Source organism: Chelon labrosus (assembly GCF_963514085.1).
Source record: "Chelon labrosus genome assembly, chromosome: 16".
NCBI lineage: Eukaryota > Metazoa > Chordata > Actinopteri > Mugiliformes > Mugilidae > Chelon > Chelon labrosus.
In genome coordinates this window covers 22,890,749-22,962,837 of record NC_140349.1, presented here as the reverse complement: position 1 = coordinate 22,962,837, position 72,089 = coordinate 22,890,749, and the positions used below count along the sequence as shown (strand labels likewise).

The window sequence follows — 72,089 nt, the reverse complement described above, 5'->3', positions numbered from 1 at the left end:
TCACAGGGATGCCGATTCGCACTGGATTAGTATTATCACAGGACCTCTGTGTTACGCGAAATAGGGTAGGTAATTTGCGGTGTAATTTTTACTTTACGGACATAGCCGATGCGCACGGGATTAAGATCACAGACGACCTCCGCTATTATTACAAATTACCGGGGGTCCCCAGGTAAAACTAGTCCCGTGCGAATAGGGTTTATGTCAACTTTCGACAGGAGTTTGACGCACTACGAGCAGAAAATGTAAAGCTGTTGTAAAATAGATGAATGAATGAATGTGAATGAATAAATAAATGTAAAGCTGTTGTCACTGTGTTGTTCATGTTTCAAACCCTGGTTATGAGAAAGTTACAGGGCAAGGCATACGATTTTTGATATGGAAAGAGTATTAGCCAGCTGAAAGGACAGTAACACAAAAGCATAATTCATCTTTACATAACAACTACGTATATCATAGAGCTCTGAACTGTTATCTACAAGCCCACAGCACAGAAATAATATGCTATTTAACCCGCCATACAGGTGCAATTCGCTGTGAGGACGTAGTTTTCTCGTCATTTCTCTCTGGTGTACACGCTCGGTTACTCAATTAAATAGGTATATATATCTGGCCACTGTATATTCGGCCACTTTTTAACGTCATCAACCCACTCGTTAATAGAACACGGATCTGGAAGTCGGACACCATTTGTCAAAGTCAACTTGTTAAGGTAACATTTACGATCTTTAGTTGATAATCCCCTTGCATAGCTTGACAAGCTGTTTATCTCCACCATACTTCCGTTGCCAAAATGCGCGCGCATACGTTCTACGTCATCAATGTTTACAAACAGAAAAAGGGTCTATATAGGAGACATATCTTGTATGTACATATAGGGCTTATATGTGGACATAAAGAAGCAATATAGGAGACCTATGCCCTGTATATGCACATATATGCACCTGAATTTGGCCTATATGCAGCCTAAATGCGGCATATATATGGCATATATACGCATATATGCTATATATATGCGGCATATATATTATCATATATGTGCATATATAACATATATATGCAGCATATCTGCACAGATAAACTGCATATAGGTTTCATATATGCGCATATATCCTCATATAGGTTCTTTCCGTGTGGGTTACCTCCCTGTGCAGCTGCTTTATTCACTTCAGGCTGGCGTCAATGAGTACAAGCACATTTTGACATGACCCTTCCCACTGGGTTTCTCAGCAATTCCCTCAGGTCAGACTCACCATTTTAAACACCTTAAAACACTTCTTACTTTCTCTTTTTTCTTTTTCTTTTTTTACCTCCAGTACCCCCCCCCCCCCCCCTTAGTAGCTTTAGATTTGAATAAACCATCTGAAGTCTCACTTTCAAACAGTATCACACCGACCAGGCATAACATTATGACCACCTTCCTAATATTGTGTAGGTCTCCCTTGTGCCTCCAAAACAGTTGTGACTCGTCAGAGAATGGACATGGGCCTTCTGAGGGTGTCCTGTGGTGTCTGGCAACACAATGTTGTTAGTGGGGGGCCTTTGGGTCCTATGGGTTGAGGGGAGGGGTATCTGTGGATCATCCCACAGATACTTGATCAGTTTGGGATCGAGTGAATTTGGAGGCCAGGTCAACACTTGTGCTGTTCTTCATGATTTTTGAGTTGTTGCTAAACTGTTTGTTTGTGTCTGTGTCAGGCTGCATCCTGCTGGGGATGGCTGCTGCCATCAAGGAGTGTCATTGCTATGGGGTGGGGGTCCCTGGTCTGGTCTAGGTGGGTGGTACATGTCTAAGTAACATCCACATGAATGTTTTTAAAGGTCTGTATTCTGCACAGGCTGATCAGACAATTACCAAATAAAAAATTAATGAAAAACTCATGATATCTGGACCTTTAAAATTTTAGATGATATTTTCTTCTCTCTCTGCACTACAGTCATGATACAGGAAGAACAAAATACATCAATATGTTAATACAAAAGTAAACAAAAAGTTGTCCCATCATCTTGGAAAACGGCTACAGTCACCCCAATCTTTAAATCTGGTGACAGTTCAAATATAGCCAACTATCAGTCAATCAGTATCCTCCCTGTGGTTTCTAAAGTTGCTGAGAGGTGGCCACTCTCCTTTGCAACCAATGCAATTTGGTTTGAGTTTGGAAACTATCTGTTTATAGAAAAGATTAAACACATGTTGGACACTAATGCTTGCGTTGGTGCTGTATTTCTAGATCTGAGAAAGGCATTTGTCACTGTAAATCATGAAATTCTTCTGTCTAAATTAACCTAATTTAATTTTCTTTGAAGGCAATTCAGTGGATAAAATTAGAATTCAGGAAACTGTGTGTCAGCATTAACAGTGTCAAATCAACTATTCTAGATGTCCCTGTTGGTCTACCTCATTGGTCAATACTTGGCTCTCTGTTATTTTCTATGTATATTAACGACTTGAGAATTTCAAACGTACGCTGACGACGCTGTCATCTTCACTAGTGCAAAAAATATTCACAAAGCAGCCTCTGTTCTTTCTTCAGCTATGGTTCCTGTAAATGAGTGGCTGTATAAATCTTGCCTGCTACTAAACACAACTAAAACTGTTTGTATGATGTTCACAAAGCAACCATTGGACATCAAACATTCAGGTGTATTTTTGGGAAGACAGGAAATAGAAATTGTTTTAGAATTTAAGTACCTTGGTGTGACCCGTGATTCCACACTATGTTTCAAGAGCCACATTAAAAGAATATCTAATACAGTGAAATTCAATTTGAAAAATTTTAAACAAATACGACCTTTCATAACACTTGATGCTGCCAGAATGTTTTTACACTCAATGATTCTGTCACACATTGAATATTGTATTACATGTTTGTCGCTGGCAGGTGTAAATACATGGAAAATCACTGAACCACTCTATAAAAAAATCTTTAAAGGTCTTTGATAGAAAACCAATGTCATTTCAAGTTTGTAACATCTTAAAAACAAAAGGCTTACTGAGCCTCGAGAATCTTAAAAATCTTAAATTTGCTTGTTTGATGTCCAAGGTGTTACATGGACTTGCCCCACCTCCCATGTCTGACTTTCTTAAAAAAAGGGCTCACAGCGGTCTCAGGACCAGGGCCTCCTCTAGAGGGGACTGTGAGGTCCCACACAGAAAAACAGCCTTTGGACAAAATGCTCTTTCTGTAAAGACCAGTCAGATCTGCAACAGTCTTCCATTCTCCATAAGGGAGTGTCCCACATTACAAACCTTCAAAACTCACCTTAAGCAGTGGTTGAAAGCAAACCAGTCTTGTAACCATTGACTTTTATTTTCTTAGTAATGTACTGTCATGTGATGTGCTCTTATTGTGATCTATTGTCCTGTCCTATGTCTTATCATGTTTTTGTGTTACCTGCCATGGACTGCAGATTCAAATTAGCATTGTTGCTATAATGCAGCATATTTACGTATTTACGTCTATTGCTGTCTGAATACATGTTCATTAATGTGCACTGTCCCTATCAAATAAATAAATAAATAAAACAAATAAATAAATATAACATATAACGACCCGTCCAGGGTCCCCGCCTCTTGCCTGATGACAGCTGGGATAGGCTCCAGCAGACCCCGTGACCCTTAACAGGAATAAGCGGTTACAGAAGATGAATGAATGAATGAAAATATAAGCAAGAGCCTCACTTACCGTACATCAATCTGCCATGGTGCTCTACTCCAAGCAAGGCCTCCAAAAAGCATTTTATATCAAAGCTTCAAGTTCAGTAAAGTTGAATATTAAACCATATAAATGCCGATGAGAATTGGAACAGGTGTTGCTGCCATGGCAGAAAGTCTGTAGGCAGTCTCTTCTCCATCTGAGATGAGCCCAATGAGGACAATGTCATCAGCCAACTTCAGGAGCTTGACAGACTCTTGACTGGAGGTGTAGCTGTTGTTATTTTATGGAGGTGCTCTACTGGGCAAATATTCCTATAGTAGTTGCCACAGAACCCAAGGTACATGTGTGTCTGCATGTTTCCATCTGACAAATGAGGAGAAATAACTGCTCTGAAGGTTCAGAGCAATATCATCCAAAAGAAAACTCAGAGATTGTGATTTTTTTGATAATTTTATGTTTATTCTGTGGGACACTGAAGCATCAGAACAATTAAAAAAGTAATGTCTCTCCTTGTTGATCGAAAGTCACACAATCAACTGTGAGTAAGACTGTAAAAAAGCATTGATTGAAAGTTACCGGAGTCAAATTCCCTGTATGTGCACACATACTTGGCCAATAAAGCTGATTCTGATTCTGATTCTGATTGATAAAAAAGTATAATAAACGTTGTATATTAATTATTAATTATTAATTATTATTATTATTATATTGAAACTGCCTATCTGACAGGAGGCAACATGTGAGGCTGGGAAAACACATCTCAGACTCCCATACCATCAGCATGGGTTCTCCTCAAGGCTGTGTCCTTTCACCTCTGCTCTTCTCCTTGTACTCAAACAACTGTACCTCCATTCAAGAGTCTGTCAAGCTTCTGAAGTTTGCTGATGACATCGCCCTCATCGGGCTCATGGAGAAGAGACTGCCTATGGACTTTCTGCCATGGCAGCAACACCTGTTCCGATTCTCATAGGCATTTATATGGTTTAATATTCAACTTTACTGAACTTGAAGCTTTGATATAAAATACTTTATGGAGGCCTTGCTTGCAGTTGAGCTCCATGGCAGATTGATGTACGGTAAGTGAAGCTCTTGCTTATATTTATTTATTTATTTTATTTAGTTATTTATTTGATAGGGGGAGTGCACATTAATGAACATCTATTCAGACTAACTATTCAGCTGGGTTGGCTTTCTCCGTGTACCTCACACAATGCCAAGTGGAACTGAGCGGCTCATGTTGGAGTTGCCGCTTATGAATGTTGATCAAAAGTCACACAATCAACTGTAAGCCAAACCTTGAAAAACACTGATAGCAAACTTCAATAAAAGTTGAAGATCAAACAGTATTATTATTATATTGAAACTACCTGTGTGAACTGGAACAGGTATTTACCTACCATCCCACTGATAAGATAATTCCAGTAACTAGGAGCAACTTTTGCAACATTCAGGATTCAGCATTCCGCACACTGGAGAAATATCTACTCTGAAGGTTCAGAGCAATAACATCCAAAGAAAACTCAGGGATTGTGATTTTATTAATTTTATGTTTATTCTGTGGGACTTGAACTTAGAGTAACCACAGTAGTTTGGTATCACTATAATATGCTGAAAAACTACCGAAGAATAACAAATGAGGAAAAAATAGATTTATGTTGTGGGTAAAATTTGAGTTGTTCACCAGATAATTTGGTCTGGTTTGGGATAATTTTGGTGAAAATTTCCAGTCCTCCTTCCTGATCCCTTCAGTCACTCAGACTGAGGCACTGTACTGCCTTCACATGATAGGCAGCTTTTGATGCAGCATTATAAAGAGTAGAGAAGCTCCATCTGCCTATCAGTGGACTACATGGTGCTATCAGGTGGCGTCATAAATATAAATCATAAAGCTAGGCACAGCAGCGAGTGCAGATGACGTGAGTTCCCCAATCATACTAACAGTAGGTGCATGAACTGTAGTGTTACATGGTCAATCATTTAGCCAGAATACAGAGCCAAGAGAACTTGATGAAAGGCTCAGTTAAGATTGAGGTAATGGATAAACAGATGAAATAAATCAAAGTAGCAGATGCAGTAGGTGGTTGAAGAAGAGCCAAACAGTAGCTAAGCTAAGTACTGCACATGCAAACATGCACACACTTGTGTTATTGATACATCGAAAGATACATACATTCAATTAACAGTGCCAAATTTAGCTGATCAGTATATAAAATAAAATATTCATAGCCAGTGATTTTGCTAGCTAAAATAGCTAAAATAACTGAATAAATGGTTGAAAATGGTTGAAATTCATCAGTGAGCGATGGACAAATGGTAGAAATATCTAAGCATGAATGAGTGGTTGAAATAAGGTGCATAGCTAAAACTAATTGATACATTAAACGAGTGAATTAGAAAGAACCACCCAGAATAAACTTGAGTAAAAGAATGTTTTTTTTTAATTTTATTTTTACATTTTCAGACCATGACTTTTCGGACCGACAAAGCAGGCAAACCTCCTGGGGTTTGATTTTTCAACATGAAAAGGCCAACCTCTGCCTTTACACAGCGCTGGATTTCATTCCGATGTTGCAGTGACACACAGGTGAAACACATGAGGGCGGGGAAAGCAATCACAGACAGCACTAGATAGGAAGACAGACTTCAGAAGACTCACACTACAAAATAAAACAGGAAATGACAAAAGGGACAGAAAACTGAACTAAAAAAAAAAAAAAAAACACTACGTGGTCCTGACACTGGGCAAATATTCCTATAGTAGTTGCCACAGAACCCAAGGTACATGTGTGTCTGCATGTTTCCATCTGACAAATGAGGAGAAATAACTGCTCTGAAGGTTCAGAGGAATATCATCCAAAAGAAAACTCAGAGATTGTGATTTTATTTAATAATTTTATGTTTATTCTGTGGGACACTGAAGCATCAGAACAATTAAATACACTACTCACAATAAGTTAGGGATATTGTTATTTACATGAGTGCTTTTTCTATTTGGTCTGAATCTTAATGAAATAAGTAAAAGTTCCCTTTGATATTACTAATAATGAATGAAAAGAAACACCATTTTCATTAGTTTAATATTTATTAGTAGGGATGGCTCGATCCGATACTTCGGTATCGGTATCGGCCAGATATGGTCAAAATTTCAGGATCGAATATCGAAAAAAATAACTATAGCCTGTCCGATCCGATCAACTTAACTTTGCGCGACATGCCGTAAACAGAGAGCAGCTGCTGCAAGCGTGTGTAAACAGAACCTCGTGACAGTGAATTAGCCTAGCGCTCTTATCATGTCAGCTGTGTGGAGTTACTTTCCACGCAAGGAAGAGAAATGTAAAACAGCCGAATGCAACTTGTGCAACGCGAGTGTCTCAAGGGGTGGTAGCAGCACCGGACGCAAGTGTTTGTGACAGTTATTTAAAGTTAGCAGTCACTTAGCAGGGTTGCCCATTACATGATCGGGATCGACCGGTGCGGGTAGATCGCGTGCCATTGGAAAAAAATAAAATGTTTTAGATGTTAGTCTGGCTTAACAATTAACTGTTGCACCTCCAAAACAAACAGCAAGACAACGTTCATCTTTATTTATTAGTGACTCGAGGCTACGCACGAGACACGACTCCCCATATAGCTCTAAGCTATATGGGGAGTCGAACTATTGTTCTTCTGCGTGTTTCTTCTATATTATTAGTGCCGAGTGCCTATGACACGAGGCCACTCCTCCCATAGCAAGCTATGGGAGGAGTGGCCTCGTGCCATAGGCACGAGGCCACTATTGATCTTCTGCGTGTTTCTTTGCAGTTTTATTTTTTTTACTTATTATTCATTTTCCGCCCTTTTTCGCCGATTAATGCGGCCCGAACCGGCGAGAGGACCCCAACACATGATATATCAAAACGTGTGTTTTGATCCCGAATCCCGTGCTATTACTTTTATAAGGGATTCGTGAGTTTTTCGCGAATTTATTCGCGAAAAACCGCGATAAATTTCCCATTGAAATGAATGGAGAAGCCCGAAAAAATAAATAAATCAACAGACATTTTCAACAATGAACTGCTCTGGCATACTTTAACCGAGAGACTTCATTTGAACTTTAAAACGTAGGTACTCTTGCCTTCTCTTCAGAGATTCACTTCACTTATCGACAACTTTTACCGTTTTTAAACTATGAAGCCTCAGAGTTGTGTAGGTTTTTACTCAAATTTCAGGGTTTATAATGGGTGTGTATTGCGCGGAATGTTTGTGCTAGAGTGGATGACATCATCAGCTATAGTGAGGAGGAGAGAAGAAAATTAGTCAAAAAACTGTACAGAAACTGCTCCCATGGCCACAAATTTCACACGACAGACATAATTTATACATAGAAACGTAGGAAAATTTGTCTTCTCACTCATATCCGTCTGCTAAAGCTGTAAGTCTTATAGTTTTGGCGTCAGACACAAAGATGCGCCAGCAACACCCATCCACAGCTCCATAGACTGCCATGTTAAAAAGGCAGGGAAATTTCTGGAGGAAAGCAGAAGTAACCTTTTTTGAATCGCTTTAAATAGGTCACATTTCTTCATTTTACCCACAAATTGCACATGTAGACGTTCAGGAAAGCCTCAAGATGCCCAAAGTTAAGTCGGTTCAATGATTGGAAATACGGTTTGGCCACAAGTCCTTCCTGTTCGAGGCGTTTTTTCAGCATTTTCTCTCTCTCTCCCCGTCTTCCAACTGACATTCTGACAGGAGCAGTTGACCCTGGTAGCCATGACAACCAGACCCGAGTGGCGGGAAAAGAGCTCTGAGTGGATAACAGGATCTGCCAAAACATTAAAACCCCCCCAAAGCATTACTGCAGTACTGTAGGGGGCCAGAACCTGACATTATGACCCCCCCACTCCAACCCCCCCCCACCCCCCCTCCCACTATAGCATTACAGACACAGACTGCCAAAACATTATGACCCCTCAACCCATTACAGGACTATAGTAGGGAGCCAGAATCTGACACTATGACCCCCCCCCCTCCACTCCATTTAAGCATTACAGACACAGACTGCCAAAACATTATGACCCCCTAAACCCATTACAGGACTATAGTAGGGAGCCAGAACCTGACACTATGACCCCCCCACTCCAACCCCCCCACCTCCCCTCCCACTATAGCATTACAGACACAGACTGACAAAACATTAGGGACTCTCAGACTGTTACAATGGGGAGACAGAACACTCCATGACCCCCCCCCCCCCCCTCTCTCCCTCTCCCTCTCCCTCCTTCCCTCTCTCTCTCTCTCTCCCTCCTCTGTTGGTGCTATCACTTTATTAGGTAAGTGAGTTTCTAGAATTATTTATATGTTAAGTGTTTGTGCCCAACATAGCTGAACTGTTAATAGAAGTTAACTACTAGCTGCCCAATGTTTTAGCCTTAGGCTAGCCTTCCAGCATACACAGTAAACTGTTAAACTATTGCTCAGGTAGGAGTAATGAGTTTTATTGTTAAAATTATGATGATTAACGATCAATTATTACGATTTGCTTGTTCTTTGTCTGGGGATCCTAGTGAGGACGCCCCTCTTAAAGGTGGGGGTGTGACGATCCCTCCCACTCTCTTCCTTATTTGATGCTGGCTTTCAGGTGGAGCTGGGAGGGGTCTGCTGCCTGTACCTGCCCTTCAGTTTGTAGAAGGGCATAAAGGACGTCCCTTCTCATGGTAGTAAAGACATGCTAATTGCTAACATTTGTGGCTAATGCTAGAATTAGTGGCTCATGTGTGTAAATATACATGTTAAAAATTACTATTTGAGGGTATTGTGAAGCTATACCACACTAAGCCAATGCTAAAATTAGTGGCTAGCGCATCATGCTAATTGCTAACATTTGTGATTAATGCTTTACTGCCATGAGTAGCTAGCGTGCTAGCCGCTCGTGGTAGTAAAGACATGCTAATTGCTAACATTTGTGGCTAATGCTGTACTGCCATGAGTAGCTAGCATGCTAGCCGCTCGTGGTAGTAAAGACATGCTAATTGCTAACATTAGCGGCTAATGCTTGACTGCATGTAAAGACATGCTAATTGCTAACATTTGTGGCTAATGCTAGAATTAGTGGCTCATGTGTGTAAATATACATGTTAAAAATTACTATTTGAGGGTATTGTGAAGCTATACCACACTAAGCCAATGCTAAAATTAGTTGTTAGCGCATCATGCTAATTGCTAACATTAGCGGATAATGCTTGACTGCATGTAAAGACATGCTAATTGCTAACATTTGTGGCTAATGCTAGAATTAGTGGCTCATGTGTGTAAATATACATGTTAAAAATTACTATTTGAGGGTATTGTGAAGCTATACCACACTAAGCCAATGCTAAAATTAGTGGCTAGCGCATCATGCTAATTGCTAACATTTGTGGTTAATGCTTTACTGCCATGAGTAGCTAGCGTGCTCGCCGCTCGTGGTAGTAAAGACATGCTAATTGCTAACATTAGTGGCTAATGCTTTACTACCAAGAGCAGCCAGCGTGCTAGCTGCTCATGGTAGTAAAGACATGCTAATTGCTAACATTTGTGGTTAATGCTTTACTGCCATGAGTAGCTAGCGTGCCAGCCGCTCGTGGTAGTAAAGACATGCTAATTGCTAACATTAGCGGCTAATGCTTGACTGCATGTAAAGACATGCTAATTGTTAACATTTGTGGCTAATGCTAGAATTAGTGGCTCATGTGTGTAAATATACATGTTAAAAATTACTATTTGAGGGTATTGTGAAGCTATACCACACTAAGCCAATGCTAAAATTAGTGGCTAGCGCATCATGCTAATTGCTAACATTTGTGGTTAATGCTTTACTGCCATGAGTAGCTAGCGTGCTAGCCGCTCGTGGTAGTAAAGACATGCTAATTGCTAACATTAGTGGCTAATGCTTTACTACCAAGAGCAGCCAGCGTGCTAGCTGCTCATGGTAGTAAAGACATGCTAATTGCTAACATTAGCGGCTAATGCTTGACTGCATGTAAAGACATGCTAATTGCTAACATTTGTGGCTAATGCTAGAATTAGTGGCTCATGTGTGTAAATATACATGTTAAAAATTACTATTTGAGGGTATTGTGAAGCTATACCACACTAAGCCAATGCTAAAATTAGTGGCTAGCGCATCATGCTAATTGCTAACATTAGCGGCTAATGCTTGACTGCATGTAAAGACATGCTAATTGCTAACATTTGTGGCTAATGCTAGAATTAGTGGCTCATGTGTGTAAATATACATGTTAAAAATTACTATTTGAGGTGTGCTTTTTCAATGCAGAACCCCGGCAACAGCCCACTCGGCACTCTCAAAATTTCCTGCGGGAATTTTCTAGTTAGTGCCGAGTGCCTATGACACGAGGCCACTCCTCCCATAGCAAGCTATGGGAGGAGTGGCCTCGTGGCACGAGGCCACTATTGATCTTCTGCGTGTTTCTTTGCAGTTTTATTTTTACTTATTATTCATTTTCCGCCCTTTTTCGCCGATTAATGCGGCCCGAACCGGCGAGAGGACCCCAACACATGATATATCAAAACGTGTGTTTTGATCCCGAATCCCGTGCTATTACTTTTATAAGGGATTCGTGAGTTTTTCGCGAATTTATTCGCGAAAAACCGCGATAAATTTCCCATTGAAATGAATGGAGAAGCCCGAAAAAATAAATAAATCAACAGACATTTTCAACAATGAACTGCTCTGGCATACTTTAACCGAGAGACTTCATTTGAACTTTAAAACGTAGGTACTCTTGCCTTCTCTTCAGAGATTCACTTCACTTATCGACAACTTTTACCGTTTTTAAACTATGAAGCCTCAGAGTTGTGTAGGTTTTTACTCAAATTTCAGGGTTTATAATGGGTGTGTATTGCGCGGAATGTTTGTGCTAGAGTGGATGACATCATCAGCTAGAGTGAGGAGGAGAGAAGAAAATTAGTCAAAAAACTGTACAGAAACTGCTCCCATGGCCACAAATTTCACACGACAGACATAATTTATACATAGAAACGTAGGAAAATTTGTCTTCTCACTCATATCCGTCTGCTAAAGCTGTAAGTCTTATAGTTTTGGCGTCAGACACAAAGATGCGCCAGCAACACCCATCCACAGCTCCATAGACTGCCATGTTAAAAAGGCAGGGAAATTTCTGGAGGAAAGCAGAAGTAACCTTTTTTGAATCGCTTTAAATAGGTCACATTTCTTCATTTTACCCACAAATTGCATATGTAGACGTTCAGGAAAGCCTCAAGATGCCCAAAGTTAAGTCGGTTCAATGATTGGAAATACGGTTTGGCCACAAGTCCTTCCTGTTCGAGGCGTTTTTTCAGCATTTTCTCTCTCTCTCCCCGTCTTCCAACTGACATTCTGACAGGAGCAGTTGACCCTGGTAGCCATGACAACCAGACCCCAACCAGCTTACACACGTTCACACACGCAGCTGCTGGAAAACATGATCTGCCAAAACATTAAAACCCCCTCAAACCATTACTGCAGTACTGTAGGGGGCCAGAACCTGACATTATGACCCCCCCACTCCAACCCCCCCACCCCCCCTCCCACTATAGCATTACAGACACAGACTGCCAAAACATTATGACCACTTAAGCCATTACAGGACTATAGTAGGGAGCCAGAATCTGACACTATGACCCCCCTCCACTCCATTTAAGCATTACAGTAATAGACTGCCAAAACATTATGACCCCCTAAACCCATTACAGGACTATAGTAGGGAGCCAGAACCTGACACTATGACCCCCCCACTCCAACCCCCCCACCTCCCCTCCCACTATAGCATTACAGACACAGACTGACAAAACATTAGGGACTCTCAGACTGTTACAATGGGGAGACTAAACCGCGGAGTTAGCCTCGAGCTAACCGCGAGCTAGCCTCGAGCTAACGGCAAGCTAACCGGGATTTAACCGCGAGCTAACCGGGACTTAACCGCGAGCTAACCGGGATTTAACCGCAGACCCGCGGGAGTTTGCTGCGAGCTAACGTGGAGGCTAGTGGGGTTAGCCACTAAAACTGTGTCAAACTGAAAAATATATTATTCCATCACATAAAGTACGAAACGTTTATGGCTTGTAACAACATTAATGATAGTATATATATATAATTGGAGTAATTTAATATAATATGATGTTTTTAATGAAATAAATAATGAGCTGTTGAACACTCATAAGAGTTATATTAAGTATGTTACATAACATTATTTGACATGTCTATTTGTCTGCATATAGTTTTCCTCCAGCTGATCCAGACAGACTGCAGTGACGTCCAACATGAGACAAAGAGCTGGACTAACAGGACAATTTGAAGGTCTTCACTTCATCGCTGATTCCTTGTTACAGCCTGGATGTGTTAAGTTTAATATTGATGTTTTTCTAACTGTAAGACTGTGCCGTAAACTGTTAAACTATTGCTCAGGTAGGAGTAATGAGTTTTATTGTTGAAATTATTATGATTAACGATCAATTGTTACGATTTGCTCGTTCTTTGTCTGGGGATCCTAGTGAGGATGCCCCTCTTAAAGGTGGGGGTGTGACGATCCCTCCCACTCTCTTCCTTATTTGATGCTGGCTTTCAGGTGGAGCTGGGAGGGCTCTGCTGCCTGTACCTGCCCTTCAGTTTGTAGAAGGGCATAAAGGACGACCCTTCTCAGTGTCTCGCTCTCTCAGCCAGGCCTACTGCATCCTCCTCATCCTGTTTGGTTTGTTGTACCCTGCATGACATCAAACTCACACCCATCCAGTCAGAAGGAACCAGGCCTTAAATGACTATTTGAGTTGTGCTTTTTGTTATAGCTGCTGCTCATGGGAGTAAAGACATGCTAATTGCTAACATTAGTGGCTAATGCTTTACTACCAAGAGCAGCCAGCGTGCTAGCTGCTCATGGTAGTAAAGACATGCTAATTGCTAACATTTGTGGTTAACGCTTTACTGCCATGAGTAGCTAGCGTGCTAGCCGCTCGTGGTAGTAAAGACATGCTAATTGCTAACATTTGCGGCTAATGCTTGACTGCATGTAAAGACATGCTATTTGCTAACATTTGTGGCTAATGCTAGAATTAGTGGCTCATGTGTGTAAATATACATGTTAAAAATTACTATTTGAGGGTATTGTGAAGCTATACCACACGAAGCCAATGCTAAAATTAGTGGCTAGCTCATCATGCTAATTGCTAACATTTGTGGTTAATGCTTTACTGCCATGAGTAGCTAGCGTGCCAGCCGCTCGTGGTAGTAAAGACATGCTAATTGCTAACATTTGTGGTTAATGCTTTACTGCCATGAGTAGCTAGCGTGCGAGCCGCTCGTGGTAGTAAAGACATGCTAATTGCTAACATTTATGGCTAATGCTAGAATTAGTGGCTCATGTGTGTAAATATACATGTTAAAAATTACTATTTGAGGGTATTGTGAAGCTATACCACACTAAGCCAATGCTAAAATTAGTGGCTAGCGCATCATGCTAATTGCTAACATTAGCAGCTTATGCTAGAATTAGTGGTTCATGTGTGTAAATATACATGTTAAAAATTACTATTTGAGGGTATTGTGAAGCTATACCACACTAAGCCAATGCTAAAATTAGTGGCTAGCGCATCATGCTAATTGCTAACATTAGCAGCTTATGCTAGAATTAGTGACTCATGTGTGTAAATATACATGTTAAAAATTACTATTTGAGGGTATTGTGAAGCTATACCACACTAAGCCAATGCTAAAATTAGTGGCTAGCTCATCATGCTAATTGCTAACGTTTGTGGTTAATGCTTTACTGCCATGAGTAGCTAGCGTGCTAACATTTGTGGCTAATGCTAGAATTAGTGGCTCATGTGTGTAAATATACATGTTAAAAATTACTATTTGAGGTGTGCTTTTTCAATACACAACCCCGGCAACAGCCCACTCGGCACTCTCAAAATTTCCTGCGGGAATTTTCTAGTTATTCATCTTCCGTACCTTTTTTCGGTCTCTAACTCGCCCCGCAATTTTGGGGCGACACCGACAAAATTACATCAAAACGTGCGCCTTTATCGGGAATGGTGTGCTATTACTTTTATAAGGAATCCACGAATTTTTCGCGAATTTATTCGCGAAAAACTGCGAAAAATCGTCCCATTGAAATGAATGGGAAACTGCGAAAAAACGAAAAAACTGACACTTTTGAGGGGCATTTTCAAAAGCTAACTCCTCCCGCAAAATTTCACCTAGAGACTTCATTTAAACTTTAAAATGTAGGTAAATTTGTCCTCTATAAAAGTTCTATTCAGATTTTTGATATCTTTTATACTTTTCGATCAATCACTCGTCAATCATCGTGATCAATCATGTGAAATTTCTGAGTTTATAATGGGTGTGTATTGCGTGGAATGTTCGGCGTAGAGTGGGAGACCTCAGAGGCTAGAGTGGTAGAGGCTGTCTGAAATTCACTGAAATTTTTCTCTTTCCACGCAGCTCCTGGGCACATCTTACATCGTAGACATTAGATTTTTTCCACTTTTGTAGAGGAACTTGTCCTGATTCATACAATGTGCTCGCCTAAGACGAGACATTTTCTGAATTTGAATGGCGTGCCCCAGAGTGAGGAGTGTCCCGCTCCAACTGCCAATAAACTCCCATTCAAAATATGAAGCTGATTTTCGAGGAAAGCTGAATCCACCCTCTTCTTATACTCGCCACAGTTTCCACAATATTTACTCCAGAGACACCAAAATTACATCAGTGTGTTCGGGAACTTCTCCTGCCAATCACTGTCTGTTTTTTTTTTCTGATGTGAGCTTTGGTTTTGCCTCAGTGAGCCCAAATGCGAGGACTGTCAGAGGGCAAAAAATCAAAATTTCTTCCTTCTCCTCTCCTGTGTCTGTGAGTAGTCATGGCAACCAGCAGAGTCACCATGGCAGCCTCAGGCCAGGGCCACAGCTGCAGCCATTTTTGTAGTCCTTGGCAGTTAATTTCAGTTTATTTAAGTAAATAACAAAGAAAGAGACAGAGAGAGGGTAAAAGACAGACAGGCAGTAACAGAGAGGTAAAGCAAGACATTTTTTGAGGTGACTGTCACTCTGCTTGCTCTGTGTGTACATCTGAGCTGAATGTTTTCTATTGTGTGTGTGCGTGACTGTGCTAATCTCTACCCTTAGCTCAAAGTAAATTCTACAGTGTTAAATATGCAGTGTCAAAGTACATTGACTCCTTCAGAGTTATTACAACAACAGCTGGAGTAAGATACCGCCCAGTGTTGGTGAAAATATACGTCGTTAAACTACGGAGTGTCAAACGTACTCTGGAAAGCTCCGCCCACCCCCCTCGTCTAATGGAAATTTCAGGCCGCCATTTTCTTCGTGCCGAAGGACTGCGGTAAGTGTCTCCTAATTGACTATTAAACGCATTATTTGTCCTTTCAACAGAAGCAGCATTTTAGAATGACTTTATATCACTGTTAACTGTGAACTTTAACTCGTTTTATGTCTTCAAATGCCGAATTTCAGACGGCTAATGTGTAGTGGCCGAGTGAATGTCAAGTCCATGTGCGAGCAGCATTAAGGTAGCTAACGTTAGCTAATTAACATTAACTAGCAAACACTCAAATTATCAAGAGTTATGTTAACTTTGTTAATACAGTGTGGATGTGTGATTGTGTAGTTCTTTGTGACGTTCAAATATTATAGTGGAATAGCGAAGATTGCTAGTGTGGGGAGTTGGCTAAACTAGCTAAAGTTCATGTTAGCTGGACTATCCGTTGCCTTTGCATGAGCGGGTAGACATTAACTCTGGGTACTGAGTAAGCGTTGTCTTTTGTATTTTAAAGTTACCGCAGGTGTTACTGACAGACGTTGTCGTTTTTAATGTGTTGGAGACATTAAATTTAACCCCGAAACCCGCACGTCTCTGTCACGTGACGCTGTTTTGGTCGGTCCTGCACGCGACTTCAAACCCTAGCGGGAGCGTTTCAGAAGCGATTAGCCCGCCAGACTTTGTTTACTTGCTCAGATTTTTGTCATTTTCTTTCGTTTATGTGCTTCTAGATCTGCTTCTCCGTGTGTAAATATGCTACGTAGTTAATTAGTTTCTCTTTTGTCTGTTTTTACTACCGGTAGTTTGCGCGGTGTGTTTTATTTTGAAAATCGACCGGATCCTCTCTGCTTTTTCTGTGTCCGGCTTCTGCCCGCTCGAGGTGCTCTGTGTTGAAGCGGGCTGCCCGCGGTGTCCGTCAAAAATAGATCAGCGGAGGCCCGCTTTGGTGACGCTTCCCGTACCACGGCTGCCGGTGGGTTTTGAAACATTGAATAGCACATGTAATGCGGACGCGCCCGGTGGTTTTTGTATTGTAACGGTAGGATTAAGTAACGTTACTACAGCAATGTAAAGTAAATCCGTATGACAGTTGGGCACCTTCAGGAAGATGACATGATTAAGTTAAATTAAATCTTACTGGTCATTTCTGCAAAATAGCTGATTATTTCCCAGCAGTTTGGTGGCTTGAAACAAACTTTATTATATTCAAAGTGAACGTGATTCACCTCAAAAGGTGGCCTCGCTTCTGGACTGTTCAGTTGAAATGCATGATATTCTTATGTATGTTATGTATATTCTCAAATTTGAGGGAATACAGTGCATATAGTTTTTGTTTATTGTAATAATGAGCACATGAACTTTAACCATGAACTGTGCTGATACTCTCTGCAGGGAATTAAGATTTGCACAAGGAGCTTTAAATGCTAATAGTAATAGTAGCTGTTTAAAATTGATATACTGGAATATTAATATAAAATGATGGAAAATTTTAAGTTCTTGGATTTTGGAATTAATCAATATCTTACAAACGTCTATATGTGTTTTGTGTTACCCTTTCTAACCACACCCTTAACTTTGGATGCATTGCTTAAAGTATAGTTGGTACAAAAACATAAAAAATAATTTTAATTCACATTAAGTGTTTGTTTGAGCCCTACTGTAAAAGGTAATCCAGATTCAGTGAATATTAAGTGAGTAGTGAAATGTTATCATTAGATAAGCAATGGTTTTCTTGTTTACACAAGCTTTTGTTCCTGTGTCCTAGCATTTGCAAAGTTTGGTGTCCCAGCTGTAACAGAAGGTGTGAAAGTTGTCGACAGTTCAGGGACTGAGTTGGAGGAAGATGTTTTTCAGGATGTAGTAACGGATCCCTCCACTGGGGTGTTAACCATCAAATATGACTCAGGTTTGTTTCTGTTAAATTTCTATTATGTTATGATGTTTATTAGAAGTGACAGGTTAGGGTTATCAGCAAACTCTATATAATGTGTTCTTATTTCGATTTCTCAATTCATGATTAGAATCTGTTTCCACGGTAGCCTCTCCTGAGCAATCCCAACCATCATCCCTCAATTCCTTGGACTCTGAGGACACAGACATCATTTCCGATAGTCCCTCCAGAAAACGCCAGAGGTTGGATGCAGAAGCTGAGCAAGTAAGTTCTTATAAATAAGTTCTTATGACATTTACGTGGTTGGAAGACATTGTTGATCTCATTATGTCTTGAAGTTTTTTGTTTTTTAGCTCCTGAAAGTTTTTTATTTTATTATAATAAAGTGTACACTTCAAGTACATCAAAGTTATTAAAATCAATTAAATTTATATGCTTGTTTTTATTATTATTATCTTTAACAATAAAATATAAATTAACAAATCCTCTCTGTAATCCTTATAACCTTGTCACTGTCTGGATGGAGCTCTTCAGTGTTTGTTACTTCGGTGCAGCCTTTACCTGAATTAATAAACTGTCTGTAGTCTGCTGATTGTTCCGCCGATATCTACGAGATTGAATCGGGACATCTTTAGCCATGATATGAATTTATTTCCAGCATTTAAGTGAACTCTGATTTGCAGTGGATATAGTCCTAATGTGCTGAATTGTTTTGTATTGTGTTTCAAGTTGGTGGAATCTGTTCTTACCAACAAACCTGGTGGGGAACGTGTAATAAATGAATACAGGCGAACCAAATCCTTGACTGATGAAACCAGACGAAAAATGGTCAACATACTAGCAGCTGACATGACAGAAAAGAATGGGTAATTTGTTAACAGTCCTTGTGTTCTGCTTAGAGATTAATTTGAAATCGAAATTAAATCCAGTGAATATAACCGCAAACCCCTTTCTCCTTGCAGTACATCCCCACCCAGACAAGTGAAAGAAATGTACGCCAGAGGAATAGTGACCTTATTCCCCTACCTCAGTGACCCATTCTCTAAGAGTGGCTATGTGAGTTGCACACAGTAATGGTTGTAGTAATGTTTAATGCTGTATTGAAAAATTTTGAATCCTATCAGAGCCTGTTGTTTTCACTTTTAAATGTTATTAATGAATGTCTTTTTTTTTGTTATCCTTTCATCCTCCAAGGAGCACTATTATGATGGTGAGAGTGGAACTGGGTACTTGGCCTGGAGGATTAAAACTATTCAGAGAGGCACAGCTAAAGACAGGCGATCGTCGTTTGGAGGTAATACTGGAAAAATGTATGGAACAAAACAGTCGCAAGATCAGTTATTGCATTTGTTGCACATAATGTTTAAAATAATACAATATTTTTCTTGAAGTCTAACTACACCCTTCAATTCCTCTGACTTTGTCTACAGGCTGGCATGGCAAATTTTAGGGTGATTCAAAACAGTAGACATTTTGAGCCACTTTCAATGCACAAAATAATAGTAATAATCATAAGTTGTGAAGAAAAAAATGTCAATATTAACACCAGCACTGATATGTTTCATCACAGTACAGTCAGTAATTAAGTTTATACTTTTGGTGTAAAGAGTAAAGAGTACCTCTTTAAAAGTTTGCCAGGTTTCTAAAACTGTTTTTGATATTAGTATTTATAATACTGTATTTTCCCATGTTATGTAGAATCAGCCAAAGGATCATCTGGTGAAGCCATGTCTGGAGGACCAACTGTCAGACGAGAGTCCGAGTTCGATCCAGAGACTGCCCTGACTGAAGATGAGTGCAACGAAGCAATCTCATTGATGAAACATTCAGCTGATGAGGACACTGTCAAGAAGAAAATGAAACTGACGTTTGTGTATCGCCGCAACATGGTCCTTGACCCCCAGCAGTCGAGCAACATACTGTCTGACTTTCCACGTTTTAAAGACGTCAAAGGCTTGGTAATTATCTATCATTATTTTGAAAACATTATGACAGTTGAATAGTTTTTATAAGACGGTAGACAGGCGTTGTAGTAATACCCCAATAACTATCACCCGTTAACTTTGGTTGCCTGTCGGATAATTGAAATTGTCACCCATCACCACCCCACCCCAGGTTGAACAGGATTTCATTCTGATGTTTGGAGAGGATACCTCAAGCAAGCTTCTGGAGAGGTGGCCGGTCATGTTCAAGAAAAAGATCATCCAACAATGCAGAAAGCTTCTATCCACAAGTGAGCTTGAAGAACTCTTGCTGGCAGCTGATCCTCCTGAGGATGGCACTGAAGTTGATGTTGACTTTGGTGAGATAATTGTTCTTGTTCTTCTTCTGCTGCTCTCATATACTTGGAATATATAATTATCATATCTAAACATTTACATATCTGGATGTGTGATAAATGTAAGAGGACATTATGTACGCAGTATATTGAACAAAACTTCAAAAGCACTGAAGTGTTTGTCCCATGGTTTGATTTGGATAACTTCTTGTGATGATATAAAACTGCTATCTTTCCGTTATTGTTTTTTTTTTTATTTATTTAAATGCTACTGCCATTGCAGAGCCACTGAATTTTGTTGACAGCACGCATAACTGAAGTGTGTTGAGATTGAACACACGATTGTTGTTACAGGTTGGGACAGTGACCTTTCGTCGGTTTTATTGCTGCTACACCTGATTCCACCCTCTGCTCAGGGTCGGAAGAGACCAGGAAAGGTTTCGGCATCCCAAGCAGAGAAGCATCTTGTGGTCTTCAAGAAGGTTTGTGTTTTTGGAGGTTATTGAGGGACAAATCTTATATAATTGCCTAATAGTTGTAGAATATGGTCATGCACAATAAGGCATTAATAAAGTGCTTTGTAATGAGTACTGACAGCCAATATGATGCTAACGTGTATTCTAATAAGCAACTAGTTGGTGGTGAATATGTCTCACTTAAAGTATTATTATTTAGTTTTTCTGTTCTTTTTGTTTTGGTTTTATGTATTACAATTGTCCAATTGTAATCATATCTTCATGTGTTTGTCTTCGCAGAGTGGAACAAACATTCAAGAGCATCTCGATGCCATCACCACCAGAGCTCAACCCTATCTCCTGGCTGTTGGAGTTAAGAAGAATGCAATCCATCAGTTCTTCATCATTCTTGACAAGAATGCCATACCTTGCAGGTCAACCTCTTCTCTTGGTGCCTTTGATGAACTGTTTAAGGCTCATTTTGTGTTTGGCACATCATACAACAGCATGCTCCACAACATGTACACTTTTATCCAAACCACAGTGTACAACATTGATGTCGGCAAGGTCAGTGTTTTGTTTGTCAGGCTGAGTTAACAAGTTCAAATATGCTTGTTAGGCATTTACGATTAGTTCATGGTTACTTACCTGGAAAAAATCTCAGGCTTAAATGTGCCCAGACTGGATGTGGATGTGTGTTTGGTACATTTTCTGGTTTTAGGAAACATTTAAACACCAAACACACTGAGTATATTGACCAGGAGGTTGACACTGATGTTAATTTGAGCACAGGAGAGGTGGTGACAGCTAATGTAGATGAGACAGCCACAACATCGCTGACGGGTAACAAAGATGAGGTAACCACAACATCTGAACTGTTGAGAAACTCCAATAGGAGCACTCTAGATATGTGTGCTTCTGCTGTTGCACAACTCAAGGCAGCCGGATTAAGTCAATCTGCTGTAAATAGTTTTGTTTCCTCTATGGAAGAAGTGTGTTCTGAGATTCATAGTCAAGCTAAAGATGCAGCTTTACAGTGCTTATCTCCACAGGAAACAGAGGTCAGGCTGCATCCTGACAGGGTTCTAAAGATGTTGAACATAAATGAGCTGCGTTACTTCAGACCATTTGATGTACAATTGAAGTATGGAACGACAGATTCTTCTTTCTATGTTGTTCCATATTGTCATTTTATGCAGACTTAAGGTCAATGTTTTAAATGTAGATTTGTATTCTACATGAGATGTTTTGATGAGATGATATTTCAGCCTGACATAGTTGAGAGCTGCTAATAAAGTTCTTAAATGCATTATTTTGTGGAAACTTGTGATTTTTACTCACTTAATGGTGTTGCATGTAAGTTGACACTACAAAAGTGTAAAATTAACACTGCTAAGATTTATTTTCAGAAATGGTGTCAAATTTCATTCACACTATACAGTGTTAGAATTTTACTCTATAAGAGCTTGTTTTTCACTGCAAGAGAGTAAATTATCAACACAGTAGTGTGTAATATCAACACTTATTAGAGTGTTAATCTGTACTGGAATGGAACTCAATCAGAATTGATTTGACACCATAGAAGAGTGAATTATCAACTCTACCAAGAATAATATTTACACTCTTCAGTGTTATTTAACCTTTGGTGTAAAATTTCAATAACACTATTCAGTGTAAGCGAGTGTTAAATTTTTACTCTATTTAGAGTTAATTTAACTCTAAATTCTAAACACTATGGTAAGAGTTAATTTAACACTAATTCCGAGTTGGACCAAATACACTCGGAAATGGTGTTAAATTTAACTCTTTAAGTGTTACTTTAACACTGCAAAATTTACTGTGTAGTTTAGTGCGTCAGCGCCGCGCGTTAGCGTGGCAAATGGTAATGCCAACATTAGTATTGGTAATGCTAACATCTTTTTCCTTTTCTTTTTTTAATAACCCCGGCAGCAGCCCTCGAGTCACTCTCAAAATTTCCTGCGGGAATTTTCTAGTTTTACTTTATATTTGCAACATACCCTCAGTTCAGCGGCACACATCCACAGCCACGCACAACTTCAACCACAACTCAAGACTACCGTCTTTCTTAAAGAGACAGAGCTATTTTTCTAAAGGTGCAGTGCACCAATTTTTCTCGATAAAGATAAAAACAAAGATGGATAGAGCTTTTAACACTGTTGCACCAATCAATATGACTTAAGATAGGTAGATCACTTTGACTTGGTCATTGTAAAAGCAGCTCGCAAGCCAGAAAAGTGTGGGCACCCCTGTCCTATAGTCTTCAATGGAACATTGGAACTGAGTCCATTCTATATCTAGTTTGATATGGGTGTTTTACACAGAGTTCAACCCCAGAGGTTACATGTGAAAGAAGAAACATTCAAGTTTGCAGTTTGCACTGATTTGAAGTTTAAATAAAGTGCTTATGGCTTGAGGCACATCGTGGGCTATTTTATTTCTTCCCTTAGGGGAGCAGAATATTTGTTGCACAGTTTGAACATGGTGTTTTTAGATGTCCATGTTAAGCAAAGTACATCTATACAAACTATATGTATCATAAACAACTTAACAGAGGAGAAAAGAAGGTATCGGACTGATATCGGTATCGGCAGATACTCCAAGTTGCAGTATCGGTATCGGTATCGGACATGAAAAAGTTGGATCGAGCCATCCCTATTTATTACCCCAAAAATTTAGACAATAACAAGGATTGCCCCAAATAACAAAAATTGACAATGTCAGTAGGGGATGTTTCCACCATTTGCCACAATGACAGCTTGACAGCGACGTCTCATGCTCCTCACTAGCCTCATGATGTTGTTCTGAGGCAATGCGTTCCACTCTTCCACAAGTGCTCCACGCAGTTCTGACAGGTCACGTGGGGGTGGGGTACGATCATCCAGTCTCTGCTTCAGCTGGTCCCAGACGTGCTCTATGGGGTTCAGGTCAGGGGACATTGCTGGCCATACCATATGAGGCACTCCGACTTCCTGAAGTCGAGCTGTGACAATAGCTTGGTTTCACATGACGTCACGATGCTGCGTCGCGAGCGCGCGAAATTCAGACGGAGGGCAGGAAGTGAAGTAGCTGAGGATCTGCCGTCTGAAAATGCCTATGTTTTGTGTAGTTTACGGCTGCTCCAATCGTTCTAACCGAGAAAAAGGAAAGGGGTTTTATAGAGTACCAAAGATTGTCGTTCATAAAGGTGAGAAATGTAGAAAGCTCACAGAACAACGCCGTAAAAAATGGATTTTGAACGTACGTCTGCAGTCCAGAGGAGCAGAGTCTGCTAATGCCCGTGTCTGCAGCGACCACTTCGTCGGAGGTAAGTTATGTTAGCTAGCTAACTTGGTTTTTGTGGCTGTGTTTATATAGCATTAGGTTGTCGTTAAATGCTCATTTACTTAGTAATGATTATACAGTTACCGGTAGTCTAATATGGACTTCATTGGGACTTTTTAGGCTGCCCTAGCTCTTTGGGTGACGTTGAGTCGGTAGACTGGGCTCCGACGGTCAACCTCGGTTACCAAAAAACTAAGCCCAAATCAGAGGCATCTCTTCAACGAGAGCAGAGGATGAAGCTCAAGGAAGACCAACAAAGACAGTCGGAATGTGCAGAGGCTATGTTGGATCTCCAACAGACAGCTGAGAGCCCGGATCTAACGCAGACAGCTGACTGCTCCGAACCGAAGCAGCCAGCTGACAACAACCCACAATCAGAGGGCATCAGCGGGAATGGGACATTAAATGATCAAGGTAAATTACTGTACTGATGTGTAACCAGCATTATTATTAAATGTTACAAATGTGAGTCAGAAAATCACCCTGTATAATTGGGCCAGAGAACTTGCATGTTTGTAAAAAGGTTGTCAAAAAGATAACTTCACAACAATCCACATAATTCATATTCATGAAGTAACTAATTATGCTCCCCACTGCTATATTGCAGGCTATGCAGATGCCGGATGCCAGACTGACCTAACGATGGATGACATTGAGAAGATGGAGGATGTTCTGAGACAGAACACAACAGAGCTTGGAGATCTTCGAGCCAAAGCACTGGACACACAGTTCAACCAGGAGTCCTTTGAAAAAAATGAAGATAAGACAAAGTTCTACACGGGGCTCCCCAACTTCTTAGTTTTAATTCAGATTTTTGAGCTGTGCAAACCCTACATCACCTGTGGTCCTATGTCTGTGCTGTCAAAGTTTGAACAGTTAATTTTAGTTTTGCTGAGGCTGCGACTAAATCTCCCACTGAAAGATTTAGCTTTCAGGTTCAAGATCTCTCTGCCCACTGCTTCTAGAGTTTGGCATAAAATAATTGACATACTTCATGAAAGGTTAGAATTTCAAATTGAGTGGCCAGAGCGACATGTACTTCAAGCTACAATGCCAATGGGATTCAGACAGGCATTTGGATGTAAAGTTGCTGCGATAGTTGACTGCTTTGAAGTTTTTATTGAGAAGCCCTCTAATTTACTAGCCCAAGCACAAACGTGGTCAAACTACAAGCATCACCATACTGTAAAATTTCTGATTGGTGTTGCACCCCAAGGCTATGTCACTTACATATCTTGTGCCTGGGGAGGGAGAGTCAGCGATAAACAGATCACAATAGAGAGTGGCCTCCTAAAAAACCTGTTACCTGGAGATATTGTCCTAGCAGACCGTGGGTTCAATATTGGCGATAGTGTGGGATTTTACTGTGCTTCACTACAGATACCTGCATTTACCAAGGGGAGAAAACAGCTGTCAGCGTATGAGGTGGCAGAAACTAGAAAAATAGCCAACTTGCGTATTCATGTTGAGAGAGTCATCGGTTTAGTCAGAAGAAAATATCAGATTCTGCAAAGCAGGGCTATGCCCATAGAGCACATGGCAACAAAACCAGGTGAGGCACTAGCATTGATTGACAAGATTGGGGTTATTTGCTGTGTCTTGTCTAATCTTTCGGAGTCTGTCGTCCCATTGGAGTAAGGAGGAGGGGAAGAGAGGGAGGGAGGGAGGGACACTCAGTCAGTCCAGTACCTGAGCCTTGACACACATCAGTAATGTAAATGTTTTTAAATCTAATTTTATATTATTTTTATCTACTAGTCCAATTGTACTGGCGATATATATATATGTATATATATATATATACATACATATGTATGTATATATATGTATGTATGTATGTATGTATGTATATATATGTATGTATATATATGTATGTATATATACATATATATATATATATATATGTATGTATATAATGAAAAGGATTCCAATGTATTATTGCACTCTATGTTCTTGTAGTTATTATAACAATTGTTGAAAAATCTAATCTTGTAAATAAACCACCATGTATTCTGTCTTCTCAATGGCATTTAATCTTTCCAGTATCCATTCTTTCATCACATTACACATGTACGTTTGTAACTTGCTGTCCCAGTATTTCTGGAAGTATACTGTTTCTAAAAAAGCCCTCAATTTTAGGAATCACATCATCCCAAAGTTCAAGATCAGGCAAAATCCTTTCATCAAAAATGTCATTGCGGTTCCACACAACAAAGTCACAGTACTCAGCATCTACAAGGTGAAGCTGTGCCTGAACTTGGTAGTAGTAGTCGTGACTCCGGTCCAGCGTGACCTTATCCCCATCACTGATGAGGCAGAAGCCCTTTCTCCCAGCACACAAACGCAGATTGGCTTCACCTTGGTGAGAGTGTGGGCACTGAAATCACAGTGAGAACGACATGTGAACAATGGATTAGCAAAGATATTTTCTGCCTTTTTGCTCAGTTGAGGACTTGAGACTCTATTCAGACTCGAGATTTAGGGACTTTACTACAACAGAGACTGTAATATCACCTTAACCTCGCAGATGCCAGTTCCGTGACAGTCACAAGCGACAATCCCATCAGGGGAGGACCCCATGTATGGCCACTTGGGGTCCAGCCAGAGACCACTGTCCATACAGGAGAAACCTGCATGCTCCCGACCCATCAGCTTCTCATACGCTCCTCTGGCTTGTGCTTCATGTTTGCATCCATAACTGTACACGGTACACATGCAAAACATGAAAAGGAAATTATTACTTAGTATTGGATGTGTAGAGCCAGTTCAGTGATTTAAATGCCATTACCCTAACCCCTATACTTAGTTCTACTCCTGCATAACCCTAGCCTTATAACCCTATAACTAATGTTGACCCTTCAGGGCTGTCCATACCATTAATTACCTACTAAAACAGTAAACATTTGTTCTAACTGAAGAAGGTCTATAGTAGATGTATGGACCACAGCTTTATAGTTGTGGTATGGACTCTCCTCCCACGTCATAGAAAACTTTTTAGTTACAGTTCTTAATGTGGACAGCCTCATACCCCAAACCTTACCTCTGCCTTACCCTAATTCAAACCCTACATACCTTGTAGCGGCTGTGGTGAACCTATATGCTTCTGGGTAGCATATGGCCTTGATCAAGCTCTTGGATAGTTGCTGGGGGTTGGTCTTAATAACTTGTTTCAGCTTAGAGGCAGTTATGCGCCCAGCTCTTTGCCTAAACCAAATCCTGCTTGCACTCTGACTTCGAGTTGCCCTCTCTACAGCCTGGACCTGGGACAGGGTGAGCTCTTCTAGCTGGAAATCATGGCATAGCTTTCCAAGCTCTGTGGGGGATAGCTGTAGGGTCTCTGGTGTTCTGTATTCAAGAACAGTTTTAGGAAGCATGCTAGATTTGGGGATGAATTCTTTGTGGTAAGGTTCCCTAGCCATCAGTGCTGCACTCCTTGGACAGTTTTTGCTTAAGGTCTCAAAAAAACTAGCATATGTTTCTGACCCTTTCTTCACTCTTGGGCATGGAAGTGATTTCCCAACCTTGTTTTCAGTTGTCCTGCCATCAATGGAACAGTCAAGCTTTTGTTTTTTGGATTTTGCAGAGGAGAAGTCAATCAGAGCTACTGGAGCAGCAGGAATCTGAAAATAAGTTCACACAAAGAAGATCATTATATTCCATAACATATCTATCTATATGCAGTATTAATCTGGCGTTTATCCAATGGCTGTAGGGAAAACAGGTAGGGCTATCATCACAGGATTGAGATGCCAAACTGTGTTTATGTGGGTCTTTGCTGTATTAGCTCCTCTTTGGCCAATAGGGAAATTGTGACTGACCACAATGTCACAAGCTACACAGATTTAGGCAGAAAATAGGATCGAATAGAATAAAAATACTTGAATAATCTCCGACATTAGGTATGATGGAATATAATGAAATCCCCTCAAAGAAGATGAAATGTAGACGAAGACACGCAATCTACTTGTCTACTGTATATTGTGTCCTGATGAATTAACCAGAGCAAAGACATAACCAAAGGGGCACAATATAAACATTAATATATTAACATCATAATTTAGCCTACTGTTACACTGTGTCCAAAAAATAACATTCTCTGTCCCACATTTGGTTTGCTGTGAACGTGTCACCCTACCTTTTTTACATGTGATGGCATCAGCCACTTGCACTGCTCTGTTGTGCAGGAAGCTGTATCTCGCATTTTTACTCCAGCTTCAATGGAAAAAAGAACTGCCCCTACATGAGAACATGATTCTGATAGTCTGTGAATAGAATACAATATGACATTTTTTAAAACCTCAAATGCAATCTACACCAGGGGCAAAGTGCAATCTATATCAGCACATTTTGATGATGTGCAATATAGCCTACTTATACTAATATGGAGTAGCACTTTACATTAATTATCCCTTAAAGCTCTCTCTCCGCTGGTTCTTAAGTACACTGGCAGTATGCTAGCAGTACGTGTGTGTGTGTGTGATCTCGTGGTAAACGTCCTAGCCTACATAAATGACTTACCCTGCCATGCAATTACAATGAGCTGCAATGACTTCTCCATCCTTCTTCGCAATAATCCAAGTCTTCAGAGGTGTTTCGCTTGATCTCTGAGAGTGGTTTACCTTGAAACATAAAATACTGTCAAGCTAATGTCGTCCTTAAGATGTGTTGCATGTTTGTTGACATTTTAGCCGCTACTGCTAGCATCTTAACACATAAAACAATATAAGAACAAACACTCACCCTGGCGAAGACCAAACGATGATCATCGTGGAGCCGTTTGGTACCGAGGTTGTGGACCCACCCGCTGACAAAAAAGTTGTATGCTTCCAGACTTTTATAGGCCTTCATTTGCTGTCGGGTGTAGTAAGACGTCTGAAGGACCAGATAGTTGGTGATGTCAACAGCCTCGACTGTCGGCAAATCTTTAAGTCCTACCGAAAACTCACTCATCTTCATGAGGTACGGGTCACGTCCCACATATCTGATAACTAACTCCTTGTACCTATTTCTTGAAACGGGATCTAAATCCGTACAATACGGACTCTCTGCAACGGTTTCCTCCATAGACGTATTCTCCATTCTTTACTTCCTGCCCTCCATCTGAATTCGCGCCGCCTTCCCGCGTCATCATAATCACGTGACTGAAACCCAGCTATTCTGGCACGATGTGGTGGAGCATTATCATCCATGAACAGAAAGTTGGGGGTGTGCTGGCGGAATTAGGGGATGATGATGGGTTCTATGATGTCTCTGAGGTAAGAATGTGCAGTGACTGAGCCATCTACAATAACCAAATCTGTTTTGCGCTGACTGGTGATGCCTGCCCAGACTGTTGCACCTCCTCCACCAAAGTGAACCCTGGGGACCATGTTGACCTCGGGATATCGCTCACCTCGCCTTCTCCTGCAACGCTGACGACCATCATTTCTGTGCAAGGTGACCCGACACTCATCAGTGAACAGGACGGTAGACCACTGCTGGATTGTCCAGGTCACATGATCTTGTGCCCACTGCAAACGTTCACGGCGGTGTCAAGGGGTCAGTGGAATCACCTGCAACGGTCGTCTGGCATTCAAGCCAAAGCAGTGGACACAAACTCTGCCAGTCGTTCTGTGTCTTGATGCAAGTCTGCTGATGACACTTTGAGACACACCAAGTTCACGAGCAACATCTGACTGCCTGCCACCGACCCGAAGGCGCGCTATGGCCAGGTGGTGCTGCTCGTCCGTTAAGTGACGTCGTGTGTTCAAGGCTGTTTGAATGATGAACTTGGAATGACTTACTGACAATACCAGCTTTTTATACCCACAGAATGTTGAAATTGATGCCACATTGAAAAGGGTTGTCTTTTAGTATTTTTTGGTATTGGCCCCAATATGTAAGGCACACTGTACACAGTGGGACCATTATGTGGAAAACACAAAATGAGGTGTGTCTATCACCCCAATACAATTGCCTCCCTATCCCAAAAATCTCTGAAGTGAAACAAACACCGTATGTATGACATCCACTGAGTCTCTCACAATATCCCTAACTTATTGTGAGTAGTTTAAGTAACGTCTCTCCTTACATGTGTCAGCATTGTTCTGTCATTACACCACTAAACCACTAAATGGCAACTAGTCAGCTGGGTTGGTACCTCACACAATGCCAAGCGGAACTGAGGTGCTCATGCTGGAGATGGAGCTAATGAATGTTGATCAAAAGTCACACAATCAACTGTAAAAAAGCATTGATTGAAAGTTACCAGAGTCAAATTCCCTATATGTGCACTGCACACATTATTTCATCTTCTGTACCTGCTTATTCCTGTTAAGGGTCGCGGGGGTCTGCTGAAGCCTATCCCAGCTATCATTGGGCGAAAGGCGGGGGTACACCTGGACAGGTCGCCAGTCCATCGCAGGGCTAACACAGAGAGACATGGATTCGAACCCGGGACCTTCTCGCTGTGAGGCATCAGTGCTAGCCACTGTGCCGCACCGCACCGCACTGCACACATACTTGGCCAATAAAGCTGATTCTGATTCTGATTCTGATTGATACCAAAGTATAGTAAACGTTGTATATTAATTATTATTATTATTATATTGAAACTGCCTGTCTGACAGGAGGCAACATGTGAGGCTGGGAAAACACATCTCAGACTCCAATACCATCAGCATGGGTTCCCCTCAAGGCTGTGTCCTTTCACCTCTGCTCTTCTCCTCGTACACGAACAACTGTACCTCCATTCAAGAGTCTGTCAAGCTTCTTAAGTTTGCTGATGACATCGCCCTCATCGGGCTCATGGAGAAGAGACTGCCTATGGATTTTCTGCCATGGCAGCAACACCTGTTCCGATTCTCATAGGAAGTTATATGGTTTAATATTCAACTTTACTGAACTTGAAGCTTTGATATAAAATACTTTTTGGAGGCCTTGCTTGCAGTTGAGCTCCATGGCAGATTGATGTATGGTAAGTCAGGCTCTTGCTTATATTTATTTATTTTATTTAGTTATTTATTTGATAGGGGGAGTGCACATTAATGAACATCTATTCAGACTAACTATTCAGCTGGGTTGGCTTTCTCCGTGTACCTCACACAATGCCAAGTGGAACTGAGCGGCTCATGTTGGAGTTGCCGCTTATGAATGTTGATCAAAAGTCACACAATCAACTGTGAGCCAAACCTTGAAAAACACTGATAGCAAACTTCAATAAAAGTTGAAGATTAAACAGTATTATTATTATATTGAAACTGCCTGTGTCCCACTGATAAGATAATTCCAGTAACTAGGAGCAACTTTTGCAACATTCAGGATTCAGCATTCCGCACACTGGAGAAATATCTACTCTGAAGGTTCAGAGCAATAACATCCAAAGAAAACTCAGAGATTGTGATTTTATTAATTTTATGTTTATTCTGTGGGACTCGAACTTAGAGTAACCACAGTAGTTTGGTATCACTATAATATGCTGAAAAACTACCGAAGAATAACAAATGAGAAAAAATATATTTATGTTGTGGGTAAAATTTGAGTTGTTCACCAGATAATTTGGTCTGGTTTGGGATCATTTTGGTGAACATTTCCAGTCCTCCTTCCTGATCCCTTCAGTCACTCAGACTGAGGCAGAGAGAGAGAGATGCACATGAGAGAGAAAGAGTGCGTGCAAGTATGAGTGCACTGAATGTGCTGTTTGTGCAAAGAGGAAGATGCCAGTTGTCCTTATACTGCCTTCACACGATAGGCAGCTTTTGATGCAGCATTATAAAGAGTAGAGAAGCTCCATCTGCCTATCAGTGGACTACATGGTGCTATCAGGTGGCGTCATAAATATAAATCATAAAGCAAGGCACAGCAGCGAGTGCAGATGATGTGAGTTCCCCAATCATACTAACAGTAGGTGCATGAACTGTAGTGTTACATGGTCAATCATTCAGCCAGAATACAGAGCTAAGAGAACTTGATGAAAGGCTCAGTTAAGATTGAGGTAATGGATAAACAGATGAAATAAATCAAAGTAATAGATGCAGTAGGTGGTTGAAGAAGAAGAGCCAACCAGTAGCTAAGCTAAGTACTGCACATCCAAACATGCACACACTTGTGTTATTGATACATTGAAAGATACATACATTCAATTAACAGTGCCAAATTTAGCTGATCAGTATATAAAATAAAATATTCATAGCCAGTGATTTTGCTAGCTAAAATAGCTAAAATAACTGAATAAATGGTTGAACTTCATCAGTGAGCGATGGACAAAAGGCCAAAACATCTAAGCATGAAGGAGTGGTTGAAATAAGATGCATAGCTAAAACTAATTGATACATTAAACGAGTGAATTAGAAAGAACCACCCAGCTGTGCACTTATTGAATAAAATAACAAGGTGTTTGAAATCTGTTCACACAAACGCATTAGGAGCGCGACAGGCGGTGTCAGTCAAGGTGAACTTCAGCCTCAGGCAGCCAGGACTGAGGTGATGGTAAGTCTGACGTAAAAAGGTTTGAAACCACAGAAATAGTAAATAAAATCTGAGCTACTATAGATCCTATATAGTGAGTCAGAAACGCTCTGTTGACACGATCGCCAGAATAAACTTGAGTAAAAAAATGTTTTTTTTAATTGAATTTTTTTATTTTCAGACCATGACTTTTCGGACCGACAAAGCAGGCAAACCTCCTGGGGTTTGATTTTTCAACATGAAAAGGCCAACCTCCACCTTTACACAGCCTGGATTTCATTCTGATGTTGCAGCTCTGTATTTACGGTAGATCCACATTGGAGATAGAATGCCATCATCACCAACTCAGGGTGAGAAATGTATGATGAGGTTTGAATGTTGAATTTACAAGCCAACAAATGCTGTGTTTATACCTTTGAGTTAATGGTGGCTTAAATGTTGAATTAATGTTCTCCATATCTGAGAACTAAAGTTTGAGTTAACACATAATAATAATGTACTTAAACTCACTACCGCCTCTTGGCTTCACAAAGATCCAGTGAACAAGCTTCAGTGAACACACACTTAAAAGTCATGACTAATTAATATTCATTCCTTTCTATTGCTCTTTGTTACATTTTGCTTTCATAATACTCACATTTTCCCCTCTAAGCCAGGTGTTATGAAAAAATCATGATATCTGGACCTTTAAAATTTTAGATGATATTTTATTCTCTCTCTGCACTATAGTCACGATACAGGAAGAACAAAATACATCAATATGGTAATACAAAAGTATCTGATCCACACATGATATGAGGAACAGGGGGCACACTCTGTACAAGCCAATGGCTCTTCCCAGCCCAGTACCAGGCAGCTGATGATTTTCAGATTGGAATCAAATCTCCTTGTGCGGTAAAACCAAGCTCAGGTAGACGTAGCTGCAGCTCCAGCCTCCCCTGAAATTAATTTTTTCATGTTTACTCTCGAATGGAAAACCCATTGTGCACGGGCTCAAATGTAATTTCTTTACATTTGGAGAATGTGAAGCAGTTTAATTATTGATGTGCATTGCAAGGCATGTTCCAAAATAAGATGTCTGTGCATTTAATCATTGACAAAGTGCAGGATGTTGGATGCCACTGATGCAGTGGAACGGTTAGTTCATTTGCATGTTTGTCATTATGGAATACGTGTTCCCACGATACTGGCATATTCTCCCTCCTGCTTAACTCTTTTTTATATCTTTATTTTGGCCATTTTGCATGCAGACAAATGTTTTTCCTGCACTTCCACTGATAGCTCGATGCAGCCAGGATGAGAATGTAAAACAGGCGCCAGTATTAATGTGTTATGTCAAGGAAGTTCCCCATCCAAAAGGCAATGTGTGCTATTAATCATGAGCACCAGGGAAGGTGTGGGAGGCCAGTCTGTTTGCATTTCTGGTGACATAAAATATCCATCATGATTCTTATGATTCTTTACGTTCAGTGTTTTTTCATCATGGGATCTTTTATACAGCTGTTTTACACCAGAGGGCTAGACATTTTCTTCTTTATGTCGATGAAAAAACACAAGCGTCAAAAGCATGTGTACTGAAGACTTACTACACATGGCAAAATAGGTTACAGTGTGGAAGAAGCCTCCAGGGACCTCAGAGATTTGGCGCACAGCAAATAAGCATTTTCAGGCAGCATGTTTCCTATTGGAAGGGATCTTATTCAACTGTGTGGCACACTGTCTTTGTTAAATTTCTGACATCCGTTATTCAAACATCAGGTGGGATGGTAGATCTGTCACTACAGTACATCAACAAGAGTTTTTATCATTTTGTTTTTTGCTATTGAATGATTTTTTTCTATCAACTTGCCAGTCAGATCCGCTGAGGAGTTCAGTCTGACTCTGATCTTGTTCCAGATTCACTTCTGCATTTGGAAAAAATCCACTTCTGTCAAAAAGAACATGAAAAGCAGGCTGTCCTCTCAAGAGACTGAATGCGTTGGTTGTTTGTTAAAAATTTAAACAACTCATGTTTACGTTGAGTATCGTGGCACAGCAGGAATTGGCCTGATGTCCTTATAGTAGAATTAAAATTGAGCATGCACATGTTTCAGAAGACAGCCACTTCATTCCTTCAACACTAAATGATAGTTTCTTAACTACTGATCATCATTTTCGGTCTCTGCCTTGGAAATGGTCTTGTATTTATATTAAAGTGCTGTTCTACTTATTGATACTGAAAGCACTTCACAGTCACAATGACTGTAATCTACCCATTCATTCACACACCAGTGCCAGGCACCGGGATTGACTCGGTGTTCAGTGTCTTTCTCAGGAACATCTAGACCTTCTGGTTCGTGGACAACCTACTCTTCATACACAGCAACTGCTGCCACACTGGAAAATTTGTGATCTTCCGTTATTCATTGTGTGTATTTGCATCTCTGAAAACTCCAGGAATTGCACTAAACGTTGCTCCTTTAGCACCTTGATTGTTTCAGGAAAGACACTAGAAAGAGGATAGCCCAGCCCAGACTTCCCTACAAAATTTCAGTTTGGGAAGGTTGGTCTGGAGCATAGACTGTATAAAAACAGGTCCCCACTTCCTTGCAATGGCCGAACTGACGACGTTTTCCCGGGTAAATGGGTGGCGCCATCTTGCGAGTTTGGAGCCGCGATATCGATGGCCCACCCACACTTCCACCAGACTCACTCACGTTTTTGTTTAAATGAATACTGCACTCTGCTCTACCTCCACTAATTACAAAGAAACGTTGGATTATATTGTACTTATTTATTTATTCATGTTTTTCCAACTCTCATGGCCCTACTATGGCAACTTGTAGTCATCATGATCCTCAGATGATGATGCATCCTGTTTCTATAGCATCAAATAGCTATCTAAAATAAAACTTATCAGAAAAATGGATGCATCAGCATTATATTGACTACCTAAAATGACAGAAACTGTCCTTGAAAAAACATCATTTGGCGTGTATTTTAGTGTCTTAGTTTGGCCCAAGTCCCATCCACTACAAAGGAGGGGGTGGAACTTATGACCTATGCAGTCGGACACCAGGGGGAGCTCTACTTGCTTTGGCTTCACTTTTGAGGAGCTGTTCTGTCATCCATCTTTACAGTCTATGGCAGGGACATTCAATTAATTGGGAATTGGGGCCAGCTCATGAAACTGAGGCAAACTAAGGGGCCAGAGAATAAAAGTAATCACGGTAACAAATAAAGAAATTACAACAATATACTGAAGGAGTCAATGTATTCTGCTTTGTAAATGCAGAACAACATGTGCACAAATGGTTGCCAGCTCCCTGAAAAATAAATAAGGGACACCTCATTGGCAGGGCCAGCCGAACCGACTAAAAGTTGTTTGCTTTGTTGTCTTCCGGTATCTTCTTCGCAAACAACAGTACCTCGACCAATGAGATGTGCGGGATTCCCGCTGTCAGAGCAGGAGACGGCCTGGGAATAAGTTTACCGTAAATGTTCATATAAAGCGTACTGTTGTTCAGTCATTCCACTGACATTTTACACACTGTTTTTGATTCTCACGGTAATACGGGCCAAAGTGCGTCCCGTTTCAGCTCAATACAGGACGAGTACTTTTGTTTCTAAATACGGAACGATTCTGTTTTTAAAGGGACGGTTGGCAACCCTCTTCATATGGACAACTACTGAACCCAGGCGTATATACAGTCAGCGCTCAAAGCGTTGCACGGCGACTTTGATTGATCATGTGCGGTCCCTCAAAATATAGGTCCGACTTAAATGTGTGTATACCATCTCCTACTGCATGAGAGAATGTACAGTTATCCATAGTCATGCGCTGTATTAGACTATCCATATGTAATAACTACACGACACTGTAAGGGCCGGTACAAAATTCCTCAGGGGCCGCACCTGGCCAATTGAATAGCCCGGGTCTATGGTCTGGAGTGACTACATTAGGAAGTGATTATACTACAGCAAAGATCTACTGGGTCAATCAAATAGTTTGGGTGGACTTTATATGGTGATGGACAGAAGAGTAACAGTAATGTCGTCATTTGTCATTTGTTCCCAAAAATGTCTCTGGTTGTGGGTCTATCCTCACAATTCACATCCACAATTAGGCTAATTGGTTTTCGGCTTGTTTAAGCAGCTGCAAACACAGCACCTAAAGAAATTAAAACTTTTGTGCAACCTGCACTGCTTTGCACATTGCAGAGTCGCTGCTATACACAACGTGTAGAATTATGAGGTGATGATGTTCGTGCAAAAGAACTACACTGCTGGCAGACCAGTATAAAGCTCATGGACTCGTGAAGAGTCAGTTTTGAAGTTCAGGTATGAGCTAACTCTAACCCTCCACCTCCAGCTACACTCAATCAGTCCCAGGGAATTCATATTGTGGTTGATCAATAACAATAGCTGGATGATTGCATGTCTGACTGGTGACATTTCAGGCTTTTGCAGCTCACTTTCTAGCCTCCACTTTCCCCTGATGCTCTCCGTCTTCTCTGCCAGCTCATTGGCAACTTCACAGAGGAGGACAGTGTCATGAGCACTGACTGAAATGAACTTTAACTGATGAATGACACAATCCACCAGCCAAGCAAAAATACTAAATTGCCTTTTAGTGTCACATTAACATTGGCATCAGTACATTTCATAGAGATAAACATTATTATGTTGAATACAACTGAAGCAAAATGATTTTAGGGTGGTTGCAATTTTCTCTCTGCTTTCCGCAATCGACATGTAGCTACCAGTCAGATGTGGGCATTGTGTGAATTCAGTCTTTATCTTAATGCCACTTCTTATCCAGTTCTCTACTGAAAGAAGAAAAGACATACAATAAAATACTACTACCATAATATTTGCAGCAACTTACTGCTCTTCATCAGACTCCTTGCTCTCTGTCCATAGTATATTGTACTCTGGTGAGTCTTCCCTCTACAATATATGTATATGTATATATGTAAATATGTACGTCTGTGTCGGTTTCCACCACAGATAGCAGAACATTGAGACACCTGTGTGGCAGACAGCCTCACGATATCTACTCGACAAAGCAGCTTTGGGGCCGCGAGGTCACGGGTTCGCATGACAATATGTCCATGTCTGAGGTGCCTTGAGGCTCCCTGAGTGCCGCACACATGACAGCTCACTGCTCTGAGTCTACACACTCGAGTGTGAACAAACGGATGAGTTAAATGCACGGAAAGAATTTCCCCATGAGGGATCAATAAATGACATTAAAAATAAAAAAAATGTTCTTGGTCAGTATGGTCATATTACAGAATATGTTAGTATTTAATTGTGTGATCTGATTTTTAAGTTGCTTATACTACTGCTGATACACTGAGAATAAACACTTAAATACTTCAACATGCATTTGTGTGCTGAATTTATGTCTTCGATTTGGTATGTCATCTTTTAGCCATGCTACTGATGTGGCTGTAGCATCACCTATTTGTCCAGGAAATAGTTTGTTGGCCTAATTCCTGCAACAACAACAAAAAAAAAGCCAAAACACTTGTACTTTGGATGTCATTCATTAAAACTTTTGGTTTGGTCTCTGCTGTTCACTGGCTTCCCCGTCTCTATTATGAAAATGATATTTATTATGCATGCAAGTATAAAAGGAGAGAAGGGAGTAGAGGGCAGTGTAGGAGGAGATATTTTCTATCAGCACTGTTACATGTTCTACTGGTTACCAAGAGAAACTGCTGAGAACCATCCATGGTTAAATACCCAGTATGCTCAATGTACAGTCTGTTCACACATTCTATTGATGTTTACTTGAATGAGGTGATAATAATGAGAAGAGAAAAGCTGAAATTTTAAAATCTCTTATGACTGCTATTCAAAACCAATCACATCAAATGTCCCCAAAACTTTTTAAGACGTTGAGAACGCCTATATGCAGGGAACAGATGGACGTTTTTGGGCAGACTTTTCAGTTGCAGGGTGTGGGATTAAGACTGGCTGCATTAAATAACCTAAACCACCACAGGAAGAAGAGCCAGCTCTGCCTTGTCTAATCTATTGCCACAGTATTATCGGACCACTGCAGGTTGTTAATAATGTGACACCTGCTGCCTCTCCTCCAAGCACTCAGGAAGGGTGCCGCCATGTGGATTGGTGGACGGATTTGGAGATTTCTCCCTGTGTCAGAAATCCACCTAGTTTCCAACCTAGTTTGTCTCACCATGGTGGCAGTGCTGTGGTCTGTAAGTGGTGGAATTTGTCATCAGTTATTCAGGGATTATCAATAATGCATTTGACTGTAATCAATTACAATCCAGATGTGACAGATATATAGAACAGTACAAATCCCAAGAAGATTTTTCAAGTTCATCATATTTTATCAAGTTTTTCTAGAAATTAATCAATTTTATCTGATTCATAAATCGACATGAAAACAAAATGACCAAAATTTACTTGTTCCAGTCTCTCAAATGGGAATGTTTAATAGTTTTCGCTTTAGGAACAACTCAAAAAACATGAAAAACAGCACAAGGTGTTGACCTGGCCTCCAAATTCACTAGATCCCAAACTGATCAAGTATCTGTGGTCTCTGATCCACAGAGGTCCCTCCTCTCAACCCATAGGACCCAAAGCCCCCCACTAACAACATTTTGTTGCTATACATCACAGGACACCCTCAAAAGGCCCATGTCCATTCTCTGATGAGTCACAACTGTTTTGGAGGCACAAGGGAGACCTACACAATATTAGGAAGGTGGTCATAATGTTATGCCTGATCAGTGTATCAGCTCCTAATTACCATGTAAACACTTGATCCTATTGTTTCTCTGTAAACTCATTTGTCTTATCAGATCATTTTTATCCAACATCCATCTACTTCATGCTAGATCTAAAAGCCATAAGACATCTCTTCATATATGTATTACTAAAGCTCAGTTTGTCCAGTGTCCTCATGTCCCTCACTCACACAAATGTCTTCAACTCTCTGCCAATCATGTGATCAGCCTTTCGGATCTATTTGTCAATCCTATTGATGTCCCTTTTGTTGGTACTGTTCCCCCAACAACATACTGTTACAAAAGTCTCCAGCAACTTGCTGCATACATTAAAAGACCTGAGCTTCCTGAGGAAGTAGAGTCTACTCAGGCCCCCCTTGTACACAGCATCACTGTTGGACTCCCAGGTACTTATAGTGGTCCACTACCAACACCTCCAGGCCCTGGATGGCGATGGGCTCCGCTGGTGTCCTCTTCCTCCTGAAGTCAAGGACCAGATCCTTGGTCTTGTCTACATTGAGGAGGTGGCTTGCCTGAGATCACTCCCCAAAGTCTCTGATCAGTGTCCTATACTCAACCTCCTGTCTCTAATACACCTAACCACTGCAGAGTCATCAGAGAACCTCTGCAGGTGGCAGGACAGTGTCTGGGCTGTCGCCATAGCTAGCTAAATTGAAGCAGAACCATAAACCACCTGTTACACTCCCTCAGCTTCACCTTGAGTTGTCAACTCATCCTTATCTCCAGATCGGAAGGCCTGCTTCTTCTGGTTCAGCAGATCCTTCAGCTGGCTGGTGATCCAGGGCTTATTGTTAGGATAACAGCAGACAGCCCTTGTAGGGATCACTGTATCCTCACAAAAGTTGATATGGTCCATGATGCAGCCCATCATGCTTTGTATGTCATTCCCATGGGGCTGGCAGAGCACATCCCAGTTGGTGGTCTCAAAGCAGTCCTGCAGAATGTCGCTGGCTTCCTGTCTCCACCTCTTAATGTCCTTGTGGAGACAGGGTGCCTCTTTGCTGCAGGAACATACTCTGGTGTTAACAGCACCAGGTTGTGATCTGACCATCCCAGCCAGGGCGGAACAGTGGCAGTGAATGCATCCTTTGTATTAGCGTATTAGCATACAGTAGTGTGAGTTTCATTTTGCCGGGTTGTACAATGAACAAACTGGTGGAAAGAGGGCAAAAACAGTGTACAAGGTGACATGATTAAAATCCCCAGAAATGATGAGGGCCTTGCATAGCAACAGTGGCGTGGATAGTGTCACATGCTCCGCTGAGGGAGGGATGTATACACCAACAAAGATAACAATGGTAAAGTCCCTCTGTAAATGATATGAACATATTCCCACAGCTAGAACGTCAATGTCAGGTGTACAGACTTGCTACTTCACAGGTATATGAGCGGAATTGCCCCATCTCTCATTCACACAAACAGCAAACCCATCCCTTTTCCAAAATAAAACTATGATGACATGGATTTTATTTTACAGCCTATAGTAAAATTGAAAGTCATTGTTTCCATGTGGCAACACCCTGCAAACAGTGTTAACCTAAGGGCCAGACCTTCAAATATTTACATGACAAAATGTCAGCTTGTGCAGTATAAAAGTTCACGTTTCTTGCTTAAGTGCAGATTCAGATGTAAGCGTTGGTCTATATTATCAACAGTGGATATACTGTACATGTAATAATGTGGCAATAGTTAAAGGTCTAATATTCTGTCTCGTATAACTGCCTAGCAGGGTAATAGTGTTTAAACAAGACATTTATTTAATGGGGAAAGTGGAGCTGTGTCATCAGCTGCCTGCTGCTTGCATTAGTTTACAACATCAATTTTACAACCTGGATGAGTTACACGATACTCATATCTGATATAACAAAGCAAATGAGGGATAAAAGGGCAATGCCTTGAGGTGGCCCCTGGAATCGTTCCAACTGCATCCTGTTGGCTAGACAGAGTGCTATCCAGGAAACCGCAGGAGCGTCCACCTGCATCGCACACAGCTTTCCCCCCCTACACAGAAGCAGTTTATCCTCATCTTTTGCTCCACGGTGTGAAGAAGAAGCAGAGGTATGACGTGGCTGCTTTGGCTCCTAAAATGCTTTAAATGGACAGAGCAGCAACAAGGACGTGGCATGCAACTACAGCATGACACAGCTGCACCCAGGGGACATGAGCAGCTGTTTTTGGTCAGTCTAATGGAACTGGGTGAAATGGTGCAGGAGTTTGAATCCAGGCCGACGGGGACCTTTCTGTGTGGAGTTTGCATGTTCTCCCTGTGTCTCTCCAGGTACTCCGACTTCCTCCCACTGTCCATAGACTTGCTGGTTAGGCTCATTGGTGTGAGTGAAGGCTGCAGCTACATGTAGCCAGTGTGAACTTTATTGACATAATTCACATGTTCTATAGTTTTTCTATTAAATGCACTGTTAAAAATTTAGTTTATTTTTTTTTTATTGGAGAAAAACAAATGGACTTTTGGATTTGGTCTATGTTGCAGTGAAAGCTGTAAAATTGTGTTTTATGATGTGACGTTCTCTTTTTTGATAAATCTACTGTATATTTCTACAGCAACTAACTGTTGTTTTCATTGTCAGTTGTTCTCACCGTAATTTTTTCCATTAACTGATTTGTCAGTTGGCCAGTAAAGTGTTTGAATAAAAGCCTTTAATAATTCACCAAGCTTTCATGCAGATTTAACAAACAGCTTTTTTACCCAAACAAAATATCTAAACTTCATAAATTGGTCAGAGATTAAATTCCTGTTGATAAAGTACAGTAAGTGATTAATGAGCACACTGCTGCAATGCTCAGTGCATCATATACTATTGTAACCATTGCATCTTATCTTATGCTGGTCCCAGTGTTGCCATATACAGCTGACGGTTTTCACCCCGAACGCTGTTCAAAAAAAGCCAACGTGCAAAAAAACAAAATACTGAAGCTATATTTAGCACAGTAACCACCCAGATTGCTCACGCTAGCGTAGCTCGCTCATAAAAAGCAATGCAGTGTAAGTATAGTATTCCAGCAACAAACCACAGCAGCCAACCACCACAGCTACTCACATATTTACTACGAAGTCATTTGATGAGTCAGGAAGTCCACTGATAGGCTTATGGAGTTTCTCTACTCCTTAAAAGCGGCAGCTGAACCAAAGGCTGCTTGTCGTGTGGAGGCAGACTCATGACAATAGTCATTAGTCTGTCAGTCAATAGGAATCTTCCTCTTTGCACAAGCAGAGCACTTTAGGAGTTTATACCTCTGCGGGACATAGACGCCGTAACCTATGCACGTAGCCCACGCCAGTGCAAGCCATTTATACTTGTGCGCTCGTCAGCCTGACTTGCTCTATAAAAATACCACCCAAACACTAGTTGGCGCTTTTTTTTTTTGCCAGTCGGTTTCATTTTTGTTTCTACTTCCTGCTTCACTTACAAACATTTGAATGACTAGACTCAAAGTTTCAGTCACCATTGTTGTATCTCCGAACCTCCCCAGGTAACCTTTCCTCAATGTGTTCCATCTTTATTGATCCAAACCAATCAATTTGGAGATGGATGAAGCAGCCAGAAATACTAAAGCGGAAACATGCTACTACCAAGTGGACCAATCACAGCTCTTGCGTTCTGCGACGGCGCGGCACGAAGTTACATTTCTGGGCAGGTGCACGTCAGCTATGGTGCGTAGTGGTCTGCATAGGGGTCTGCACTGTTGCCGTTGCCTCTGTGTCAACTTAACGCAGAAGTATAAACCGTCTATTAGGCATGCTGCACATGCACACACAAACACACACAGTCTTGGAAAGTTTTGTTTCAAATCAGGTTTGAAAAGTAATAAAAAAAACACCAATATGATCCCAAATCAGCTCAACTGATTTTTCACCTGACAAACTTTTCTACACGCTAAATCAGGGATGGGCAACTGGCGACCTCACTCGACGTGGCCCTTCGATTCATTTTTGAAAATTATAAATCTGTATCCTCTGCGGCACTGAATCAGTTGTAATGACACAGTTGGCCACTAGATGCCTCTAATGCGGACGCCACCTCGCACAGGCTTCCACCGGGTCTTCTCTACCAGTGAAGAAGAGACTTTGAGCCGTGGCTGAGAGCGGAGGAGAGAGAAAATTTGATCGAGAAAATTGCGTCTTTCAGGTGAAAGAAAGTTATCTGTTCACAGAATGTAAAGGCAAACCTGTGCTAGTCTGCTTAGAGACGTTATTTGCCATGAAGGATTCCAATTTAAGTCGCCGCTTCAACACGTTGCACAAAGATAAATACGAGAAGTATACTGAAGCTGCAAGGGCTGCTATCGTAGCGGACCTTAAATCAAAAGTACGCAAACAGCGACTTTTTACATATAATTAATTATACACACACAAACATATTTAAAATGGCAGTTTTATCATATCTGGTTAAGTGCGCGGTCCTATGTGGCCCTCAGGTAGTGTCGATGAAAAATTGAGGCCCCCTCCATCATTTAGGTTGCCCATCCCTGCGCTAAATAAATGCGCAAATGTGCAAATGCATTAAGAAATAGCACCAGTGTTTCTGCCATCTCGGCCAATGAAAAACGGATATTGTGTGAATCTTTAAGCTTTTATTCAAGCTCAGGCGATAGTAGGGAAGCAGATAAGAAATGAGTGGAAAGTGCATTGCAAGTACAGGCTTCAAACAATTAGGCTACCAGGAAACCTAATCACATGTATTTCAGTTATTCTTATGGCATTGAATGAACGGATTACACAATTTAAATGCTGAAGTAGAATCAAAATAATATAAGATTGATAATCACACTCAATAGTGGAATCAAACGTAATGCTGTTCCAGCCATTTAAAAGACTGACAACAGAAACACTCTGCGGCTAAAGGGAGCCGCTGTGGACCTTGATGGTAATATGAAGGTCGGAGCAATTGTGGGAAGATGCTAAGAACATCTTGTTATTCACTAAAGACGAGGAACGATCAGCAAGCGGTGCAAAGTGATTTGCCAGCGAGCTACTTGTTCACAATCCATGTGGAGTGGATTTTGCTGCCCACACTCCTCAATTAAGCCACATTTCTTCAATCCCCTCACTCAGCTCGAATGAAGTACTTTGCATAAATGTCAACCCAAAAGTCAAGTAAATGCATTTCACTGAGAAGCACGAGAAGACGGAACACATTTTATGGCTCAGTTAAGGTTACAGGTTACATTTTCAGCCATCTGATGTCTGCAGAGCTCTTTTATGGCAGACAAAGAACAGGACATAAGGACAAGGTCACCTAAAAGTGAAGATATCTAAATGTTGCATGTGTTGAAGGCCAGGATGCTTTTTGCACATTTCTGTCTTACATACTTCTTTCACTTATTACACAATCGTCCCGTTGCTTTGGCTGACAAGATTATTCATGACAAACTGTGAGTATGTTCATGTCACTTGGTAATACTTAAATGTTTCCTTTTCATAAACGTCCTGGATTCTCTTTTCTGAGCTTTAAGTTTTCAGACAGTGGCAGGGCTTAGTAAAAAATATACTGAGCATCTTTAGTCAAAGAAAATTCCCAAATTGCCTGATACCACTTTCAGATTTTTTATCAAAGTTCTCCCAGCTGTCAGGATCATTTGTTGTTCAGTTCTGCATGCTCTTTCAAGCTGACAAAGTTGATGGCATCAATAATTCTGAAATAGAACATTACAAACTGTGTTAGTCATAATTCTATTTGTGAATGACTGTGACTGTGCAACATGAAGGGCTCTGAAAACAACTAATCACTACATCCGTATCACTTTTATCCAAATAAGATAACTGCTTTAAAATCCAATAAACAAGCAGATATATAAATTACTGGTGTCTTTAGCTTTTTAAACCATAGCCGTGTCTTATCAAACAGGACCAAAAAAAAAAAAATAATTTTTAGAGTATTAGCTCTGCTCTAATCCCTCTGGTTAATTGCCTTCTTGTGCACCAGAGCCGTCCACCTGGGATCAGCTGTAATTTAGCTGCATTAAAAAATGCTCAAGGGAACAACCAGGGTTTGGTCCCAGTTCAACCTCTACTGAGTAGGTTTATAGATGTGCAACATACAAAATACCATCCTTAAAAGTATGTGTTGCACATGGTAATATTTTAAATGACGTGCAGGATATTAGGGCTTTCACCGAGATTAAATGGAATTAAATAAATGCCAAAAATAAAAAAATAAATGACAACACCACCTATGTTACTTAAACACAAGATGGCACTAGCAGGGCCCATATGCTTTCTGGTGTATTTACCATGACAGGGTTAGCAAGTATTTACCATCTAGACAGTTTATTACACTTCAGAGATCCAACACAGCTTCTATGAATACTGCCTTTTTGTGATTTACATCGGTAACTTTGATTCTTTTGTTTCCCCAAATATTCTCCCTTGGGGCTTTTCTGAAGAATAGTTTTAAGGTTGAGTGCTGTGGTTCTGGCCAATGCAATTATGTAACTCCTGGATAATTCAGAAATGGCCAAAGAGGTGGAGTATGAGTGGAGCTGAGGTGGACAACTCACTCGCGGCTGCCATGCACATAATTAATCCTTGATATAATTCAGACAATGAGTTATATAAAAACGCACTCACATACAAAATGAAATATAGACACCAATATGTATAGATTAACAGTTTCTTGTACCAGTATTTATTTCTGTTGCAGAAATGGACGTTTTAACAGTCATTCATTCATTCATTCATTCATACATTCATTGCAAACAGATCACAACCCGTTAGCCTGGATGTTCCAAAAATTTCAACTTGCAAGATTGTGAATACCACAAGAAGGCAACGTGCTACTGTTCTTGTGGCCATGGTGAACACGACCCCAACTGAAGACATAAACTGACTACAACTGAGGCTAATGGAATTCATCATAAACCCAGAAATGGGCAAATTATGACCTGATAATGAAGCCACTCTGGCAAAGTTCACAGCACTCAATGAAATAATCAAGATACTTGATGGTCTGAACATAGACTGTATATAAATATGGACAATGCATCCCCACTTCCTTACATTGGCCAAACTGACGCTATTTTCCTGGGGATACGGGCTGCGTCATCTTTGGAGCCAGAGTCTGTGCAATGCAGTCCAACAGTGGAGCCACATGGAGACATGTTATCAATCAAGGAGGGGGTGGAGCTTATGACCTATACTGCAGCCAACCACCAAGGGATGCTCTACTTGCTTTGACTTCACTTTTGAGAAGCTGTGTCATCCATCTTTATACAGTCCATCATCTAACCAATGCAGTAGACTAACCTACTAACACTGGCACCGTGTCCCTCGTGCCACACCACAAAATTCAACAATAAGCAAACATCCACCATATGGGCAAACACAATTAACTACAGCATTACACAACATTAAACAAGAAGACTGGAGAATGGCTTAGATACAATGCTATCACATGCTGCAGACAGCTGATAGACTATAGCTCCTGCTACAATGGCAAGATAAAGATAAGCATACAGTAGCTTTGTGCTTAAACGTTATGGTCTCCTCTGCTATGCTAGCTGTGTCTACGTACAACATACTGTGCTGCTGGAGGATTGTCAGCTTAAGACTTGGGTTTGGGGTATATTTATTCTGCCTCCTGCATCCTGTCCGCTAGATAAACCAAGAGCCCAGGCTGGGAGGGTGTTTTTGTTTTGGTCCTGATTCGTCACTCTGTGCTGTGCCTGCAGGGGGTGCTATTTTACATAAATCTTACATAATCTACCTTAGAACTGAAAAGGGGATTTCTAGGGATTTCTTTTAGCAATAAATAAATAAATGAATAAAATAAAATCAGCTCAGAGTGCAGGTTTTATCCTCTGGAGAAGGCAGTTTCAGTATTTTTCTGGAAATGCATTTTTACATGTTCTGTACATGTACACCATCGGCATATTAGTTCATATATTATAGTATAGTAAAATGCGTTTCCCTCTAGTTGTTTGAAAAATAGTTAGCTTTTCTGCTACCTGTCTACTCACATTAACTTTTAACACAGCTCCACAAGGCACTGGAGTTATATTAAAACGTATTGCCAGTGTTTATTTGGGTTTTCAGGACAGCGCAACCTCGGGTTTTGCATTGATGCATGGTGTTGTTTGGCACTCTCACACTCTCGCACTCTCAAAATATAGAGCTCCTCTGTGTTTTAGACCCTTGTCAGATATCCTCCCCTCCTAATGTACCCACACTGATTTATACTGTTTTGTGAAACAGCCTGGAGAGGTGAGCAAACTGGGGTCTGTGGACAAAATGCATCCCTGCATCTGTCACCATATAGCTTCAGTTTATTTCACCACTGACAAAACTACTCAAATGTGTAGTCATGCACGTCTCATACCACTGATCAATAGGTAGTCATGAGCAACAGCATCCCTGTGACAGGCTTTGATCATGGTAAAAAAATTGTGATCATGCCTCAAGCATGAAAAGATCAGTGGACTCTCCCTGCATTGTAATCAGATGGATGTAAACACTCTTCATTAGTGCCACACTCTGTATTAATGAGCAAATTTCTTTTTTGGTCACGTAAATTAATCGATTAGTATCATTTTACATCTTATATCGTATCTTAACTGTTTTATAAAATTTACCTGTAGGTTTTTCCTAGTCATTTACCAATGGAAGCAACTTGGCTCTCGAATAAAGTCTAAACCACTACAGGATGGATTGTTGTGAAAATCCAGAGAATGAACACTAATGAGTTTTCTGACCCCTGAAATTTTGACTTCATGGTGGAGCAAGTGGAAAACACTTGCTCCACCATGAAGTCTAAATTTGAAATATAATTAGATTTTATAAAACAATTACCTTCAAAACCAATGACAATTTGTTCAGCCGCAGCTTGTTTTTCATGCTAATTAGAAAATCTTGACATTCTAAACTGTGGTTAAGCCTCATACCTGCTACAAATCAGCACGTTATTGTGATGTAGTCAAATTTCTACCTTAGTGCAAAGGACCACTGTACCTAGGAGCACCTTCACTCCTGTCACGGTGTTGGCAGATACAACTGATGGTTTTTCAGCCCAAAAGCTGCTAAAAAAACCCACCAATTATTATCAGATTATCTTGAAAAGTAAAATACACCTTGCTTTTGTTGCAAATCAGCATCAAAAAGTAGAGAGAAAGTAGAAAAACTGCCAAAATGATCCCAAACCAGAGGTGAACCGTCTGTTTCAGGGGCCAACCTGAAATCAAAAGGGGACAGGGCGATCGCAATTAAGGCCCCACGGCTGTGGAATGATCTGCCCAAGGAAATCAGCTGATCTCCTTAAAATCTTTACTCAAAACATACTTTTATCTGCTAGTCTTTCCTGGTTTTAATCAAGATCAAGTTGGTTTGAACATTTTATGTGACTGTTTTTAAAACTGCAGATTTGTATGTCTTTGTTCAGCATTTTTCAAACAGTGCTATTGAAATAAGGATTACTATTATTATCATCTTAACCCACAAACTAAAATTCCAAAGAACCCAATCTGGCAACACCGTCCCAATGACCGTTAACTTTCTGATCAGGTTAGTGACACGGTTTTGACAATTTCTTACTACTACAAGACAACATGTGAACAATGGCCTGATAGTCAAACTCAGATGTTAGTCCTTCTGTTCAACCAAGACTAATCTTGACTCAAAAAGAGACTTGTCACAGTTCACATGACCACAGGAAACCCATGACTAATAACTATACTCTATACTTCTTATTAGCTTTGTCAAACTGTATTATATTAGATTTTGTCAGAAGCAAGGTTTTAAGTTTCTCCTGTTATGATGCATTTCTTTTTCTGTACCGCAGAGAAGCATATATCATCTATGGTTTAAAAAAAAAAAAAAACCCTGCCATATAGTAGACATTTCCAGAAAAAATAATAAATAAGTCTGTGGTTTGATTGTAGAGATTACAGTGATAGTCAGCAACAAAGAGCAAATAACAGAAAAGGAATTATTCAAATGTGGGGAAGTTTTAAAGGAGTAGACAATATGGAAGCAGAAGGCGCTGACAGATAAGCAAACGTGAGCTTATACTTATCTGCTGTCCATACGAGAGTCAAACATGTCAGCCCTTTGAGAGTTTTAGTTCTCCACTGAACAGAGAATAACAAAAACAAATAAACGGCATTCTGTCAGCCCCATGCATCCTCTGCAAATCAACGCAGGCCTGATTACATCAGTGTCAGTGTATTAATTGCCTGAATTATTACTTTATATCATGGAACAGTAACTCACCCTCGGGTCATGTTTAAACGGGAGGGGGAGGTGAGAATATTCGCCACACAGTGAGGGAAAGCTTGAATGTGAGGGGAATTTGGATTTTGCCAAACTTTCATCACATTTCTTCAGGTGGATGAACACAAAATATCACGTCTCCACGGAGTCTCTTAATGCTTTCGGGAGAAAATCGGCTAATTGTAATTTGTAGATAGCAAAGGGAAAATGTCAGGGGCGGATACATGTGATCACTAGCAACTGGAGATAAGGAAACCAATAATGGTGGCATTATCCTCTAAGCTGATTACTAGCCCCTATGAGATGGAGAGACTTACCTAATCACACAAAGTGTGTGTTTTCTTGGGTGATGAGAAAAGTTATAGGTGTGATTCACGTCTTAACTGGATCCAGACACAAAGAAACTTTTCCTTTCCACGTACTCAGGTCATTTGATTAACTGGGGGTGAGGGTCTGTCTGTTTCATTTCCTTTCCCCTGTCTCCTTTTCTTGCTAGTCAGCTTTGATAGCAACATCTGTGACACGAGCTTCACACAAGAATTTAGCTGTTTGATCAATAAAAATCAAAACTACACAGAGGGAAAGCCACACTGGCGCCAGTTTTTGCCTCCAATTGTAAGAAATAAGATGAAGTCTGTCACGCTGTGAGGCTCAGTGGGTAGGTCCAGCACAACAGTGAATCAAAGGCGGGGTAGTACCACAAGCTGCAAAATCATCTCTTCACTCACTGGATATGACTTTCGAGGTGGAATCTGCCCTGTCCACCAACTCAGTTTCCCAGAATACGACTTTTCTGTGCAGCCAAACCTTTCCCGATTATGTATGTGTGCAACGCAAGACATCAAGGTTGGCATGAAAGGAGCCAGGGTGGCTGTGGTTCTTCGGTTCAGGCAACAAACACATTGGTTACGTTCTTAATTTACTGTTGAAGCCATGACTTCAAGAAACCTTTTGGGTGAGAGATGAAATGTGTCTACACTCAAGCAAGATATAGATATAGATATAGATATAGTATGACCTGATGACTGACAATGGCCTAACAACATTAAATCATTTAGGAGTCAGTAAATGCTACATAACAAAATATTTGGGACTCACCAGATTTTTAAGAAATTTATATGAACTGATAAACATAAGTTCTAAGATATACCTGTTTTATTTATCTATTTTTTTTTTTTTAACATTTACGATACAAGGCAGTGAGAATGATTTAGAGATTCTCTCACCTCTTGAAAGTAGAAAGATAAAAATAAAATACTGGGTCCATGTCAAGAGCGAGGATAAAAGTCAGGATGTTATTGTTCCAGTTTGACATACTACTACTGTTGCAGCCACACATTAAAAAGAGGGCTGTGTTCCAATTACTCCTAAACAGCAGTCAACAGCAATTTTGAACGACATTTGGCTCTGAGTGGTCAAAAATAAGGACGGATGAATGTTTTGGAGTGTGTCAGCATGACTGCCACAACATGAGATTATATTTATTTTTCAAACATGTGACACTAGTGCAAGCTCTACAGTATACAGACTCTTGTGGTAACTCATTACCAGTACTAACCTGGTCTAAACTCAGTTCCTATCAAAACCTGGTACAGTGTTCCCTCATTTATGGCAGCGTTTACGTTCCAGACCCACCGCGAAAAGTGAGAATCCGTGAAGTAGCGACCACATATTTATTTTATTATTTATACTGTTTTATATGTATTTATTTTATTAAGTAAACTGCTGTATATGTATTTTAAACCTTTATGAACCCTTCCCACACTCTTATTAATCCTTTCCATACTCTTAAAAACACTTTCTAAATTCTTAAACATGCATACGTAATAATTCTAATTCTAATTAATATATTATAAAAAAAAAACTAAATTATTGGCCGTATTTTCCCGTGATATAGCAAAATTTCTGTGATATAAAATTAGATATGTATGAATTAAAAACCCGCAAAGTAGCGAGTCTGCAAAAAGTGAACCGTGAAGTGGCGAGGGACAATTGTAACATGCCATTTGGATTTCATTATGGGGTATGTTTCAACTGATACAGAGAAGAAGAAAAAAAACACATTGGCATGCAATTACTTTGTCCAATAACCAATCAGAGATTGGTAAACAAATTCAACTCCACAGGGCTCAGATCACTTGTTTGACTACAACTCTATTACTCTTCCCAAATATATATACTGGCCCATCAGATGTTTGCCAGAGCTCAATCATTTCCAGTCTGAGGTGCACCAGACAGACTTTCTGACTCAGAATTTGTGGGTGGGGATGTTTGTTTGCAATTGTAATTCTTCAAATGGCCACTTGAGGCTGTTTTCAAAAGCGAGTCAAGCCTCACAGGTCTCCATGTTATGAATGATAAACTTTACAACAGAATTAAATATGTTTACAGGTGGGTACACAAAAGCTTTTGGTCATTCATGGGCGTACGTTTATAGTTAATCACCTGTTAAAATTATTGTCTATCACTGCCTAATTAAGGTTTGGCTACACTGAGAAGCAAATCTGGTTCATCAAGTTAGGTCACTAAGTACTAAGTAACGGCTAAATGTCTGATCCACTTGCTTTCTTGAAAAATACTATTTCCATGTACTAATTAATACACACACTTTTACTAATATTGGTGTTCAGTGTGTTGTTCAGCATCCTGAATGGACCCAAACTGTGTTGAGCTTACATTAACGGCTAGTTTATACAGTAGATAGAAAACAGGAAGGGCTCCTCATAAAACATTTACAAAATTGAACATTTACAAAGAAATACAGTTGAAATCTATATGCGTGTTTTAGATGAAGGCCTGTTTATCGCTGGAGACGCAGTAATTCCTAAGCATCAGCCACGGCTGTATCCCAGACTACTCCATACATAACATAACATGCTGTATAAAACAAGGCTTTTATTTACATTCACTCCTACATTATTACACATCCAAATGTCATTTGCATTCATTAATACACAGGATTAGATGTAGCAATCCCTTGTGCCAAAATCCCAGGCAAAACACATTTAGAGGCCCTGTCCAGCTGAGAAATCCTAACAAACCTACAGTCATATGATATGACGCTTAACCTACAATCTAAATAAACTAAGTAAATGCTGCTGGCTTGTATGACCCGCTCAGCAGCTGACGCCAACTCAAACCTTGTGAAATATAAGCTAACCAAATGCTGCCGGCTAGCTTAACCTAAAATCTAAATAAACTAAGTAAATGCTGCTGGCTTGTAGGCCCACAGAGCAGCAGAGGATAATTCAAACATTGTGAAACATAAGCTAACCTAACGCTGCTGGCTTGTATGGCCCGCTCAGCAGCTAACCATAGCTACCAAACAATATGAAGACATCAGGAACCTGGCCTAAACAACAGCAGTATGCAGCATGTCATTGGGGTTTTCAAGTGGGCACCTCCCTTCACTGATGTTTCGTTAAGTTAGGCCCACGACACCTCAAGAAGGCTTAACAGTGAATTCCAGCGTCCTGGAGTCACCCCCCTCCACACTGCCACTGCAAAACCTGTTTTTCTCACCATTTCTCACCATTAATATTAAACAACAACTAATATTTCAATAATTAGCCTAGTCCTTTATGAATCACGAAACAAACAAAACAACCATGGTTCGCCCCGTTGATGCGGACTGAACCACGAACCAAACAAACAAATCTACCGTGAATCGCCCTGTTAATGCGGGCTGAAACACGACACAAACAAACAAATGAAACACGAACCAATCGACCACATCTATAATAATTTGCAAGCACACTAACGTCACGCAGCCATCCTTACCTTTAGCTAGCTCCCCAGCTAGCATGCTTTCTACGTACTCATAGCCACTCGCTCGCTTTCTCTGCTGCCCGAGACATGTTGCATACCGCAGTCCTCTATTTTTTTCTTTTCTTTCTTTCTTTTCTTGACTTTTTATGCCCAGCTCGCTCAGAAGAGCAATCGCCGATTTTGCTACAAATCTACAGCATCCCACTTCTACCGGGCGGAGATAAACCTTCCATCCATTCTGCTCTGCATCTGCTGCTAACTCTGCATACTTAGCTCTCTTACGCTCGTTAGCCTCCTCGACTCTATCTTCCCACGGGACAGTCAGCTCTATGAAATAGACTACTTTCTCTGGCTCAGACCACAACAGCAGATCTGGCCGTAGTCGGGTGCTAGCTATCTTGGTTGGAATAACCAGTTGTCCATTTAAATCCGCCCTCATATATGACATATTACGAGTTGCCAGTGGTGCTAAATGCTCCAGTTAAATCACACATCTTGAATAGGATTTTTAAAAACCCTGAGATTAAAAGATGGAAATTAGAAGATTCTCATTAATGTAGCCCTAAACACAATGAAATCTGTAATCCAAGACTGGAGGTAATATAGCAGTAGGATCTTGCCGAGATCAGGGGGTTTCTTTGAGATGAATGACTGTGCAGAGGCAGACGCACCAGGGAAGCAAAGAGGCCAGCAGCAATATCAACAACCCAGTGCAGGAATCCCGCTCCGTGGATGTACCAGCTCATTTGCATGTTTGCAAGGTTTTTAGGCTGAGCAGTCAGGTGGTGAGGCAGACACCACTTCCCCCTAAAAATAAAATCCAGTTCATCTTAATTATGCAAGAATATGCACTCTAGAAACTATCAGAAACATCTGGGGCTTAAAGGAATGTTGAGTTTTAACCTTTCGGTCTCAAAAGAAGCCAATATTTCATCTAAAGAAGGTAGAAGCCACTTCAAAGCTCATACACCAGTGTTTTCAAAGAACATCCAGCACACTACAGATAAAACAGGCAGCAAAATTAAAAATATGCTCATTTATATAGAATAGCATATTTTATATCACAGTTGCAGCTGATAAATGTGTGGTATTTAAACTATTTTATATATTGCCAAGTGCCTTAATCTACAATGTCATAACCAATTAGACTGATTTACACTTTGGGATAATACATCTGCAAAGTAACGAGCAACTGAAAATAAATGAGCTGGAGTATAGCATAATATTTATCTCCAAAATGCAATAGTATTAAGTACTATAAAATGGAAATACACAAGTCGAGCATTCTTAAGAAGTAAAGCACATGTGTAGATGTACCATTAATCTCTGTAACAAGGTGTTCTTTATGTCACAGATGTCACTTTTTATTTAATAATGACGCATCTGAAATCCTTTGGATATTGTTGAAATGACTGATGACAGCTGTGATCTTCAGCCACGTGAATTAACATTACACATTAGCTTCACAGTGTCACAAGCGCTTTGCTCTTAAAGGGGATGAGTCTGTAAAGGTACCGTATCCTAAAAGCAATATTTTGACACTTATTCACTTTCTTGCAGACAGCAACATGAAAAATCAATATTAATCCCATATGTGTCCATTAAGGCCACAGCCAGCAGCTGGCTAGCTAAGCTTTGCATAAAGACTAGGAACTGAGGAAACAGTCAGTAACAAAGTAACAAAATACACCTCTTAATGTCAGTATTTAACACAATTTGTTTAATTCAGAGTATATAATATAATAATAACTGTAAAGCTGTCTCATTGTGAGTTAACTATGTGGTTTTTGTGTTGGACTGGTTTAATTTGGCCTTCTTACATAATTAAAATGATATAAAGCTGAATTCACAGGCAACAGTTAGCATTTAGCAGAACAATTCAAGAGCAGTTAGCAGTTAGCAGTTGGCTGAGACACATGTTAATTATCCTATCAAATCTAGATTTAGGTTCATCTACATTACTGTCCTCCCTTAAAACACAGTGTGCAATAAAGAGAAATGACCTCACAATACCAGAGACAGCAATCATCCTTAACAGAAGTGCTGCAAATTGGCACTGAGTGAGTATGTCGTAATGATGCTCTGCAAGGACCCAGAGGACAGGCAAGGAAATGTAACTGAATAAAAGAGTGGGCAAACAAATGATTACATGCAGAGATCTCCTTGAATAGATTCATGTACGTTCAGCAAAACTGCTGAAGGACTTCAGTGATTAAACCGATCCATAACTATAAATGACACTGTTCCTTCTTCGGGTGCTGCATCATGCCACGAGGCTGGACAGACAGTGTGGTCAGGGTAGAAGGGAAGATGAATGGCTTCAAATACCAAGATAGTTTTTTTGGGGGGGATATCGCCTGCCCTCTGGAGCAAAAACACACTACTCATGTCAAAGATGAATTTTTTCCTTTCGAGAAGACAACAAAACCAAAGCACACAAGCGCACACAGCCAAATCAGCCACCGGCCAAGACTAAAGAATAGCATTTATCCTGGTCTTGTACATTTGCAACTCTGTGCAAAAGAGTGTGCATACGGAAACTGTTCAGGCTGACGAGGGAAATGGGGAACAATTCCTAGATTCTGACTCTCTCATATGGATGGAAACGTATCTGGAAATGTCACGGGTGTTATTAAAGCCAGACATGTTAGTGTTCACCCTCCGGAGTTAGCTGTTATCATCATCTGGGGTCTGTAGGTCAATCTGCGTTTCGGTGCCCCAGTCACTCCCACTATATACGCAGATCAGAATATCTCCCGAAGGAACACAAAAGTTCTATGGGCGAGTAAACAACCGTATTTTATGCCAGAAATAAGGTCCAGGTTGTAAAAAACAGTAGTTCCCCTTTAAACCGCACTGAAATAGCACAAGATGAAGCAGCCAGTATTTCTGCCTCATGGAAGAGGGCGCTAGTGAGCCACGGGTTCATGCCATTGCTCTTCTTCTACGGTCAGTCAAGTGCACTGCCGCGGTCCATTTATTGGAATTTTTTCTCTGTGTGAATGCCAAAAATGGAGAACTGTATATCTAAAAACACCTTAAAACATGTTTGTCTTAAAGTATTCTCAAAACTAGACCTTCAGTCTAAACAAGAAGTGGTAAATGATGGAAGATGCTTTGTTGAACGCCCTGTATTGAAATGGATCAAATCATCAGATTATAAAGATTTAACAACTCAATATTACTATATATATATATATGTTTGATTAAGGTGATGATTTGGTTTTAAATTCAGATATTTCCATTTATACTGTTTGTTTTTATCACTGGGTACTCTCATGTTGAATGAGTATGAATGAACTGATTTGCTATTGATTTGACATTGTTCCTTTGGCCAAATATGTACTTTATACCTGTATATGCTCCGTTATGCCCAGCTCGTTGGAGAGCACAACCAAACGGGGAGAACACACAGCGACCACTTAATTTAATCAGAAATTTATTAAACAAAAGAGTCAACAGAACACAACCAAATCAAATAAACAAATCTACACCAAGGTGCCTGGATGCGCCAGCCAGCCGGGAAGGAGAGAAAGCCATCTTGGAAGGGCCATGCCTTTATAGATGGCCACAGGTGAGGTGGATCTCCTTAACGAGGTGGGAGGTAGCAGGCAGAGAACCTGGGAAGGGAGGAGCACAGAAGCCAGCAACACACAAAATGGCCCAGGGCCATCACACCCCCCACCATAAAACACAAGACCCCACTAACAGGGTCTTGTGCAGAATCAGCAGGGTGCACGAGAACGCATGAGCCAGTACATTAGCACCACCTCATGAGCCTACTATTGGTGTTGTGCATATTGCTCATGGTCAAAAGTTACGGTCGAGTAAATTATCATGGCAGAGATGGTCAACATTCATTTCAAAAAACTTCAGGGCCCAAATAAAGTTAGGGTCTCCTTACCAATTACTGAATAATTCAGCTGTGACAGTTGAACTTACATGAGAAATGGTCGACCTCCTGGCCTACTGGTTAGCGCTTTGGGCTTGTGACCGGAGGGTTGCCGGTTCGAACCCCCGACCGGTAGAAAGCGGCTGAAGTGCCCTTGAGCAAGGCACCTAACCCCCACTGCTCCCCGAGCGCCGCTGTAGCATGGCAGCTCACTGCTCCGGGTTAGTGTGTGCTTCACCTCACTGTGTGTGCTTGTGTGTTCACTAATTCACGGATGGGATAAATGCAGAGACTAAATTCCTTGTATACACACTTGTATACTTGGCCGAGAAACACTTAATCTTAATCTTCCTGCAGGAGTGCAGCCCCAGCACCAATTTCACCGTCATCCACCTGGATTTTAAAAGGTTTATGAAAGAGTGGAGTTGAGAGCACAGGAGTAGAGCATTTCGAAGGACCAACTCCAACTGTGGCCATGAGCTTATCAACACCATCACCTACAGGAAGTGTGTCACTATCTTTTATGGCAGGGGGAGTCAAAAAGGGTTTCAACAGGTTTACATGACACCACTGCACTTTTTCCCTTCTGTCAGGCGTGGCAATCAAATAATCCCTGTCAGACATCTTGTTTTTCACTGTATAAGGCCCACCAAATTTTGCTTGAAACGGTGAACCAATCACAGGCAACAGAGCCAGAACCTGGTCCCCTGGCTCAAACAGCTGTGTCTCAGCTTTTTGATCAAAAACCCTCCTTACTCTTTGGAAGCGGCCCCGACAGTCAAACAACACATACTCAAAAGGCTTTTCCACAACAGGGATTGGGTACAGGGGAGCTGGCTTCAGCTTCCGTTTGGGCTTTCCTGTTAATATGCATGTTTTGCAGGTTTTGCAATAGTTAGCAACATCCCTCTTCAGCTGGGGCCAGAAAAAATGACGAAGCACTTTATACATTTTCTTCACCCCGAGAGGGCCTGCCACCCCATCATGTGAAGTGCTCAACACCATGCGTCTGAACTTGGAGGGAACCACAACCTGGACCACACTGCCAACCTGTACCCCATGCATCACACGAGCCCACTTCCTCATCAGTAACCCATCACTGAGAAAATAACCACTAGAGACATTCTTAGAATCCCCCTTTGAACCAACCATCCCAAATAAAGGCCTTAGTGTAAGATCTACAGCTTGTTCTTTAATGCACTCCTCCCTAGAAAATGGCAAGGGAATGGAAAAAAACTTACAGAATTCCTGTCTCTCAGAGAGACCTACCTGAGAAGACTGACCATGTTCAGAAAGATCAGACTGTTCCGACAGAGCTTTACTCCTGGCCCGGGTCACAGCACAGGAAAAAGACACCTTAGGGCTCTCTTTAGCACACTCCTCAGGCTCTTTAGGCACCTGCAAAACTGAACCCACATACACAAGTGGTGGACCCTCTTTCCAGACCTTTGACCCTGCCAAATCATTACCCAGTATGACATCAACCCCCTGTATTGGCAACTGAGAACAGATGGCCATATCAACTTCACCACACACCAAATCAGAATCAAGATGGAATCGATGAACAGGAACCCAGAGTGTAACCATCCCAACACAGGAACTTTCCCACCAGTAGCTGTATGGGCTGAAAAAGGCAACACGCTACTCAAGATAAGAGTCTGATTAGCACCCGAGTCCCTCAGAATCTTAACCGGTACCTTCTCCTGTCCATCTAAAGACACAAAACCATCTGAGACAAAAGGTATATACAATTCATCCACATTCTTAGATGGCACAATCCCTGGTGGATGAACAGACTCAGACATGTTAGCATGACGCGCAGAGATCACCAGGCCAGCTGACTTCACATACACACTGGCATCTGCCGATTTCTGACCAGCTTTACCAAGTGGACACTCCCCTTTCCAATGTCCATTATTCCTACAGGCATGACAAGTTCTGTTTGGATCAAACCTCCCATCTGTCCCTGGAACATGTCTAACAGAAGGATGAGAAACCTCATGAGCTACTGGAGGGCTGTTAGTCCTAAACCCAAAACTCTCCCTTTGTTGTCCCTCTCTCTGGACCTGGCCACCACTTGAGCCACTGCCGTGCGTTAAAACATATTCGTCCGCCAACACTGCCGCTGTTTTAACCTTCTTTTCAGAAATATAGGTGGCCAGCTGGGCAGGCAATGAACTCTTGAATTGTTCTAACACAATCAGATCACACAAATCCTCATACGACTCCACATTGGAGGATGAACACCAGCGACTGAAATGAATTGAAATGTCTTGAACAAAGTCAACATGGGTTTGCTGGTCTTTTCTCCAGCTTCTAAACCTGTGTCTGTAAGCTTCCGGCACCAGTTCATACGCTTTAAGGACTGCAGCTTTAACTTTGCCATAACTAGCACTATCAGCAGAACTAAGGGCAGAGAAAGCTCTCTGGGCCTTGCCTGTGAAAATACACTGCAGCATTAAAGTTTGGTGGGCATCGGACCAGCCCCTGATTCCTGCCACCCGTTCAAACAATATAAAAAAATGTATCTGGGTCTTTTTCATCAAATTTTGGCAACAACCGCAACCCTTCAGAAACATCAAAGTCATGATGCAGCCCAGTAGGCCCACTTATACCTTCATTTGTTAGCTTCAGCCTCAACCGTTCTAGTTTAACCCTTTCCTTTTTGACCGCAGCTGCACCCCTCAGCTTTTCCTGCTCCAACTCAAACTGAAATCTCTCCCTTTCCAGTTTTGCTTTTTCTCTTTCCAACTGCAGGCACTGCTCAAATGACCAAGCCCCATCCCCAACAGCTGGACCAGCAAGAGCTGCTGGATCTTGAGCCACCTCCAAAAGATTGGCAGACACAGCCAACCCCTCAACAATCTGTCGTAGCTCAGCCTTTTTTGGCACCTCCTTGGCCTTAGACCAACCCAAATGTACTGCCAAGTCCACCAGGTCTGATTTAGCAAACTGACCTAAAGTGCTACGAGATGGTCGCTGGAGGAACTCCGAAACCAGTGTATTACTGTGCTCAGTATTCATGTTAACCATCAACCTAAACCATAACCAGTGCAAACTTCATGGATGTGTTCTAAAAGAGAAAACAACAAGTCACCAGTACACAGCCACAGGGAGATTGAATGACAAAGGAGCGCCCCTCGTAGCTTTTTAACCCAAACTAAACTAACTGCACCCTAGTCTTCATGTGCGTACTGGCGGCGGGTATTTATGCACCTTAAAACCATCTGTATTGGGGAAGACAACTTCTCCCAGCCAATACTCCAGGGTGCTCCCGAGACAATTGCTGCTAACCGCACGGACAACACACAAAAACAACAAACAGCCCTGCAAAAAAAAACAGAGCAACCCCTCCTTGTGAGAGAACTGCCACTACAACCTACATGAGGGACAGAACTGCTCCAGCTACAACCTCCCCACAGCTACACATAGCGTAACTTAAAACAACCACTCTTCTGAATGCAGGTTAACAACACAGAGAGCACCACACCATTTACCCCAATGGTTAACACTACACACAAACCCAAGCCACTGTGAGCCTCCCAATTTTACTGCCACGCAAGTGCCAAACATTGACACTCCCAAGTTCAAAATCGGACGAGCCCCCACTTGTTATGCCCAGCTCGTTGGAGAGCACAACCAAACGGGGAGAACACACAGCGACCACTTAATTTAATCAGAAATTTATTAAACAAAAGAGTCAACAGAACACAACCAAATCAAATAAACAAATCTACACCAAGGTGCCTGGATGCACCAGCCAGCCGGGAAGGAGAGAAAGCCATCTTGGAAGGGCCATGCCTTTATAGATGGCCACAGGTGAGGTGGATCTCCTTAACGAGGTGGGAGGTAGCAGGCAGAGAACCTGGGAAGGGGGGAGCACAGAAGCCAGCAAAACACAAAATGGCCCAGGGCCATCACAGCTCATTTGAGATATGGAACTTAATCAGTTAGTGTGGAAGCAGCCAACTGAATAGTGAATTTAAGCTATTCTATTGGGTTCATAACTGTAAATCTGTGCCTCACCAGCAACGAACCTCACCACACGTCACTGCTGTAAACACGTTATTTCTGCTGTAAAATAAGACATTTTAACATGGAATCTGAAGACGACGACTCACTTTTGAAGCCACCCTCAAGTGGCCATTAGGGAAACTGCAGTTTTTGGTGATTCCACAGTGGCAACCTCATATCGTCCGCAACATTCCCATAGCCAATGCACGAGGAGGAGCAAAGTCAGTATTGTGTTTAAAACTTGTTTCTGATACAGCCTACAGGTCAAACAGTCAATTGAAGTCATAAAAAAATCCTTCCTACCTTGAGGTACAATGAACTGCGTAATTTGTAGAACCGCAGCACATTGACGGTGAAGGTATGCCATGGCTACAGACATTACACCAGATCCTGCCCTGACGCTCACCTCCCCAGAAATGTAACTACGTCCCGCGAACTATAACGTCTGCAATTGGTCTATAATTAATTTCCAAGCTCTCGTGACTCAGCAGCCAGACAAGCATAGAAAGTTCTCCTTTGTTCAGGCTCATACACAGCATCTACTCAGATGTCTTCTCAATGTTCTGTGGTGCAGTGATTTCAGTGAAAACAATTGTTGTTCAACCTTTATGACCTCAGGTCACCTTAATTTCATTGAACCTGTACAATGACAATAAAGACATTCTATTCTATTATCTTAAATTACAACATGACCCACTCAGTTTCACTTGCCATTGTGTGAAATACAGAGTAAAACTCAACACACCTGGCCTGTCGTTGTCTAGTGATTCGGTGGCTTAATTGCAGAACAATATGGACACACGAGCGCACAGGTATAAATGCTTTCGGCGGCATTAACCCACTATGATGTACCTACGCTGTCAATGTGCGCTGACCAACTACATGCTGGGTTCTGCTCAAGGTTTCTTCCTGTTAAAAGGGAGTTTTTCCTTGCCACCGTCGCCTTCAGGCTTGCTCTGGGGGTTTCAGGCCGGGTTTTTGTAAAGCGTCTTGAGACGATTTGTATTGTTATTGACGCTATATAAATACAATTGAATTGAATCAAAGAAAGTCAATACAGCATTTTTTTTACCAGTCTACCCTCCAGCGTTTATGTTAAAGTAATACTACCTCATCCCATGCCCAGCTCTTTACTTATATATGAGGTTGATATCTGCCTTCTCATTTCACACACAGAAACTAATTGGTTTTAAACAGTGATCGATATCTCAATCTTTTTTTTTGGCACTGCATAAAGGTCCCTTTTCCACTCCACTAGTCCAGCATGTATTAATATAAGCACCTCATTATGAACCCAAATCTCAAATTTGGCTCGTCTCAGGTATTCTAAGTGCTTTGGCCGCTAAGCGAAGAGGAGTATTTACATTTCTCCTGCTCATTATTCCTGAAATGACCTCCGGAGCAAAATTAAGCTACACTCTGTAAGTGTGCAGGTCCAGTCAAGGAGAAGTCGTTTCCACAGAGCAGGGCTGCTGTTTTCCATAGTATGTTTAATTAATGAACTGTTATTAACGACGGTTGCAGTGGAGCACTAGGGGAAGTAATGATTCGACTGCCAGTAATTACACCAGTGATAGCCCTGTTTGTTATAATTAGTCTGTATAAGCCACTGATTTGCTCTTTTTGTTATTATTCATCGTTTCCATTATTCGTTTCCATTTTTTTGACATCTTTTTTAAACTGACACTTGTAACTTATTTTTCACTTATTGTTACTGATGCTGAACGGAAGAAACAGTCACATATAAGTCCTCTTGCTTATGTACTGCATATGCAGAAGATCATTTATTTATTTATTTTTTTTGCTGCGCCGGTTGAAGCTGGCAGCTGCTTGCAACAGCTCTTACTAGATCTCTCTTTTTTTCGAATTTAATTCACTTTTCGCTTCTCTTTTGTGGAGATTACTTTTGTATATAGTTTTTCAGACAGCATTGCACTTTTTTTAGTTTCGTTTTTTATGGGGAGTCTATAGTCATATTTTTAACAACATCCAGACCGGCCGGCGTTACTATGCAGGAAGCGGCCGGCATAACTATGCAAGAAGCGGCCAGCGTGCGCATTGTTTACGGGAGGGAGTGGCTGATCGCCCTGCGTGGCGCTGTGGTGTTCCCTCAGGACAGACATGAAATCTCCACGGAGATGCTTCGTGGGACCCGCCGTGGATGCAGAGCAGGAAAATAACATCGAGAAGAGAAGAGACGCTTCACTTCTCTGCGCTGTTCTCGCCTCCGTTACCATGGGCAACGTGAGATCGCTGCCATATAAGACGTTCAAATTGGCCGCACTCTGCAGGCTCTGTGGTGGCGTCGGCCATCCTGTGTGGAGTGGTCTGCTGGAGCAGTGGCATAGCAGAGAGGGAAAGGAAGAAGCTGGATAAGATCATCAGGAAGTCCAGCTCTGTCCTGGGCTGCCCCTTGGACTCGGTGGGTGACAGGAGAGTTCTGGCTGAACTGTCCTCCATGCTGGACGATGGGTCCCACCCCCCTCCATGGTGACCTGATGGGACTGAGGAGCAGCTTCAGTGACAGACTGCTTCACCCTCCATGTGTGAAAGAAAGATGCAGAGGGTCTTTCCTTCCTGCTGCTGTTAGGCTCCATGGCGAGCACTCCGAATATGTGCAATATTATTACACCTTATGGTGTAATAACACCAGTCTGTGCAATATGTCTACTATCTGTTCTATCTCTGTCATTTCTGCATGCTGTTGCAAACTGCAATTTCCCCATTGTGGGACAAATAAAGGTTTTCTTATTCTTATTCTTATGCTATAAAACATATTGTTACGTCCCCCGAAATGCTAGGGGAAAAGGGGAGTAACATACAGTCAAACCACTAATCAAGAGGAGCGACGCAACACAGGAATGGGCAGGAAAATGGGGGGTTTATTTACAAAAGTAAAACATAACCTAAAGACAACACCTAAAAAACACAATTAAACTAAGGTCGAGTTCTCCACACGGGAGGACAGCTCTGCCCAGAACCAGCACACAGCTCACACGCTGCCAAAATGTCCGCTCTCCACAACAGGTCTTGCCTCCCTCCTAGATATCACCTGCTGATTCGCAATAGGCGTCACCCGTGGGAATCCAGAGAGGAGGAGGAGCACCTGAAACACATAAGGGAACACATGGGGGAGGAGAGAGAAACCAAACACACGCCCCCTGGGCCGTAACACATATGTTACCAAAGCTCCGGGCCCGAACACAACAGTTCCCAGAAAAAAGAACTTAACAAAAAGAAAAAGAAACGGCAGCAACAACAACAAGTCACACAGGTCCCCATCATCTTCTGCTCTGCTGTTCAGCGTTCTGCCTATGGCTCCTAACGAAACACATTTACAAAGCATTTTTCCAGCACTTCTCTCTGTTCTAGGTGTCAAGCTACAGTGCAATGTCTAAGGGCCCGTCCACACGGAGACGCTTTTTGGTCTTAACGCAGATGTTTTGCATCGTTTTGGCCGATCGTCCACACGAATCCTGTAAACACATTGCCCTAAAACGCACTTTTCTGAAACCTGGTCCCAGGGTGGAAAAATTCGCAAACGCAGCTCATGCGTTTTCGTGTGGAAGGCGGAAACGCATACGTGCGTTTCGATGATGTCATCGCCACACCCCTCGAGCAGCCTTCCACCTCTTATATCCCGCGAGACGTCTCATAACAACATCAACAACAAGGGCGGACTACATGCTCATGTTCCTGCTGGAAAAGATATTGAGCCTATTAGGGTTACTAGGGCAAAATATTATTTCTCCTTGAGTTTGGTTTCTTCTAAAGCCGATTTGTAAACAGCGCTCAAGCTTTATGCGCATGCTCCGCCTCTTCCTCTCCGTTTTTGGTGAATTTCTGAAACTGAAACAGCGACACCTATAGGCCTGGAATATGAAGTAGCATTTTCAGTCGTGTTGAAACGGATCCGTGTGTACGCGAATATTCTTGAAACGATGCCAGGGAAAACGGAGGGGGAAAAGATCGTTTTGGTACGTGTGGACGTAGCCTAAATCCGCTTTACATCTCAAATCCCCATTGTGATCAAAGAACAAAAGGACAACACATTTGGGAATAAGTGTGAACTTTTGATGCTTTGGCAGCAAACAAAACAAAGCTATTGACTTTGTGCTGCAAAAAAGACAAAAGATCTTTTGTCCTCCGGAGCGCAGCGATGCAAGGCACATTTTGTCAGAGGTTTGTTTGTGTCATACATGGTTCACACCTCTCCGGCCTTTTGAAAGGACTAAACGTGCTCTTGGACAAGTTAGTCCAGATTTATGAGGGTAATGGTTGAATTTTCTCTTAACGCGTCTCTGGATCACATGTGGAAGTAAAAAAACTAGACAATTCCCCTGCGGGAAATCGCGAGAGTGATGCAGTGGCCGCAGCAGTCTGCGATACCATGCTATATTGCTGTGATAGTACGATGCTACGATGCTATGATGATGCTACTATGCCAAGATGCTACAATGCTATGATGCTAAGATACTAAGATGCTATGATACTAAGATGCTACAAAGCTAAGATACTATGTTGCTACGATGCTAAGATGCTACAATGCCTGGTCAAGACGCACGTAAGGGATAATGCCCGACGAGGTGTCCATTAACAGAAATTAATGGACGACGCGGAGGCGTGAACCGTCCGACGCGAAGCGGACGGTTCTGTTAATGGACACCTCGAAGGGCATTATCCCGCTTATACCATGGTCACTTACGAAAGAAAGAAATATTTAATCAATTAATAATACTCTAATGTGTTTTAGAGTTAAAATCGTGAGTTTTTTATTTTTACAAGTCGAGCGCACTATTTAATATCTCCCGTATACAGGCGTTGCCAAGCAACGTGGCCATAGCGACCCGACCGCAGCAGTTGATCAGTGATGGGAAGTGAGATGATGGCTTTACGTTACGTGATAAAGTATCATATCAGAAGGCCAGTGCACTACTTACCACTTGTGTGTGTCCAGAGGATGATGCGAAACTTTGTTTTAAAGAATCAAAGTTCACAGATAGTTTCCTAAATCGTTTTTATTACAGCAAATATTGTCAACCATTCACTCTGATCATCACGTGTTGAAGCAAGCAAGTAGCCTATATGCAAGACAGAAAGACAGGCAATGGCAGTAGGCCCATGCCAGACGTAACTTAACACACTATTTAAAATTAAATGCTACGTTTCCATTAATTGTAAAATTTGATAACGATACTGGCATGTCCATCATCGTGGCATTTGATGGACGGACATTTAAAGTTTGTGGCTCGCTGCGACCACTGCTTGGGACATTGGGAGATGACAAAATGTTGCTCCATTGTCGTCTGTCCTGTACTGACGGAGCCCAGTAAGCCTGCAGGCTGCTCTCACAACGATGCCCCGTCACCGACATGATCTGGCGAGTTTCCAGCCCGGCGTCAGAGAGACGACCGACAGCTGTGCTCCGGAGGCTGTGGTTGGTGTAAACCCGCGACAGACCCACCTGAAAGAAACAATAATAAACAGGCTATATTAATGAGGACAGAAGAGGGGTTATACGGCTACATTATTATTAGAATGTAGCTAGTGTACAGACCTCTTCGCTGATTTTTTTCAGCATGTTCCCCAGGTAGTGGACACCCATCGGCTCCCTGGAGTACCACACATCAGATACCACCACAGTGATGGAGCGCTTCGGGTGGAGATAAAACGATTTTGCATCTGGTGGACACTTGGAGATGTACTTTTTAAAACTTTTTACTGGACACAGAGCATCCCCGGGCCTGGCGAACATGAAGCCTCGTAGGTTTTCCTTGTGCGGGTCGTTCGGATCTTTATGGTTTTTTGTCTGAGGATTATGAGCTAAACTGACGTATTCAACGCCATGCTCGTCTCTTTGGATGATAAAAGATGTCATGGTCAGCTCTCGGCTCCCCTCCCTGCCACGCCGAGCAAAACACAGCTGGATGTCAAACCACACCTTTCTGACGAGGCCGAGGGGCGTATCGGGAGACAGCGCAGATGAACATCTGATTCTTTCAAGATCCGACTCAGTGATGCGAGGATGGTGGAAGCTGGTGTCCTTCCCACTCTTTCTGTAACGCTTTAGCATCGCCTTAAAAACCGCATTACTGGTCTTGAACACAGTGTCACTAATGATGTTGACATCACTTAAATGGCGGTTAATGCCGGCTCTCAGACTCCTCAAACTGGCAACACTATATTCTCCTCCTTCCTTGGTCGACTGGACAGACGCATAAAACAGTCGCAAAACGTTGTTGAGAGTGGCGGCAGTGTAGCTTTCAAAGTTGATGTCCATATTTTTGTCAGCTAGGAAGTCTCTTAATGTTTTAACTGCCCATTTCGTGGTTTTCTTTGTGTTCATCTCGTCCTTGTCATCCTCTAATTCGTTAAGTTCCTCCGGTGTCACCTCCTTGTGTCGCTTCTCCTTTTTCTTTTCATGTTCTCTTCTCTCTTTTTCTTCTGCTGCATCCCAGTCTTCAAAGTTGTCAAACTCACCAAATAAGTTAAAAGAAATGATAAAATCACTCATGTTTTGTCTGTCTTGCTGTTGCGATGAGTCAACTGAAATAACGTTGAGTCTCCGTTGCCATGGTTACCATCTAGCGTTTGAGCCAGCGCAATAATTTAGAACTGTCATCAGGCAATTTGACGGAACGTCTTTCCTAGGTGTACATTATCACTTTTTAACCCACACCCTCCAGCCAATCAGAATCGAGTATTCACCCAGACCATGGTATAAGTTTTGATATATGATGTGTGTGTGTGTGATCAACCATCATGGAGATAATAAAGTTCAAAGTGTTTTAACAGAAGCTGCTGAGTTACACACACACGCGCAGACAAACTCACGCACACACAGACACAGACTGGTTGCTAGGAGACGGTGTCTGAGCCAGGTGCCAGAAGGGTCAGAGAAGTAGAAAACGAGCTTTTGCGCAGACCTCGAACTACTGCTCTTTATTCAAAAAGTAAAGGAGATAGGAACAAAATTCTTTCACCGTGACCGCCACAAGGCTTTACTGAACACACTGATGTAATTCATTTGTCCCTAGTGTCAATAATATGGACACCAGAGCGAGTTGAACACGGCCCAATTTTGTGTTTTTTCTTAAAATCGCAGTCTGTTTTATAATGGCAGCCTATGGGGCAGTTGGGCTGCGCTCTTGTCACTCTGAGGCTTCTCATTCAAAAACCGTAAACTCTATCGTTTAGGTAGTAGCATTTTTTCAGAGAGGACAAGTGTGACTCCAACTTTGGAGAAGATTATATGCCTAGAGTGAAATTTGTGGGCGTGGTGACAGTTTTAAAACAAAAGTTTGATCAGCTTTTGAGAGGTGCCTCCACTCTAACCCCCACTCTAACTGAACATTCCGACCACATACACACTCATTATAAACCCTGAATTTCTTCAAAATTGATCATGGTGATTGATCTGGGATTGATGAAAAAGTATACAACCTAGCAAAAAAGTTGATTACAACATCTGTAGAGGAGAATTTTTTCTACGTTTTGAAGTTTTAACAAGGTCTCTAGGTCAAAGTATGCCAGAGCAGTAGGTCTTTGAAAAGCGTTGAAGATTTGCGATATTTTTTTACCCTCTCCCATTGAAATGAATGGGAAAAAATCTTGTTTGAAAAAACTGTATAGAAGCACACCGAGTCCGATCGAGACGCACGTTTTGATGTATTTTGTGTCTGTGTGCGACGAACGGTATTTGAGTTGAAAGATTTCGAAAATCGTCGGAAGATGAAAAAGTTTAATAACTAGAAAATTCCCGCAGGAAATTTTGAGAGTGACTCGAGGGCTGCTGCCGGGGTTATTAAAAAAAGAAAAGGAAAAAGATGTTAGCATTACCATTACTAATGTTGGCATTACCATTTGCCACGCTAACGCGCGGCGCTGACACACTAAACTAGGCTAAGGCTAGAGATTAGGACAGTCACGCACACACACAATAGAAAACATTCAGCTCAGATGTACACACAGAGCAAGCAGAGTGACAGTCACCTCAAAAAATGTCTTGCTTTACCTCTCTGTTACTGCCTGTCTGTCTTTTACCCTCTCTCTGTCTCTTTCTTTGTTATTTACTTAAATAAACTGAAATTAACTGCCAAGGACTACAAAAATGGCTGCAGCTGTGGCCCTGGCCTGAGGCTGCCATGGTGACTCTGCTGGTTGCCATGACTACTCACAGACACAGGGGAGGAGAAGGAAGAAATTTAGATTTTTTGCCCTCTGACAGTCCTTGCATTTGGGCTCACTGAGGCAAAACCAAAGCTCACATCAGAAAAAAAAACAGACAGTAATTGGCAGGAGAAGTTCCCGATCACACTGATGTAATTTTGGTATCTCTGGAGTAAATATTGTGGAAACTGTGGCGAGTATAAGAAGAGGGTGGATTCAGCTTTCCTCGAAAATCAGCTTCAAATTTTGAATGGGAGTTTATTGGCAGTTGGAGCGGGACGCTCCTCACTCTGGGGCACGCCATTCAAATTCAGAAAATGTCTCGTCTTAGGCGAGCACATTGTATGAATCAGGACAAGTTCCTCTACAAAAGTGGAAAAAATCTAATGTCTACGATGTAAGATGTGCCCAGGAGCAGCGTGGAAAGAGAAAAATTTCAGTGAATTTCAGACAGCCTGTCTCACTCTAGCCTGTGAGGTCTCCCACTCTAGGCCGAACATTCCACGCAATACACACCCATTATAAACTCAGAAATTTCACATGAATGATCACGATGATTGACGAGTGATTGATCGAAAAGTATAAAAGATATCAAAAATCTGAATGGTATTTTTATAGAGGACAAATTTACCTACATTTTAAAGTTGAAATGAAGTCTCTAGGTGAAATTTTGCGGGAGGAGTTAGCTTTTGAAAATGCCCCTCAAAAGTGTCAGTTTTTTCGTTTTTTCGCAGTTTCCCATTCATTTCAATGGGACGATTTTCGCAGTTTTTCGCGAATAAATTCGCAAAAAATTCGTGGATTCCTTATAAAAGTAATAGCACACCGATCCCGATAAAGGCGCACGTTTTGATGTAATTTTTGTCGGTGTCGCCCCACAATTGCGGGGCGAGTTTGAAATCGAAAAAAGGTACGGAAGATGAATAATAATATAGAAGAAACACGCAGAAGAACAATGGGAATGGCTAGGCGCTACGTCATCATGCCCAAAAAAGCCACTTCCGTGTCCATTCGCTAATATTCTAACGGTTACGGTGCTCTGTCAAACTGGACTACAACGGCATTAAAATGGTGCAGATCTCTTATTACCGATTTCCCCTCGACGAAAAAGAGAAGAAGAGATGTCTGAAGTTACGGTAAGTTGGATCTAAAATGATGAACATTAATAATAATAACAATAATAACTAGAAAATTCCCGCGGAAATTTTTGAAGTGCCGAGTGGGCTGTTGCCGGGGTTCTGCATTGAAAAAGCACACCTCAAATAGTAATTTTTAACATGTATATTTACACACATGAGCCACTAATTCTAGCATTAGCCACAAATGTTAACAATTAGCATGTCTTTACATGCAGTCAAGCATTAGCCGCTAATGTTAGCAATTAGCATGTCTTTACTACCACGAGCGGCTGGCACGCTAGCTACTCATGGCAGTAAAGCATTAACCACAAATGTTAGCAATTAGCATGATGCGCTAGCCACTAATTTTAGCATTGGCTTAGTGTGGTATAGCTTCATAATACCCTCAAATACTAATTTTTAACATGTATATTTACACACAAGCCACTAATTCTAGCATTAGCTGCTAATGTTAGCAATTAGCATGATGCGCTAGCCACTAACTTTCGCATTGGCTTAGTGTGGTATAGCTTCACAATACCCACAAATAGTAATTTTTAACATGTATTTTTACACACATGAGCCACTAATTCTAGCATTAGCCACAAATGTTAGCAATTAGCATGTCTTTACATGCAATCAAGCATTAGCCGCTAATGTTAGCAATTAGCATGTCTTTACTACCACGAGCGGCTAGCACGCTAGCTACTCATGGCAGTAAAGCATTAACCACAAATGTTAGCAATTAGCATGATGCGCTAGCCACTAATTTTAGCATTGGCTTAGTGTGGTATAGCGTCACAATACCCTCAAATAGTAATTTTTAACATGTATATTTACACACATGAGCCACTAATTCTAGCATTAGCCACAAATGTTAGCAATTAGCATGTCTTTACGTGCAGTCAAGCATTAGCCGCTAATGTTAGCAATTAGCATGTCTTTACGACCACGAGCGGCTAGCACGCTAGCTACTCATGGCAGTAAAGCATTAACCACAAATGTTAGCAATTAGCATGTCTTTACTACCATGAGTAGCTAGCATGCTGGCTGCTCTTGGTAGTAAAGCATTAGCCACTAATGTTAGCAATTAGCATGTCTTTACTAAGTAGCATGTCTTTACTACCATGAGCAGCAGCTATAACAAAAAGCACAACTCAAATAGTCATTTAAGGCCTCGTTCCTTCTGACTGGATGGGTGTGAGTTTGACGTCATGCAGGGTACAACAAACCAAACAGGATGAGGAGGATGCAGTAGGCCTGGCTGAGAGAGAGAGACACTGAGAAGGGTCGTCCTTTACGCCCTTCTACAAACTGAAGGGCAGGTACAGGCAGCAGACCCCTCCCAGCTCCACCTGAAAGCCAGCATCAAATAAGGAAGAGAGTGGGAGGGATCTCACTAGGATCCCCAGACAAAGAACGAGCAAATCGTAACAATTGATCGTTAATCATAATAATTTTAACAATAAAACTCATTACTCCTACCTGAGCAATAGTTTAACAGTTTACGGCACAGTCTTACAGTTAGATAAACAATAATATTAAACTTAACACATCCAGGCTGTAACAAGGAATCAGCGATGAAGTGAAGACCTTCAAATTGTCCTGTTAGTCCAGCTCTTTGTCTCATATTGGACGTCACTGCAGTCTGTCCGGATCAGCTGGAGGAAAACTATAGGCAGACAAATAGACATGTCAAATAATGTTATGTAACATACTTAATATAACTCTTATGAGTGTTCAACAGCTCATTATT

At 41.3% G+C, this 72,089-nt stretch overlaps 1 protein-coding gene across 1 annotated transcript; it reads left to right on the top strand.

Moving 5' to 3' along the window:
- The first annotated feature begins 18,982 nt into the window (after positions 1–18,982).
- LOC311501162 (uncharacterized protein) lies at positions 18,983–69,269 on the top strand. The gene is made up of 5 exons (XM_084562847.1): positions 18,983–19,827; positions 19,985–20,171; positions 20,502–20,629; positions 20,903–22,595; positions 68,873–69,269. Exons 1-4 carry the CDS (start codon positions 19,597–19,599, stop codon positions 21,197–21,199), a joined length of 843 nt encoding a protein of 280 aa, XP_084418973.1. The 5' UTR covers positions 18,983–19,596; the 3' UTR covers positions 21,200–22,595; positions 68,873–69,269.
- The last annotated feature ends 2,820 nt before the right edge of the window (positions 69,270–72,089 follow it).

Bases quoted from the DNA above. Each gene is read 5' to 3' on its own strand.
- LOC311501162 (XM_084562847.1), top strand. From the start codon at position 19,597: ATGTCTGGAGGACCAACTGTCAGACGAGAGTCCGAGTTCGATCCAGAG. The intron at 20,172-20,501 runs GTGAGATAATTG...TTGTTGTTACAG, and splicing joins TGAAGTTGATGTTGACTTTG to GTTGGGACAGTGACCTTTCG. The intron at 20,630-20,902 runs GTTTGTGTTTTT...TTGTCTTCGCAG, and splicing joins ATCTTGTGGTCTTCAAGAAG to AGTGGAACAAACATTCAAGA.